The 71663-nt window shown below is 33.2% G+C and overlaps 7 protein-coding genes across 10 annotated transcripts in view; 4 read left to right on the forward strand and 3 right to left on the reverse strand.

The window, feature by feature from the left end:
- Nucleotides 1–572, reverse strand: part of LOC133697076 (protein argonaute 10-like) — a 9873-nt gene extending 9301 nt beyond the window's left edge. Inside the window, exon 1 of one of the 2 annotated variants that reach the window (XM_062119419.1) lies at nucleotides 42–572. The gene's annotated coding sequence lies outside the window, so the exon portion shown is untranslated. Of the gene's footprint in view, nucleotides 1–24 lie in introns of both variants that reach the window. The other variant, XM_062119420.1, reaches the window with a different exon arrangement.
- A 23491-nt stretch (nucleotides 573–24063) lies between these two features.
- Nucleotides 24064–27503, forward strand: LOC133697589 (ATP sulfurylase 1, chloroplastic-like). Its single transcript, XM_062120242.1, has 5 exons — nucleotides 24064–24836; nucleotides 25958–26363; nucleotides 26472–26732; nucleotides 26819–26905; nucleotides 27088–27503. Exons 1-5 carry the CDS (start codon nucleotides 24340–24342, stop codon nucleotides 27223–27225), a joined length of 1389 nt encoding a protein of 462 aa, XP_061976226.1. The 5' UTR covers nucleotides 24064–24339; the 3' UTR covers nucleotides 27226–27503.
- Nucleotides 27504–28364: 861 nt separating this feature from the next.
- LOC133696463 (putative calcium-transporting ATPase 13, plasma membrane-type) lies at nucleotides 28365–32023 on the reverse strand. The gene has a single exon (XM_062118653.1). It carries the CDS (start codon nucleotides 31645–31647, stop codon nucleotides 28591–28593), a length of 3057 nt encoding a protein of 1018 aa, XP_061974637.1. The 5' UTR covers nucleotides 31648–32023; the 3' UTR covers nucleotides 28365–28590.
- Nucleotides 32024–34853: 2830 nt separating this feature from the next.
- Nucleotides 34854–37174, forward strand: LOC133696789 (uncharacterized). 3 transcript variants are annotated; one of them, XM_062119068.1, is made up of 5 exons: nucleotides 34854–35070; nucleotides 35195–35257; nucleotides 35331–35528; nucleotides 35726–35929; nucleotides 36117–37174. In XM_062119068.1, exons 2-5 carry the CDS (start codon nucleotides 35215–35217, stop codon nucleotides 37172–37174), a joined length of 1503 nt encoding a protein of 500 aa, XP_061975052.1. In that variant the 5' UTR covers nucleotides 34854–35070; nucleotides 35195–35214. The 3 variants fall into 3 exon arrangements, with proteins under 3 accessions (XP_061975052.1, XP_061975051.1, XP_061975050.1); XM_062119067.1 differs by having other exon boundaries at nucleotides 35198–35257; XM_062119066.1 differs by having other exon boundaries at nucleotides 34854–35257.
- A 3432-nt stretch (nucleotides 37175–40606) lies between these two features.
- Nucleotides 40607–43009, reverse strand: LOC133696420 (calmodulin-like protein 8). The gene is made up of 4 exons (XM_062118609.1): nucleotides 42729–43009; nucleotides 42443–42600; nucleotides 42197–42277; nucleotides 40607–40950 (listed from the first exon to the last, which is right to left on the reverse strand). Exons 1-4 carry the CDS (start codon nucleotides 42802–42804, stop codon nucleotides 40813–40815), a joined length of 453 nt encoding a protein of 150 aa, XP_061974593.1. The 5' UTR covers nucleotides 42805–43009; the 3' UTR covers nucleotides 40607–40812.
- Nucleotides 43010–46249: 3240 nt separating this feature from the next.
- Nucleotides 46250–51098, forward strand: LOC133695765 (peptidyl-prolyl cis-trans isomerase CYP63-like). Its single transcript, XM_062117708.1, has 12 exons — nucleotides 46250–46469; nucleotides 47672–47768; nucleotides 47845–47899; nucleotides 48201–48289; nucleotides 48698–48722; nucleotides 48825–48863; nucleotides 49037–49157; nucleotides 49313–49476; nucleotides 49711–49795; nucleotides 50104–50190; nucleotides 50370–50417; nucleotides 50657–51098. Exons 1-12 carry the CDS (start codon nucleotides 46348–46350, stop codon nucleotides 50823–50825), a joined length of 1101 nt encoding a protein of 366 aa, XP_061973692.1. The 5' UTR covers nucleotides 46250–46347; the 3' UTR covers nucleotides 50826–51098.
- Nucleotides 51099–57750: 6652 nt separating this feature from the next.
- Nucleotides 57751–62958, forward strand: LOC133697014 (pyruvate kinase isozyme A, chloroplastic). The gene is made up of 6 exons (XM_062119333.1): nucleotides 57751–58538; nucleotides 58809–58899; nucleotides 59008–59201; nucleotides 60393–60514; nucleotides 60914–61392; nucleotides 62162–62958. Exons 1-6 carry the CDS (start codon nucleotides 57954–57956, stop codon nucleotides 62461–62463), a joined length of 1773 nt encoding a protein of 590 aa, XP_061975317.1. The 5' UTR covers nucleotides 57751–57953; the 3' UTR covers nucleotides 62464–62958.
- Nucleotides 62959–71663: the final 8705 nt, after the last annotated feature.

Genomic DNA, 71663 nt, shown 5'->3' on the forward strand with positions numbered 1-71663 from the left:
AGAGAGGGAGAGGGAGAGAATTACTCGTTCACAACACTCACCTGCTCACTCACTCAGTCGGTAACAACCAAGATACAAGAGTTGAGGTTGCAAGAAGAGAAATGTTTGAGAGAAGAGGGAGACAAAGAACGTGAAATGATGGGTTTAAGGAGAAAGGAAAGTGAAGGCTTTTTATGGAGGATTTCAGTTCTTCTGGCCTTAGAAATAAAAGAGAGTAAGAGTGAGAGAATTCTAGAGAGACGATGATGATGATGAATCTTTATACACGCATGCAAGTGTGCTTTTGGTGTTTTCTTTATCACGTGTAAAAGGCTTTGTGAGTGAGGCCCTCTGCCATGCCTCTCTCTCTCTCTCTCTCTCTCTCTCTCTCTCTCTCTCTCTCTCTCTCTCTCTCTCTCTCTCTCTCTGCTGCTGCTTTATATATTACGACTACCCTGCTTTTAGCCCCTCTCTCTCCCTGTCTTCGGTTTCAGTTCTTGATGACTGAATTGCGCAGCCTCGGGGACGTACCTTTGCTTAAAAATATAGGAGCAATTTGAAAAGAAAATATAAAAATAAGGAAGCAAATATGCAAGTGACACGCTTAAGAAAAGGGCAATGCGGTAGACAAGACTAGAGGGAGGGGAGGGATGGGGTATAATATTAGAGAATACTAAAATTATTACTATTGTTGTTGTTTTCTGTATGGTCCAAAGAGAGTCACTGAGTAAATATAAAAGCAATCATCCACAGAAGAAGAATAATTCGAACTCACAGTCCTCACTCCTGCAGATTTCTACATATGTTATGTAATGTTCACTCTTTTTCTCTCCCTCCCTCTCTGTTTTTTTTTTTATATTCCTAATTCTTAATTTCTCTATACTGCTTCGAATATTCTCTAGTCCCTATGTGCCCACTAAACAAACAACACCCCCATCCATTATCACAGCCTCGCTGAAGCCTTCAACGGTCGATTCAAGGGGACTTTAGAACACCGGGTCCACCTTCCTTTCTTTCATTTTTTTTTTCCTTACTCCTTATCTATATATGTGGCTCCCACTGGCTTTTTGTATTGATGGTCTGATGATCCAGCGGGCATCATGCTCTACCTTCAATTCATGGCCTTGGCCCCCACCAATCTGAGGGCTTTGATGAGGAGGAAAGCAAAGTGCTTGGTCCTTGTTGCTTTCTTATTTTGTTGGGTTCTGTAGGGGAAATGATCAAAAGATCATAGATTCATAGGTTTGTTAATGGGCAGGGAAGTACTTGATGATAACCTTGGATTTTTGGATAATAGGACAGGAAAAAAGAGAGGAAGGAGTGCGTAACGAGGAGAATAGTGATTGTGATCATGATATCCTAGACTTAGGGAGCGAAAAGGATCCCACTAAACGCATGTTCTTGGTGGGAAATCAAGTTATCAAACTAAAGTTTGATGAAAACCACTTCATTATATTTTGGATGGTTCTGATTGGATCGTCTCGGATGGGATTAGTGCTTTGTTGACCAAGTTTGAAATGCTTGTGGCTTTACCTTCCCTGTACAAGCAATGGTGGGCAGTTTATTAGCGGGTAAAATAAATCCTTTCCAGCAAGAGAGGGTAAAAAAAGAGTGTTCGTGTTTGTATCCTCGACGGGGATACTTTGGATTTGTTTCTTCAAATAAACGTGGTGTATTTTGTCATAAAAATAAAAAATCATGCAATCTCTTGGATCTGGTTCTTCCCATGTCAATTCACTGTGAAGAAATACGATTGTCCCTCTCGGCTGTTTTACATGGTATCTGTTGACAAAATTGTTTATATGATATGATCACGTAGTGATAACAAGCATCCATCTCCCGTTTTTCTTTGTTTTGTCTTGATTTGTTTCCAGGAATGTTGCAAAATAATCATGCCATCAACGTACAATATTGTGTTCTGTTTATATATATATATATAGAACTAGTTTTAGGTTTTTTTTTGTCCTCGCAATTCTGAGTGCAATGTTTGCTGGTGAGTAGTGGATGTTTATCACTAGCTAGTAGCATTTTTTGTGGTAATGGATTTGGAGAGCTCCAAGATTTTAATTGAGCTAGCTAGTAGGTTTTATACTCTAGATGGAATTTATAATTTATTGTATTTGCAAGGAAAAATTAGTAATTTATGTATTCAATTTTATTATAATGTACCAAATCAAATAGGTATTGCATGGCATAAGAACTATTAGGTGATGCTCACTTTGCCAACCCTAAACTCTTAGAAAATCGTCAATTATGTAGCGCTCCGAACTCTAATGTTTCTTTGAATGTTCTTTAACTTTTTATAAGACTTGTAACGTTTTGTAAGTAGCTATGTCTTCCAGTAACGTGGCATGATAATAAAAAATTTAAGATTTATATAGTAAATCTTGAGTTCGAGTCAGAGTTATATTTTTTATAAAAACTTAGGACAGTCGGTGTTTTATTCATTTATCTAAGCCTATAAAATATATTTTTTGAGTTTCCTCGAATACAATAAAAAAAAATTTTGTATATAGCTAGGTTATTATTGTATGGACTAATAAGAATTTGTAATATTCTTCACGCATTTTTTTAACATGCATGTTTTTCTCTAAAGTCCTAGTGTAAGAATATCTCGACTGTACGTTAAAACACTTTGACAATCAAATGAACAGGTAAACCCCAAATATCAGGGATTCATTTTAATGTGATAAATATGTCACTTATGAAAGAAGGGTTGACATTTGCATATTGGATATAACCAGCATCGTCTTTCAATATAAACTCAAAATTAAAAGTAAAAATGTGGACAGGATAGGGAGTTGTTCACTATGATTCCACAAAAAAAATTAAAATGTAAAAAAGATGGCCCGCCTTATATGTTCGAAGCTATAATTTGAATTGTGAATTTTATCGAGTTTAATAATTTTATTTTTTAAAATTATTTTTTATTTAATTATATTATAAAAAATTAAATTAAATATTAATCTCATACCATAATATTTCTTTGAGATTGCAATAATCATGTAAAAAGCAAACAAAAACTAATTATAAAAGCTAAATCCTAATCGAAAAAAGTTAACCTGTCAAACATGTAATTTGACGGAATCAACCAAGTTAATAACTTTATTTTTGTTAAATCAACTATTATTTATTTAATTATACGATAATAAAATTAAACACTCATGAAATTAAGCATTAATCATATACTGAGACGTTTTATTAAAACTAAAATAACCTCATAAAAAATAAACAAAAATAAATTATAAGGATTAATTTAAAATCTATCAAATAATAAAGGATAAAACTAGAAAATAAAAAGTTAAAAAAAATTAAAAAAAAAATGAAAGTAAAAAACGAATCTAAGCCACAATCTACAACAATTACTTTTTCTTGTTGTGCTAGATTCTATTTATTTTATTTTTTTTGTGACCTTGCTATGCAGAAACAAAAAACCCTCATTTGGAAAACAAATCTTAAAGGCTGACTATAACAAAATAAATAAATAAAATTAAAGGAAAGAACATTGTGGCCATGGACTCAATTTACTATTCTATATGAAAGTATACTTATTTATTTGTTCTTAAGAATAAAATTTTGATAAACTTGTATTTGGAGTTAATTTGATCTTTATATATGGTCTATAAGTTACTATAAAATTACTATAAAATTGACCGGGAACAACTCAATTTTTTTAATAAAATAATGGTATTACCCTTAAAAAGAATGACAAATTATAACCCAGTTAATATTTTTTGCCTTTCCACTTTGTTTTTTTTTTGTTACATTTGTGTTGACTCGAAGGTTTATCTTTTAATATATATATAAAATATTTAAAAAAAAAAGATAAAGTGGTTGATGTGTGCATAACATGCATTCACATGTCATGAACTCCACCACCTTTGGACGAGGGATGCAAAGGCTTTCGACGGTTTACGAGAGGATTTCTTGGAGTGGTTCAATTCATCTCGACGGCTCCTCCTTTTCACAAAGGTGTGTGTGGAATTTTGACCTTCAGTTTGGCCTAACGGACTTTTTTCTTCTTCTTCTTTTCTCTCATAACCTTGATTTTAATGCATAGCACTTCAGAATTTAAAATCAACCCTTCAATTTGTTTTCCATTCAGATTTGATTCTTATTCTTTTGATTATTATTTTTTTATTGAAAATGGTTTATAGAATTGTTTTTTCAATTTCATTCTCCTTTAATTTCTTATATGTTAATTTAAGTCCTGAATCTTTTTATTGTTGTTTATTTTATTTTGAATAATTTTTAGAATTGAAGTTTTCTTTGCGATTTTATCCCTTTTTATTTTATTTTTCTTGTGTGGTCTGATCCTTGATTATTATTGTTTTTCTCAATTCTTTTCACTTTGGCAAAAAAAATTTACAATTTCACCACAACATTAAATTGATCGAGAATTAAGCCTAGTGATTGAACCCGAATCTAGGATTTCACGAGTTGGGACTTTTGAGGATTGACTCGGGTTTATGAGATTCACGCAATTTGCTTTTTTTTTTCTTTTTAAACTATTTTTTTTCAATTTCATTATTCAATATTTTTTTATTTTTCAATTTGATCCTCTTTTAGTTTTTGATTTATTATATTTGATCCTTGTTTTTTTAAATGTTATTTGTTTTGTTTCAAATGATTTTTTGAATTAAAGTTTTATTTATACAATTTCATCCTCCTTCAATTTTTTTTTTCCGATGTTATTCAATTCTCATTTTTTTGTTGCAATTCCTTTTACCTTGGCATTTTTTTTAATTTATATTTTTTTCACAATTCCATCATCTAATATCATATAAGCTGGGAATCGATCTTATTGATTTAACTCATGTATAGAATTTCACGGGTTATGAGTTTGGATGATTAACTCAGCTTCAAGAGATTTGTTTAGGATTGCTTGTGTGTTTTTTAAAGCTAGTGTTTTTATAGTTTTATCATTTAATATTTATTTATTTTTTTAAATTTCATCTTCATTCTTTATTCGAACTCAAGACTAATTCTGACCTGGTCAAGGCTCAGCCACAGGAAGAATGAGGGAAAAAAAATACTCAGCACAGGAAGAATGAGGGAAGAAAAATAAAAAAGGTAGATTGTCAATCCAAATTAACTCATTATGATCATGTTCATTACTTGAATTATCAAATTTACAAGTTATTACAAGTTAATTCAATGTGATTATCTTTTCACTAAGCCCCTGTTTTTTTTTTTTTTAATTATTTCATAGTTTGTTATTTTACATTTGAGCTAGGGTTATATGAAAAATTAAAATGATGGTGTCATTATTTTTTTTTTTAATCAGATCATCATGTAAACAAGTGATCCGTTCACTCTTGGCTTGGTGGAACAATCCACGTCAACTCTTTTTTCTCCAATTATTAATGTATATAATGATTTATTAATTTTATATAATACAATGATTAAGTTTTTAATCTTTATTTCAAATATTTTATTGTATGCATGGAAAGAAAAAACAGTGACACTAACTTATATTTAATGCAGCTGTCGGTTTGGATCCGATTAGCAGCCAAAGCACGGACCCGGACCTAGTTTCTGTTTTTTCTTTTTTCTTTTTTTGTCGCTTAATCTTAATTATGAAATTTCACGGCATTGATGAAATTTTTATCTCGAGATTTGGCAATTCCCAGTTTCCCATCAGCATCCATGGATCCCTGTTGCATTTTCTTCCTGTATTATTGTCTCTGTGACTCTTGGCGATTAATTATCCTCCCATCTCTGCTACATTAATTTCCCTGTCATCGGCACTGTAACTCTCTCTCTCTCTCTCTCTCTCTCTCTCTCTCATTTCTTCAAAGAGCTGATTAGCTGTCTCCAATGACAGTTACAATGCATAAAACTCCTTTCCAATCCAGGACCAGGACTAAATTACTACATGACGATGATCAATGAACGTGATCCGATTTTCGATCCCTACCAAGAAATCGCATTTTCCTCTAATATCCCTCAGTTTCATCCCGTCCTTTTCAGAGCTCGATTTTAAAAATTTTAAAAATAGTCTTTTATCATGGAAGTCTCTGTCGACATTTAAATATGGAGTCCAAATCTCAAATCTTAACAGGCTGTCTTCTCAATGATCAATTCCATTGTCATTTGAGCTCAGACATGAAAAAACCTCCTACACAATTATTTCCGTCGCTGGATAATCACTGCAACGACTATTTCTAGAACATCTAATATCAAAATATATTTATCTTCGGCTGCAATGAAAATATCAATTCAGCCTCGAACCCCGTACCCGGGAAGGGTATAAAGTATATACTAGTTTTACTTTATAGTGATGCATTACGTTGCTGATCATTTTTATATTAAAAAAAATTGAATGTAATGTATATATAGAGAATTATTTAATATTATTATCAAATTTAAACTAGCATGCTGATTTAAAATTTTTTTGATCCAATTCTTTTAATAGATTAGGTTTAAAATAAGATCGTGCAGGAATTGTCTTGATATTATAAACTTAACCATTTAAAAAACAGTATGAATTAAAATAATAGTTTTAGTTATAGTTTTTTTTAAAATATATTTAATTAAAATTGTTGTGTAACGATTTTTTACTTATAAAATAAATAAAAAGCATGTATTTACAAAATGAAATATATATATATATATATATTATTTTAGCTTCTACTAAACTAATATTTGAACTATAATTATACATGAATTTCAATGTAAATGGAAAAGGTAAAAATAATTTGATTAACCGAACACTAATTTCTCAGCAATCAAGAAAAAAAATAACAAATATTTATCAGTGATTGAGAAAAATAGAAGCTCACAGTACCTGACGACATCTTACAATAAAAAAGGAAAAGAATGTAATGTGTTATCGTATCTAATTAATCATGAACAAGAACAGCAAAGAGAAGGGGGAAAAGCGTATCCAGCTCTTTATTTTTCACCGTTTTAAAATGAAAAACTGAAGAATGCGATGCATGAACGCAGGCGAGAGTTAGCAAGCCATCCACATCGCACAGGATATGAACACCATGTTTCTGACGACACGGTAACAAGAAAAAATCCTTCGGCATGATGGCGATAAGCTTGAAAAAAACAAGACCACTTGGTCTAGGATTCTAGCGAGGAAGTCTATGTATCGAGGGGGGCAAGGGCAGGATATGTACTGCAGTATACATCATCACAAGATCTTGTGATGTGAATGTGGAATGGTCCACACAAATGAGAATGTACCCTTTGCTGGATGGTTTTGGTGGCATGCACACGCATAATTCAAAATACCATAAATTCACCAAATCATTACCTCCACAAGGGTTAGAGGGGGGGGCGAGAGAGAGAGAGAGAGAGGGCATTTTATATATATAGCCAAAGGAGTTTGTGACTCTGGGAAGGGAAGGGCATGTATGGGCCTGTCTTGTTTTGTTTTTGTCATCAAATAAAATAGTGAAAGGCATGTATGCTCAGTCGCTCACTATGTTGGTATTTGTGGACAAATTAGAGGTATATTTGAGAATGGTGATGACAGTGTGGTGGGGTTTCCAAGTAAATGTCTTCCCCGAAAAATGAGAAGAAAGAGAGAGTGCGTGTGGCGGGGCCCATCCTCCACCTTGTTCATCACACGCACCTGCCCTCTATTTTACACTTTCGTGAACTCGCTCATTTGCCTCTCTTGATTATTCCAATTCTTTCATTGCTATTTCTGAGGATATTACATATATTTTAATTAATTTTTTAAAATTTTAAGATTAATGATTAGATAAGTTTTTAATAGCTCTAAAATTTATAGTATTTAATTGATAACCTCTAAAAAAATATTAAAAAAAACTATATTATTATTATTATTATTATTATTATTCAAGCAATGTTTGGGACAGTAACTCACACGTGTAGAGAAAATGGACGAGGTGAACAGATAAAATTAATCACCTTTAAAATGGTTACGAGTCCTAATTATTTGGATGTGGACATGATGGATGGATGCTCCAAGTGCTTTAAGTGGGCTTGGAACACGACCAATCATTAATAGGACAAGTTCCTATCATGTCATGGGAGCCCCATGTACAGTATTACGTGGCACCATAGTTGAGATGGATCATCATCTCCTCAGCTCTTTCATCTTTATTCGTTTTCATCTCTTAGTTGAGATGGATCATCATCTCCTCAGCACTCTCATCTCCATTCATTTTCATCTTTTAGAATATTGGATGATCATAGAAAATTGATTTCAACTAAGTTAATGTTTGTTTGTTCGTTTGTTTTTATAGAAAATGATTTTTGAAAATTGTTTTTGAAATATTTTAGTGTTTGTTTAATATTTGAAAAATTAGTTAATAAATAATATTTTTCAATCAAAAAAATAATATGGGAGTGTTTTTTTTATTCTAAATGAAAAATACTTTATAAAAGTTGTGAAAAAAATAAAAAAAATATCTTGTTATTTATTAATTATATTACATTTGGTCTTCAGTTTTTTGATTACTATATATTTTGTTTTAAATATTTTTTTTAGTTTCACATCTTAGAATTTGATTTTATTTGATTTTATGTCAATTTTGATTTATTTTTTTCGTTGTTTGTTTTTTCTTATCACTTTTAATTGAATATTTTTATGTATCGAATTTGATCTTTTTTTTAATTGCTATTTATTTTATTTTAAATAATTTATAATTTTTTAATTTTATTATCTTTTAATTTTTTTTATCTATCAGATTCAATTTCTATTCTTTTAATAAACTTGAAAAAAAACTAAAATATTAATAAATTGCTTTCCAACTTATTTTTTATAAAATAATTAATATTTTTTAATTTATTTTTTTATGATGTTATAAATCATAAGAAAATTAACTTTTTTAAAAAATAACTTTAAAGTACAAAAAGAGGCCTAGAAACAAGTGAAATGGTCCAAAAATAATTTTTGATGATCATATAAAATTGATTTAAGCTAAAAGAAAGTGCAATGGTCTAGAAATATTTTTTGTTTTTAAAAACAAAACCTTGATAAGTCCGCCGTGGGAGCCGGTGGACAGTAGGGTATGATATTGGCTAGTTGTTGTGATCATTACTAGATGGTCCCAACGCATGTTTAACAACGAAAAACAAAATTCTTCTGTGATATTATGCTTAGGACCCGATTAAAAAAGATAGTAATTTTGATAGGCAAAATTCTACCGCTGTAATTAATTTTTCAAGTGGTTTCCTTTTAAAATACAATTGAAGGCCATGATGATTCGTTGTTGAAAAAGTATCCGCGCATGTGTTTATTCTGGTACCACGTGGGATAATGTTCGGTTATTATTTTGAAAAAAAAAAAAAACACTAAAAAGAAAAGAGATAAGATAAAAAGAAAGACTAGGATAAAATTATAATGATAATGATATACATTATATAATAACTTTCTCTGTATTATATTTAATTATGATGGATAAAACATGATACAATATGAAAAGTTTGTTTTATCTTTAATATGTATTGTCGTTAAACTTATATGTTAAAAAAACAATTCAATATTATTATTTTTTATTTTAGTTTAAATTGAGTTTTGAGATTAATAATATTATATTAACTCTAGTTATAAAATTAAGACTGACTTTACGATTTGATCCGGGGCCTGAACTGATCCAGGTTTAAAAAAATATAGAGAAAGAATTTGACTCAACCTGACTCAGTAAAAAAATCCAGATCAACCTGGAATAAAACACTGATCAAAAACCCATAGGCTTTTTTGAATTTTTTTTTTGAAACAGCCGAGCTTACTTTCCTAACCCGTGACTTGAACTTTATTCCAGGTCAACTTTTAAATCGAGTTTTAAAACTATAATAATAATCAACTTTATTTATATATTGACTCAGGTCAACTTGTGTTGACCTGCCCGACATGTGACCTGGTCCTTACTCGAGTTGACTCTCAAATTAAATTTTGAAAATCCAAGACATTAAGATGAGAAATATTAGAATTGATACCCTGTATGGTCACTAAAATTAAAATGCTGATACCATTTTAAGAAAAAATATTTTAAGCTTAAGATCTTTTTAAGGAAATATTTTAATCCTAATATATATTACATGGCCATCTATATTCTATTTATTTTTTAATTGAGGTGTGTGTAAGTTGATCTGAATATCTACGTTAAACTAAAAAAAAAAATGGTGCTTGAATGAATCGATTATGCATCGGCAAAGAAAAAAAAATTGTATCTATATCATGTCTGTTCATACTTTAAAAAAATCGTTATACATATACTTAAAATCAAGACTTAAGATGCTTATTCAAAGGGAATATATATAACTAAACCAACAAATTAAAAAACAAAAAAAACACCAACAACAATAACGGTAGAATAGTTGCCCTACGAACACCTGGCATCCCATATACAAGTTATCTTGCATCGCTGAGACATTAACTATCTTCAAGCAAGTAGATTCCAAGGCTGCGTTTTGCTTTGCTCGAGCAAAGAACACTTGTACTCACCGCTTACCTCTCTTTCATGAAAACAGGGGTGAAAAACTATAGGAGAAGTAGCATTTTGCATAAATCTAGGTAGTCTATCACAAACAAAGCTTCTCACTTGCAAGACTCCAAATATGCATAACTGATAACACAAGATTCAGGCTCGTTTTGGGTTCAATATTATGCAGTTTCTTTCTGCCAACACTCGTGCGAGTCACGATTATCTTCAACCTCTCGTTTTTCCTGGAAATGAAGGCTTTAATTAAAGAAGTCCATTTCTTTAGAATAGATATTGGCGTGGCGGCAGAAGAAGTGGAAGTCATACTTGTACGGTATGGTTCAAGGAATTAAATAAAATTTATAGAATTCTCCCCATCATGAAACAAGCAAATTTAGCTATCAGAACAAGGACACATGCCGAGCATTAATCTTAGTTTTCGATCCTGTTTAGATTTCTTTGCAATTTTTTTACATGTTATCTTAATATAAGTTAAGTGCCGGTCTGCCAGCCATATTGCATGCATCACCTCCCAGGTCTTTGATTTTGTTTTTAATCTCTAATTAATTTAACCCGTTCATCTCTTTTTCTGCTAGTGCTAAATGTTGTGGACGTAGTCAAAGAGTGTGCTAAAAATAACCTTTTATTCTTGATCTGTTTGCTTTTCATCTGGTGACGAGGAGTTCTAAGTGCTTGCACTCGATATTGTGGGCACTAGTGAGAACGGAAATAATTAACAAAATGTGAAGAGTCGGATTCCTAAGTGACTTGACCATAGCATTATTGTGCCATCCTACCATCTCTTGCATGAGGACAGATTCAGATGCAAGCAAATCGATCTTCGAGCCGTTTGCTGAGTTCTTCAGATTCATCCTCTTCTTGTTTGACTATTCAACTTTATTCCAAAGTATATGAGATCAATCTTGCAAAACATTTCCTCCGGATTAGGGCAGAGTTATATATGAACTTAGAAAAGGAGCCCCGTGAATAGGGTTCATAAGAAGAACAATCCATCAAAGTCGCAATTCTCAAAGTCGATTTGCTGGTAATTTCTCATGATTTGACCCGTGAGTATAAGATTTTTTTTAAAAAAAAATCTTATACTCTTTTTTTATATCGACCGAGTTTCTCTATACTTCATTTGCTTTACAAAGATTATTCTATCATTACATGAGTTCATTCGCTTATATAAAACATTTTTTTATAATAACTTTTGTATTTATGAAATTATATAATTAAAGAAGTAAAAAAGCTGAACATGTGAAATTCAATTAGCCTTCCTTTGAGTGTCAAAACTGTTCAAAGTAGAAAAGACAAAAACAAAGATGGTGCAATACTTGAGTAGTTGTTTGTCTCAACTCTCAACCAAAGCTTTTTGATAACACAAATTGTCTAAGAAAATGATAGCGAGAACTGTTCTCTTGATTGCACGCCAAATCAGAAAGTAGAAATTAAGGAATAAAGCGTCAAGAACAATTGAAAATTAAACAACTAATCCATTCATTACGGAACAAACAAATTAATTAAAAAAAACTGTAATAGAATCGAATGTATCCAGTCAAGTCAAAAACCCTAATTGCAATTAAAAATCAATGTTAAGAGAGATTACAATACGATCTTGCAAGGTTTTGGCTTCTTCAGCCACGACTCGATCGGCTTGGTGAACAACAGAGTTGTTCCCTACTTCCACTGCCTTGCTCACATAGAGAGAATTGAACACAAAGTGATACAACATACTTGTTTTACAACGAATGAAAACTTAAGCACAGAAAGAAAATTAAATTGTCCCTGGTGTTATAGTCCATGAAAACTAAATTCTTATCCAAGACTGAGTCTATATTATTGGGCTTTTCTTCAAGGTAGAGCTCATGAACAGTTGGAACCATTAATATTGCGCGTGAGACTTGAGTTTTTAGGTTTTCGAGGTTTTTTTTTATATAGTTAAATCTGAATTTATCATGTAGCAACTTGAACCATTATGTTTGCAATGGCTTTCGAGTATCATTAGAAAATGCCATGGGTATAACTGAGAACTTGTACGAAACCATTCTCGCAAGCAGCGTAGTGAAAGCTGCTGCCTCAGACAGGTGTTTTCCATATATAGAAAGTAGAATGCTTATCTCCTGCAGAAAAGTATCCCCAGGGCGTAAAAGAGATGGGGCAAGAGCAGAAGGTAAAGACAAACACTAGCTTCGTTATTAGCAGAGATCTGAAGTTTTTATTTCACTTACAAGTTTATTTCAGACCCTTTGTCATGGATTACTACGAGAGTCGGAGACACGAAACTGGTGAAACTGCCAAAGACGAAAATGGTTTGGCTTTTGGGGACGTCGAGTTTCTAGCAACATCAAATTATTAATTAGAAATGTGCAGAGAGCTGCCACAAAACGTTTGCCCTTCCTTCTGAAGTTCGGATATGTGAGAGTGTTTGGTAGTTCCGGCGAGATTTTCTTTGAAGTACTTTTCATTTAAAAATTAATTTAAAATAAAAATAAATAAATTTTGATAATAAAAAAAAAACATGTTAATCCTCGGATACAAACATGCATCCAAATAAAATTGCAAATACGATTGTAACAAAAAAAAATACGATCAACCTGGATCAGAGTCTAAATGCTGCCACTTGTATCCAGATTGGGGTCCAACCAAAATTGCCATATGCTGAGAAGTGGATGGTTTACAATTCTCACGTCACAAGAGAGGCAGACGGCGGAGAGTAGCAGATCGAGCCCAATCTAGATGAACTTATCATCTCTTACTTTTGACCACACCGAAGGAAGAGGTCCCAGCAGAAATCCAAGGGAAGATTGCTTCAAAAGAGTCTAATTATTAGCTTAAGCGAGTCCAAAATGTAGGCTAGGTTACGGTCCATTTTGGTCAACATCACCGGGTCACAATAGCCGGACCCTCTTGGCTTCACTATTTATTATATTTGTCCTGATCATACTTTCTGAGCTCGACTTGCGTTTAGCGTCCCGATCATCTTCTTGCTATTAGTTTTTAACTAGACTGCGAGCCCCATGTTTTGTATCGAAGTAATTTTTCCAGGGACTTAATTTGTCTGTTTCTTTGACATATAGCCTCAGAATTCGAAGCAAATTACCATGATCCCGTGGATGAAAAGGGGCAGCCATTAGCTATGAAAATCAACAGTATAGTTTTCTTTAGCATGAAAGAAGTAAAGACCATTGCTCCCTTAATGATCCTTGTTGTTACCATTGTCCACAATAATTCAAACAAAAGATCCATCACTATTTTATGTTTGATGGCATTTTGGTCCTTTCAAGACATGCTTTCTAACATTGAGCAAACACACATGATGGCATCGAAAGGCACCAAAACCTTTTATCACTCGCCCAAAAGCAGAAACGGTCAGAACTCAAAGAAAACACCGAGTGCTTTAATCATCAGCACCACGCCCCCCTTTATTTTACGTGAAAGGAGCAAAGGGCATTCTTGTTCAATAACAATTACAGATATATATAACACCCCCCCCCCCGGGGAATCTTTTTATCTTGGCGGGCCCCACAAAACCTTCCCAAAGTCCATGGGCTAATGAATGTTGTTGTGGGGGCCCATGTAATCCCCCACCTCCAGATATCGTTCCGTACAGTGATATGGGCTAAGTACTTGCTTTTGAGTTTTGACCGACCGATTTTTTAAGATCCAAAAACAGCTTTGATGGCATTTTGATTCTCTGGAAAGCGATGTCCAACAGAGGATACCGGTGAAAAATGCTTTTTTCACACTGGTTTATTCAATCAAGAAGGTTAAAAGGAAAAGAAAAGAAAAGGAAAGGAATGATTACATCATTTTCGTAAAAAGTGGGCTTTGCTTTGGTTGCTGCATGAAAGAAGCTCGAAAGGAAAGGGTATCACTTTCACTTTATGATTTTATTGGAGATCACAAAAGGTGTGCTTGTTTGTTGGGACACAGAGAGCAAAGTGATGTGTTTAAGACCAAGACATCATCCCTTTTGCTTTTCTTGACTGCTAATATGTCCGTATGCGTGCCATACGTTAAACTTTATCTTTTGATGGAGCCATTTATTTATTTTTATGCATCTTTTGAGTGTAAATGCACGTACGTGTGCACATTATCATAAGCATTTTTTCATTGAAACTTCTTGTCCATGTCTTACACTGTTTTCCTTTTCTCTCCTTTGTTACGATCCAGGCGTCATATTTGAACATATCTGGACTAAGAGCTGTATAACCGACCATATTTGTCACTAATCATGTAGATATTCAAGACTGTTCCAGAATGATAAGAAACAGTACTACTGATGACATTAGCTTATCCGATTCACCTTTCTGTCATAGTTGAGATTCAAGAATGCTGGTCCTAATCTTGAATCTTTCACACCAGGGTTAGGTCGTGGGGTGTCTCGTGCAAAAGGAAAAGCTAAATATGATGCGTTATTAGGGGTTTGATACCTTTTGGCATTGATATCAGCGTGGAGCTTCTTTTTTCTTGGTTACAAGCACCAAGTTATAATACTGAAACAATCAGCAATCAGGATTTAGGAGCAAGATTGTACCGAGAAAAACAGACAATCATATGAAATCTTGGGCGAAATGCTGGCAAAAGATCGAATTGGCTTTTAATGAGCTGGATTCTCTTATCACACCCCCTCCTCGTTCATCAACCTAGGGTAGACTGTGTTTTGTATGGGCCTGTGAGAGAGGGAAAAACAGAGAGAAGACTCTTTATGAATGTCTGAATGTGTTGAGATTGGGGCCTGTGAGTTTCTTTTTTTCTAGTACAAGTTTCTAGATGAATTAAGGACCCAGCTCCGGAGCCAGATTACAGATGGGCTCTTACGAGCCCGCCTAAGACTGGCTTAGGAAGGACTCTGTTCTGGTTTCTAGTAACTACAGGCCTGCCCAAAAGAGGCCCAACAATATTCCTCTTCAACTGACCAATCACAAAAACCACACCTCCATTGCCTACTCTCTGACCGTGTCCTGGTTACCACACCATCAAAATCTCCTTTCAAAGCTAGTGGATCCCCCCGGAGTCTAACATATTTTAGAGTCGACTTGTCTACCCAACGAAAACTGTGATTCAAGTTAAAAAAAGAAAAGGAAGATGTTTTATAACTTGAAACACAGCAAATCACTTAGACAAATGGATGCTTAGCTCTCATCAATCATGTCTTGAAATTCCCTGAGAACCGTCGTGTGATCGCTGTGTTCAAGCCTCGTTGCTTAAATATACCATGGCAACTGTGGCAAGCTGGATGCGGATAGATCCTTGCCGCTAGTCCTAATTGGGACGTAGATGTTGTTTTTGGAGATCCTACAGTGCATCACAGTCGCGAGCTTCTAAATAGAGCATGGTCTATTTGTTTTCGTTACATTTCCTGCAAGCATAAGATTGTGCTAATTGGTTGGCGAACATTGATAGTGATCTTGAGTGAGGTCCTCGCATCTTTAGTCATTCTCTTGAGGGTCCTTTTGCTTCACTGTTTGTTAACCAGGGTTGTTCCTTTTGTGCTAGTCGTGTGTGTGTGTGTGTGTGTGTGTGTGTGTAAAACTTTGACTTGTTTTGTTATAATAATAATAATTAAAAAAAAAACAGCACACTGATTTTGATACGTGGAATCCTATTTAGCTGCTTATGCAAGTAATGTAGATATTTTTATTTTTTGGTATATTTATTTTTATATTTTAAAAGTGTTTTTAAAATAAAATAAATTTTTTTACTTTAAATTAATTATTTCTTTAGTATTTATAGATTATTTTGATGTATTATAAATAATATATCAATATTAAAAATATATAAAAATATTTTTTTAAATAAAAACAATTTAAAATTTAATTTTACTTCTTCCAATATCTCGTTAACCAATGACAGTACTCCAGGGCACTAATTGGATGCTTCCAGTTTACGCGCGCATAGGGACATGCATATTATATTATAATTATTATAAAGAAACTGCTTGTGCGTGTTGGTCCTTTGCATCAACAAAAAGACGTGTTGTCTGATTATGTTTTATATATATATATATATATATATATATATATATATATATATATATATAAGGAAATAAGGACGGATGACCAGATTATTTACTCCTTGAAAAGAAAAAAAATACATAAAACAAGGCCCAAACGTACGGGTTTGGACTCAAAGGCCCACTGGACTCTTTTTTAAAAAAAATCCAGCGCTAAGACACCAGAGGCCTGCAAAAATGGGCTCTTTTTTGGGATTATTTTTACATTGTAATTTTTTTTTATTTTGTATTTAGATTAAAAATAAATTTATTATTATAACTCGAATAGAAAGTTTTATGGGTTAAACTACCACGTTTAAGTTTATTTAATATATTATTGTTTCAATATTATTTTTTTAAAAATAGCATATTGAAGGGTTTTTTTTCCAAGCATTTAGTTTATTTTGAATTTGTACTTCTTATATGCTTTTTCTTTTTTTCTATGGGATTAATTTTTTATAAGATTTTTATAGTTTCATGATCCAGATCATGAGTGTAGAAGATTAATATGAGTTGACTCGGGTCACTTAATTGTTCCCCGTGTCTATGTTTTCCAAAAACAAATTCATCTTATATTTTATTTATTTGGTTTTCTTTCGGTTCCATCCTTTATTTTTCTTTCTTTTCTTATCTTATATTTAGGTTTAAAAAATTACTAAATATTTTTAATAATATTAATGAAGATTAAATATCTTCAAAACCTTTTTTTTTTCTTGAATATAAAACTATGCATCATCTCGACTCCTTTTCTTTTTTGCATGATCCATCCAATAGTTTTTGAGCTGCCAAATGAGCCCATGACCAGAGGTGTCTTTTCCGAGTTACAAAGGGCAGGTTAGCTCTCAGTTGAGATCCATTAAGACAAGGGACACGTTGAAATCAATTCAGCAACAGCTCATCATCATTTTTTAATCTATAATTTTCTTATTAACAGTATATTCTTAAATCACATAAGTATATCATTTATGATTTATTTCACAATTAATTTTAAACAAATCCTTAACCGTGCTATTATTTTATACAATAATATTATTGAAATGTTGTGTTGTTTGATATATTAAAGAAATTGTTATATTCAACTTTTCACTAACCATGTTATTGTTTTATACAGTGATATTATTGAAATGTTGTGTTAATTGATATATTAAAGAAATTATTATATTTGACTTTTCACACAAATTAACAACCCTATATTCTGTAATAATGATAAAAAAAAGTCTTTAATACTACTGTTAGAAAATAACTTATATATTAGATAAATAAATAAAAAGAATTTTATTCTACATTTAAAAAATAAAAAGTTTTATTTTGCCTTATAATATAAAGAATATCAAAATAATAGATTTGGATGGTGGAGGGAAGACTTGAAAAACAAGTCACTTTTTCTTTCTCTTTATATATATATATATATATATATATATACACACACACACACACACTGCATACGCATACATTAAGAAAAAATCATAGAAAAAAAATAAAGACTAATTAATGCAAACAGTGGCAGATCCTCGAAGGGACATGAGAGGGCAACAAGCTTCCTAGGTTTTGAATAACATTACAGTTGGTCCATACACTTTTAAAAGTTACAATTTTATTCCTGACGTTGTATTTAATTAGATGACTTCGTGTGAATGGCAGAGTTATATATTGGTCCTCGGTTCTTAAGAGAATAAGTTTATGTATATTTATAAAGTAAAACCCTTAAATTGTCCGATAAGTCAATACATAGGATGGAGAAAAATAATTGTTTTTATTAAAAACTTTTATAAAATGCTAGATTTTTTATTGCTTAGGTTAAACATGTGTTCAACTTGAATAAAAATAACTATTTTGTTCAGATTATATATGCACATGATTTAAATAAGAATGGTAAATTTATAAATAAAATATTATATATATGAACAGTATTATTGGTATTTTGATCAGGATCCGCCATTGAATTCGAAAATTTGAAATATATTATATAGCACAGTGTCATGATTCTATGTGGACTCAAAATTTCAAAGATAACGATTGCGTTTGTTTTTTTAATAGTTTTTGTGGTTGTAATTTTAAAAAAATAAATTTTAAAAAAATATGATTAGATGTTGTTAATTGGATTTAGATACGTATTTGGTAAAAATTATGATTAAGGTTTATGTGCAACAAAAAACATGTATAAAATGTTTGGTAGTTGTGTGGTTGTGGTTGCGGGTTGTGGTTGCAGTTGCTTTTCAAAATCTTTTTACTTGGAAGTGCATCAAAATAATTTTTTTATTTTTTTAAAATTATTTTTGATATCAGCGCATCAAAATGATCTGAAAACACAAAAAAAAATATTAATTTGAAGTAAAAAAAATATTTTTTTTCAAAAGTGCTTTTAAAACGCAAAAACAAACAGAGTTTTAAGAAACTCAGTTACAAAAGCATGTAAAAGCTTATTCTTAAAAAATACATTTGAAACTCAATTTTTTAGTGGGTCCCACAGTAAAAAACACAGTTTGATGTGTTACCAAATACCTTACTGTGTTTTTTGCACCGCAAACGTAAAAGCTGTAAGTAAAAAAATGCGGCCTCATAGTGTATTGGCAAATATGGGTGCGGTCTTCGTAAAATGCTTATTTATAAAATCAAAAGCTTGAATATCACTTAACATAATAGTGATATATCCATATTTTTATTTATGATTGTCTTCCTCGGCTTTGGCTCAGCATAGATATGACAGAATTTATCAAAAAATCATCTCAACTTAAAAATTTAAATTGTTAAGTGAGGTTCTAAGATATGTTTTATATTATTCCCTAACACACCCCCTAAAGTGAAAGCCCCTTAGGCTTGAAAATTTCATAGACCTACATTGCCTTATATTTAATTTTTATCAAATAAATATAGATTGTGAGATTCAAACTTGTGACCGCAAGGTCATCAAGGCTCTTATACTTTATCAAAAAATAATCTCAACTCAAAAGCTTAAGCTGTTAGATAAGGTTTCAATATATAATTTATATTATTTTCTAACAAGATTATTCTAGATGAATGAGAATGTTCTCTTATATATAAATTTCAATCACCATATAATTTTTTTTATTTCAATACTTTTTTTAAAATAATAATAATAATAATAAAATATAGCAATTTTATTAGTGATTTAAATCAACTAATATATCACTATCTCAATGTGATAAACCTAGATTTAACATACCAAAAACTCAAAGTCTCAAGCAACTTGCATGAGCTCAACCGCCTATAGACTTAACTTGGAGGCTTTCATAGGCTCAATATTGAAGAATAACTCAGCATTATGGGCTCAACCTTGGGGAAAAGCTAATCCCTCATGAGCCCAACTATATTTTAGATTATACTCTCCTTGCATCTTTAATTATATAAAAAATCTCTCATTGTATTAATGTTTGTGTAATGATATCTTTCATCAATACATATGCAAATGATATTTATCTCTTATTAATGCTATCATGACAAAATAACAAATTTACCCATTCTTTTCACACACAAAAATAACTCATAAGTTGTAACTACCTTACAAATCCTTCAAGTTTCATATTCACAATCTTTATTCTTTACTGTACGTATATTTTTAGAACATCTCACTCTCAGAATATCATTACACTCTCTCTCACTTTAAAAAATACTTAACTATTTTAGAATCCTCAAATCTAACAAACAAAACATTTTGCAAATATTCTTGACTTATCATGCACTATGCATGAGCCACCAACTATTTTGACTAGAAGGAATGAAGCAGGTTGTCAATTACCTACCACATAAGCTTTATTGTTGAGCTATTTGGATTTTTTGATACATCATCACAAATAGTAAAATAACATGAATTGTAAATTGTTATAAAACCTTTTTTTATAATAGTGAAGTATAAAAATATATTTGAAAACAAGTGGTTTTTTTCATGAAAGTTTTTAAAAATTTAGAGAATCATCTAAAATGGGATCCTTTTTTTATGGATCATGTACACGGTTAAACTTATAGCATCATAGAGTAATAGGAGAATCTAACCCCTCAACTACAAAAAAATATCAAGAAAAAAGAAGAAGAAGGTATAGATCTCTTGCAACCCGCGAGAGACAATCATCATCATAACTCAATAAAGGAGTGGTAGAGAATAATATAAATCATATCCTGAGACCTCACCTAATAGTTTAAGCTTTTGGGTTGAATTAGTTTTTTTACATGGTATCAAAACCTTGATGACTAAGTAGTCACGAGTTCGAATCTCACCATCTCCATTCATTTGATAAAAATTAAGCACATGTAATATGAGTCTGTTCAAGTTTCAAGTCCAAAGAGCTTTCACTTTAAGGGATGTGTTAGATAATAATATAAATTATATTTTGGAACCTCACCTAACAGTTTAAATTTTTAGATTGAGTTTAAGTTTTTAGATTGAATTGATTCTTTGACAAAGAGTATGAAAACCGTATTCAAAAGACTAAACATCTTAACAAAATAAGAATTTGGATGCAAATCAAATTTATATCGAAAACCTATATTAGATTTTAGACTAAAACATGAGAGAGAGATTTCCTGGTAATGTCGGTATTGTGACCTTGCGTGCGGCGTGGTTTAGTTTTATCCAAATGCCCCAAAAGAAACATCACCTTACGTGCGGGTAAGCACCTTTCTTTCTTTTCTTTTTTTTATCCTGTTGTAAACGTGGAATTAGATAGTGTTTATTCTATTATATTTATAGCTTTATTTTTTTTTAATTCAAATCTTCTCATATTTGTAAAGAAACATGAGAGACACTGTCTTAAATCTAATCATTCATTCTAATTTCAGTAATCTGAATTATATGAAATAGTTAAATATTACTATATTTATTATGTACTAAATCATACGTATTTAATTTAATAAATCATATTTTAAAAAAATACGATAATCGTGTTTTTTTTTAATTGTCTTTTTTAAAATAATAAATGGGACTCGCAAGAAAACTTTGCCTCCACTTCTTAATGGTGGCTTTGAATCTGGCCATGAAACAGGCAGAATTCAGCTGAAGAAGACGTTAAAAGTAACGTCAATTCGACGTAAACTTGAAAGAGACTTTTTCCTTGTACAATTCTCTGCTTTGTTGCATCTTTTGAATTCTCACAAGGAAGATTCTTCGAACCTTAAATAGCTTCTACTGGATATGTTGCCGCCATTTGCCGCAGGCAGAACAATTCTTCGAACCTTAAAAATTATGTTTCAAGTCATATATTAAAATGAGAATTTAAATAATATGAAAAAGTAACAATGAAAAAAAAAACTATATTTGATCCTATTTGAATTATTAAACAACTTAATACTGACATAACTTAAAAAAACAAGAAAAAAAAGCCAAACTTAAAAAAAAAAAACAATCTACTTACAAAAATAAGGAGAAAACCAAGAAAACATAAACGAATCTTTTAAATATAATCTAATCTAATCCAAAAAACTTGCAATATGTTAAGTTATGGATTCGAGTTCATTTAAAAAGATCATCAAATTTAATTTTGAATAATAAAATCATTGAAAAAACTATTAATAAAAAAACTTGCAGAAGAAAAAGAACAAAAAAAAATAGAGCTAAAATCTGACAAAAAAAACCCAGTAAGGATGAAATTTGAAAAGAAAAACTATCCCAAACAAGAAAATTGCAATTCAAAAAATTAGTATCAAACTTGAAAGATTAAAAAATCACAGGGGATGAAATTAAAAATAATTTGTAATATGATAGATTATTTCTAGATTAAAAAATAGTAGGGGTGAAGTAGAAAAAAAATTATCGAGGGTTAACCCAATAGAATCAAATAGAAAAAAAATAAAAATAGAAGTTTAACAAAGAGAGAATTAAACCCAAAAAATAACAAAAAAGAGTTAAAAAAGGATAAAAAATAGGAAAACATCAATTTAGAAAAAGAAAAAAACTCACAGGAGGTAAAATTGAAAACATTTATAAAAACCAAATAAACCTGGACAAACATCCTAAACAAGGTCAAATCTTAAAAAGCTTGCAACATATGAAACCTTATATCCGGTTATATCAAGAAGTTTATTACAAGCCAATTTTAAAAAATAAATTTTAAAATCTTGTCAAAGCAAAACAAAAGGTAACAAAAAAAAGCCTCAAGCAAACCCCACAACCAACCCAAATCAACAAATCAAACACATGACCTTGGATATAAAATTGAGATGATCCTATAAATATGAAAGCGAAAAAAAATACCGGCAAAAATAAAATTAAAAAAATACTTTTAAAAAAGACAGAAGTCGACTCAGGCTAATTTTTTAGATTTATGACCCGGTTCATAAGACCGGGGTGACCCCATTAAAAGCACACTCAAAAAAATAAGTAGAAATTTGTTTAACCAGATAAATATTGAGGGATGAAATTGAAAAAGAAAATCAATATAAAAACAATGCAAAAAAAATATCAATTAAAAGAATTAGAAATAAATTCGACATAAAAATTAAATGAAATTAAATGTTTAGAGAAAAATCAAATGAAATTAAATGTTCAGGGATGTAATTGTAAGAAACAAATCCATTAAAAACATAATTAAAAAAATAGTAATTAAAAGAATCATGACCAAACTTGATATAAAAATTAAATGAAAATAAATGCTTAGGGATGGAATGGAAAAAAAAAACAAATCAATCAATCAACAAAACAAAACAAATAACAATTAAAAGAACAAAGATTAAATTTGAAAACAAATTAAAAAAATCAAATGATGAGGAATGAAATCAAAAATAAAATCCAATTAGAAATAATCAATGTAATTAAAATAATTGTAAATAAGAGGATAAAGACTAAATCAAAGAAAAAATAAATTGAAAAACTGATATGATTTTTTACATGTCAACATGTAATATGAGGAAGAAATAGAAGGGAGGGAAAAGAAAGAAAGAAAGCAATTTGGGGGTCAAATCATGTCGAACCAATATACACGCCCCCCAATAATTTAGGGTTAAATCATCCCTAACTACTACACGCGCCACCCAAAACAAGAAAGAACATTGAATCGAATCAAATAATACGATATAATCATGATCACAACCACTAGAGTTAATCGCATACGTTGTAAGAAGACGACAAAGTGATATTTTGTTATTTGTAAAAAACTGAAAACACTCTAGATAGACTCATTATCAATTTTTTTTTACCTTTTCTGTTATTATTTTACTTGTCACTGTATTTATTGTTGTTATATGTTTTTTTATTTATATTATTTAAATTACTAGAATTTTTAGTATCTTTTCATGTATAATTTTTTTTTAACCAGCCCGAGTCACCGCAAATCCAAGTCTAACCCTACTTCCTTTCTAACCACATTAAGAGTACTAACTTTGCATTATGTATTGGATAGAGTTGGATGGGCATAGATTTGATTGATTGTGAAATATCTTGCTTCTGGTTGGATTACTTATTTTCTTTTTATCTTGTCGACTCCAGAAGTATTGGCCCTCGTACTCACAAATCATTGAAGTCACACCAAAGGCCGCCGGCAATGGAGAATTGCTCTGTATTTTAAAAATATTTTTGAAAGAAATGAAATTTTTTTATTTTTAATTAATATTTTTTAGTAGTTTCCAATTTTTTATATATTAATATTAAAAATAATTTTAAAAAATAAAAAATATTTGTTTTAAAATAGATTCCAAGCCAGATATAAATAAATAAAAACCAAACATAAAAAGTGAAACCGAAAACAGTGTTCAGGTCCTTCCATTGTTTTGACAACCTAACTAGATCTCCTCTCTCTATTTCCTATATGAATCCGATCCCCTTCTCTGTCTCCAACTCCAAGCCAAATTCTGCATCATCAGACTTCCACTTACCTAACATCTCCTTGTCACTTCTTACTATTTCTAATTTTACAAAAGTCCCTCGTCCTCATTACTAAACAACTAGCCTCCAAGAAATAATAACTTAAGAGAGACACAGATAGAGACTCCTGGTCCTCTCCATCAATGGCTACCATGTCTACTCTCTTCACCAAAACCTCTTACAGTTCTCACTCTCTCCCAAAACCACTCAATACCCACTTTAGCCCCACCCTCAAGCTATCATTTGCCCCCAAAACCCAATGGAAACGGGTCAGGATTCAAGCCGGGTTGATCGACCCAGATGGTGGGAAACTTGTTCAACTATTCGCTGAAAAGTCGCAACAAGATCTTAAAAAGAAAGAGGCAATTTCATTGCCTAAGGTTAAGTTAACAAAGATTGATATTCAATGGGTGCATGTTTTAAGCGAGGGCTGGGCAAGCCCTCTCCGCGGATTCATGAGAGAATCCGAGTTCCTCCAAACACTTCATTTCAACTCGCTCCGTTTGGAAAACGGGTCGGTTGTTAACATGTCGGTGCCTATTGTGCTCGCTATTGATGATTTGCAGAAGCAGGGTATTGGCGAGTCCAAAAGGGTCGCTCTTGTTGACTCTGATGACAATACCATTGCCATTTTCAACGAGTAAGAGTAACTTTTCTCTTGTTGGATTTTATGCTATTTGCATGTTTCAGCTGCATTGATGGAAAACGAATATGAAGGGCAAAATTCTATATTCGTGTTTGAAAGTGATAATGAATATGAATACCTAAAGTTTTGATTTGAATGGTCTAACTTATAATGGTTTTATGAAAATTTTATTTTACAAAGTTCCGTTTTATTTTCAGTGATGGACTGTGCTTTCCTTTTATTTTTAAGTTATAGTATTGATTTCACTATATGTGTTTAAAATTTAATCAGAGTGTAGATGTGGGGATTGGAATTTTAATTTTTTCAGCTTATGGTTTTTAGATTAATTGAATTTGATTTCCTGGTATAAAATAACATGACCTCGGTTATTCTTGGAGGTTAAGATGTTATCCCTGATCTGGTGTTTCTTTGTTAATTTGACTCCAGTCCTTCTGTTATATGGTCTAATATAAATCATATTCTTGATTTGGTTATTGATTTCATATATCAGTAAATTAAATTGTTTCCTTTGCCATTTCAAGCTATCAATACTGTAAATTTTCATTTCGTCCAATTTAAGATTGAAGTTCAACAAATATTAATCGTTGTTTCTTGTTTGAATTGTTTTCTAAAAACTTACTGTTTCAAGTGTACCTCTATGATCCACCATTGCAAATCCCAAATGTACAAACTATTTCTGCTTGTTGTATTCTCTCTCATCTGGTGGTTACTTTACTTAGGATGCATGATTCCTTCACAACTGTTGCAAAGGTCTGTGTTTAACCCTAACTGAAAATTTTCCATGCCTTGTTACTTGACAATGATGTCTAAAAGAATAGATGAATGAACAAAATTGTCCTGGCTCGTGGTTTAGTCTAGTTTTAATGTGATTTATTGTGTACTTTATGCATAAATTATAGTCTTTCTTTTACCGAACATGCTAGGACAAGTCTACCAGAAACAGAAATGTAACATATGTCCACTAGTGTTCATAATTGCTAAAGGCATACAAGTTAGATGATTGTTCTGCAAGTCATAGATTGTGTATTTTATGCTATCCAATTTTTATCAATGATGAAGAAACTACTAATGGATTAACTTATATCCTCATTTATTTATCTGTTTGTTTGTTTCAGTATAGAGATTTATAAGCACCCCAAAGAAGAACGGATTGCGAGAACATGGGGAACTAGTGCTCCTGGTTTACCTTACGCTGAAGAAACTATAGCTAAGTCTGGGAACTGGCTGATTGGAGGGGACTTGGAAGTTTTAGAACCAATCAAGTATCATGATGGCCTTGATCATTTTCGGTTGTCACCTGCAGAACTCCGTGAAGAATTCACTAGGCGTAATGCAGATGCTGTCTTTGCATTCCAGCTCAGGAATCCCGTGCACAATGGACATGCTTTACTCATGACAGATACTCGCAGACGGCTTCTTGAGATGGGCTATAAGAATCCCATCCTTTTGCTTCATCCACTAGGAGGCTACACAAAAGCAGATGATGTTCCACTCAGCTGGAGAATGAAGCAACATGAGGAGGTATGTGCAATTAAACTCTCTTCCCTGCCATTTGCTTTTCTCTACATAGATTCATTTGTTGTTGATTTATTTTACTGATTTTGTTTGATGATGATGATACATTCTCAGGTGCTTAAGGATGGTGTCCTTGATCCAGAAACAACTGTGGTTTCAATATTCCCATCTCCCATGCAATATGCTGGTCCAACTGAGGTGCAGTGGCATGCAAAAGCTCGGATTAATGCAGGAGCTAACTTTTACATTGTTGGCAGGGATCCAGCTGGAATGAGCCATCCAGTTGAGAAGAGAGATTTATATGATGCTGATCATGGGAAGAAGGTGTTGAGTATGGCCCCAGGACTGGAGCGTTTAAACATTCTTCCTTTCAGGGTATGTATCTTCTTATCATCAAGTCTTTTGATATTGCTCTTGTAACCTTAATTTGAAAAACTCATGGTGATTGTAATTGGATGCAGGTTGCTGCATATGATAAGACTCAGGGTAAAATGGCATTCTTTGATCCCTCGAGGCACGGAGACTTCCTCTTTATATCTGGCACAAAGGTATGTAGCCAACTTATTTTTTCAATTCTGTGATTGTCTAAAAGATATTAGAAACAAGCGGAGGAACAAAATATGAGGAAGAAGTTTTGGACCGAGTGGGACAGAAACTTCATAATTTTCATTTATATATAATTATGTTGATCTTTTGGCTGCATATCACAACGCTTGGTTGTATCCTGCAGATGCGAACACTTGCAAAGAACAAAGAGAACCCTCCCGATGGATTCATGTGCCCTGGTGGCTGGAAAGTGTTGGTTGAATACTATGACAGTTTGACACTGGCAGGCAATGGCAAAGTCCCAGAACCTGTCCCAGCTTAAATGGAGTTAAGGATTTGTTGTACCATACTGTTATGCCATCTGGTTGGGAGATACTGTAAAACTTATTCATCTCCATCATGTGCTCCAGCGCTTGTATAGATTCTCTGTCCAGATATCTAATAAAATCATGAGGCACTGGAGCAGGGACAAAAAACTTGCCTCAATTTGCAATTAGATGCCTGCTGTGGCATCTCGCATTGGCACACTAGCATGTGTGTTGGGCGCATTGTATCATACTGTGGTTGTGATTCTATAAAAGACATGGTGTGTTTGTTTAATTTTTTGGGTACTTGTTGAAAACTCAGTAGCCACAGCACACATGAATTGAAAGAATCCCAAACGAGGGATGCTGATGTCTTGACTCTTGAGCTACAAGATTTCTGAGGAAAGTGTACGCTTCTGGAACCGGTTTTTTACCGTGTGTCCTGAAGTGGTAGACCTCAATTACATCAAGTACCTGACAAATATCCCAACATATTTTATAATTAAACTATAGGAATTTGTAATACCAACTAATATCTAACTTCTGTATAGGAAACATGCAGAGGGGAAAACATAAGAAAGATGACAAAAAACCGCTACTTGAAATTAGATTCTTAAAATATTACCATGTGAACATATAATATTTACGTCTATTTTGTGTACAGGACACACAAGAAAACTGAAGAAAAATGATGACGAATTGGTAAGCTAACCAAAATCAATCTAGCTCAATACTAGAAGAAACAGAATAGAGACTTCACATACAAAACAAATCTCTGGAAAAAGAATTTGCAAGCTGCTGTTTCTGTTCTTGAAGAACTTCAAGATCATACATTCACAGAAGATGATGATGATGAAATTGAGGTCATCTGAAAAGAAGAGCAAATTATTACGCCTACATGCATATTTTGTTTTAATTGATTACGCTACTTTTGATCAGAAATATATCCTTATTCTAAATAACAAATCCAATTATCAAAATGACTCTTACAGAATAACAACAGCATAACGGATGTTATACGGTCGAACAATCCCCTGCTTGGTATGCTGACTACTTGGGGACTATCTTTAACAAATACCGATTAACATCCCCTGCTCGGTAAGATCAACCATGTTGGGCAGTTTCACGCGCTAGCTTAGCATATAAGAAAGCAAGAAACACGTAACAAATGCGCTTTTATTAATGTTAAGAGCATCATTTCTGATTCAATATAGCAAATATATTAAGTATTCACCAAAATGCGAATCTAATTGGAAACCATATAGCTTCTAATGAGGTTCTAAAATATAGACAATAAGTAATTAATAATCTGTATCTTTCTAAACCCTAATCAGGGTGGAAAAGATATGAAAAAAATAAAAGAATCATATGACTTCGACGGTTTATTTCTTCCAAGTGAGATAGCTGAAAATTGGTTTCTCTGGAACAGGTATGCACTTGACAACCCAACCGATTGGCCATGATAGTGCTGCGATTCCGATACAGGCACCCCATTGGCCCCAGTTCAACCTCTCCGTGTCTGCAAATTTCTTCAAAAATTCCACCATCAGCACCTGTAGGAGAATGGTTATACCAATGATTCCTAGAAACAACTTGTTCTTGTGTATCCCTTTGAAAACATTCTTCTCCTCCAGCTTCCTTGCATTGAATTCGTTGAACACTTGGCACAGTACAAAAATGTTGAAGATCAAAGTATCATTTACCCTTTCAGTCAACCCGAAGATGGGTTCTCCCTTGAACTGGAGTGTCAAGAGGATAGCTATCTGATACAAAGCTTGAGATAGTAGGTTCCTCCACATGATGTTGGTGATAAGTGGCTCAGTCCTACCCACTGGGGTTTTTTTCATGAGCTCCTGGGTAGGCTGCTCAGTAGCTAGAGCCAGAGCACCCAATGTGTCCATAATCAGATTCACCCACAACAACTGGACTGCTGTTAGTGGTACTTCACCTGCTGAAACTGCTGCTACAAAGTTGATAACAAGAGCGGCAACATTTACTGTGAGCTGGAACTGAATGAATTTCTGTATGTTGCTGTAGACACATCTACCCCACCTCAAAACAGTGGCTACCGAAGCGAAATTATCATCCAAAATGACAATATCTGAGCTTTCTTTAGCCACTTCAGTGCCTTGAATTCCCATAGATAGTCCAATATCAGCTTCCTTCAATGCTGGTGCATCATTTGTGCCATCACCAGTTACTGCCACCACATGACCTTTTTGTTTCAGGCACTGTACCATGAGAAGTTTATCAAATGGAGAAGACCTTGCCATCACGCAGATTTTATCGACCTTCTCCATTCTTTGCTCGTGTGTATAATTTCGGAACTCTTCTCCTTCTACCACAGCTCCATTGATATTCTCTGCACCATATTCGAGTATTCCACACTCAATCGCTATCGCTCTCGCAGTGAAAACATTATCACCAGTGATCATTTTGATGTTAACTCCAGCATGTTGACAATCATCAACAGCTTTCTTCACCCCAGGTCTAATTGGATCCTTGATACCCACAAGTCCTAATAGTGTGAAGCTGTCTTCTTGGAGCCTTTTATCTTCCTTTCCATCTTCATATTGCTCCTCCGATAATTGTTTATGCGCAAATGCAATGCAACGAAGGCTATTAGCTGCCATAACTTGGATAATTTGCTTGAATGTATTCCTTTCTCCGACATCCATGTCTTTTATTAATCCAGAAGCATCATAGTAACTCGAGCACATTGCTAGGATCATCTCCGCTGCTCCTTTCCAGTGGACGTGGATTGTGTTGTCCACTTTTTTCCTGGACAAAACACCGCTCCTTTTCTTCTGTGAATTGAAGGCTTCGACATAGAGAATCGTAAAACTATGCTTCATTTGCTCCATATCCATGTTCAGTTCATGGATAGCCCAAGAAAGAATTGCTTTTTCAGTGGGACTACCTGAGAAAACAAACTTAGATTCTGGACTTTCTCTGTAAGCGCTACCAGTCGTATTCAGAGCAACCCCTTGTTGTATCAATTCAAGAACATATGGAGAAATAGAAGGACTGCTCTGTTCCATCGATTCTCGACCCAGCCAAAACTTCGTCACCTTCATCAGGTTCATTGTAAGAGTGCCTGTTTTGTCCGTGCAAATTGTGGTGGCAGAGCCCATAGTCTCACAAGCGGAAAGCTTCCTCACCATTGCTTGATCTTTCATCATTCTTTTCATTGAATAAGCAAGAGTGAGCGTGACTGCCAATGGTAATCCTTCAGGAATTGCAACCACAATTATGGTCACTGCTGCAGCTACAATCCCCACCACCGCATTCACTATATCATCAGCCTTGGTCTTGCTACCATTGAATTCCTTATTCCCACTCTCATCCTGTGTATTCCCAGTGAAGTAGCGAACCAACAAAACTACAAGAACAAGAAAAGCCACAGTCAATCCAACCATACCTATCGATGAGGTTAGCTTATTGAGCCTAGCTTGTAAAGGTGTTTGTTCATCTGTGTCGCGACTGATGTGGCTCATCATTTCTCCCCATGTCGTGTTCATGCCAACTGAAGTAACAAGCATTTGACCGTAGCCATCAGCCACCTTGGTGCCAGAGACCAAGAATGGATTTTTCTTGTGATTGATTTCCACATGATCGCTCTCTCCTGTCATGCTGGATTCGTCTATTTGTAAGGAATGCCCATTAATGAACAATCCATCAGCAGGAACCTGATCTCCAATCTTTAGACAGACGACATCCCCCACAACAATTTCAAATATTGAAACTTCTTGTCTTCGCCCGCTTCTCACAACATCAATTTTGATATTACTGCTGATTTTCGACAACTTATCAAACTGTCTATTTTGTCTATAATTACTTATAGCAGAGACAGCAATGACAAGAAAAACAGCAACGAAAATGCTGCCACCATCATACCAACCTTCCTTTAGACCATGCTCTTTGACACCGAATCCAAGAGAAAGCGCTGCGCAGCCTAAAAGAATGGCAATGGTAAGATCTTTAAACGCTTCCACTACAAAATGTAAAAGGCCCTTTGTTGGTGGTTTCTTATACGTGTTGGAACCGAATGCTTGCTGTCGGCGAGCAATGTCCTCAGCACCGCCATAGATGCCACCATCTTTGTCGGTTCCAATGGCAGAAGCAACACCAACAGTGCCACCAAAATTCTGAAGTTGGTGGAGGTCTTTCTTGTTAACAAGCTCTGCAAGACTTGATTGATGAATCTTGAAGTGCTCACTGTCTAAATTAATGTTTAGTGAAGTATAAGACGGAGAGGAAGAAATGTTGGTGGGCCTTTTGAGCTGAACAACTGGTATTTTCGCTAGAGAGTAAATGGTCCTAGAACAATAGATAGTTGCAAAAGCTAAAAGCCATCTTTTGTTGGGTTTGCTAAGGGTGGCAGGGACATCAAGTAAACGTTCAATGCAAACCATGTTTGCATGCAGATGGGGGGCCATGTATAATTTCAAAAGCTAGCAGAAAATGGAATAATGACAGATAGGAGAAACAGAAATGACACTTGACAAATTAAAGAAAGGATTAAGCTGTATTAACCTACCAAAAACCAAAGAAGAAACGTAGCTGGAGGCCTACGTTCCGTGGGGATGTAGGAGTCAATGCAGATTAACACTCAATTCTAATTAAAAGATCGATGTAATTAACAATAAACAATGCTGTGATGATTTTTATGGTTGCTGGTTGCCTGGTTCTATATATAGGGAGCCTCTTAGGCGGTGAACGCGTCAAGGAAGTGTAAAATGAGTTGGAAAGGAAGAATTAGATTCCTGGTGTGGTTCCTTGCTTGTAGTTTCTGCAACAAGCAGGTGGCTAACGAAGAGGGAATAAAGATAGAGTATGTGTATCCAATAGCATAGCTTAGCTTAGCATTTTTGCTGTTTATGGATTGTCTCGTGGATTAGGTTTTTGAGGCCCAACAAGCCCAGAGGAACAGTCCAATTCTTAGCTTCACGGTATTTGACCAGTCAAACGCGGTCGGAAAAACGAATTGAAAAAAGGGATGCTACGGCTGTCTTACCGTTAAAGATACCAAACTTGTTGTCACGTTTCATTATAATCTTCTTCTACTTCTTCTTGCATATATTTTAAGTAATTTCATGGATTGTGTTATTAAATTAATAACTATATAAATTTTTAGTAATTTTAATTTATAATTATTAAAAAGTAAATTCAAGATCTAACCAGTTAAACTATTTTTCAGAATTAATTTTCTATTTAATGTATATAAAAATATAATAAAAAATATTTTTAAAGTTTTTTTTAAAAAAAATATATTAAAAAAATATATTTTTTTATTTTAAAAACATTATTTTGATATCAATATATTAAAACAATCTTAAAATATAAAAACAATTTAAAAAATTATAAAATACAAGTTGTATTGCAATCCCAAGTAACCTCCTAAAAAGAAGCTTCATGCTTTTCAGTGCACAAAAGAAAAGAGTAATATAAAAATCACCAAAAGAAGAAGAAGAAGAAATGTTTGATAGAATTAAAATTTTCTATTATTTTATGAAAAGTTAATGACTCAAAATCTATTACTTTTCTTAACTTACTTTCTATAAAATAGCAAAATATTGAAAAATAATTTTGAATATACAATTAGAAAATAGATACAACTATATACTAAAAATGATTTCTAACTCATTGTTATGATATAACTATACAGTGGTTGGAAATTAATTTATTTTCTTCTATCTTGCAGGAATATTTGTGCTTTTCAGAGCAAAAAACATATAATATAAAAATTACCTAAGACAAAAACAATATTTGGTAAAATTAAGATTTTTGTATTAAAATTTAATAAATCAATTATATCTAAATTTATTTTTTACAATATAATCAAATACTGAAAAATAATTTCTAGCTAAGTTTTATTATTATGATGTTTCCTTAGTCGGAGAGTAATCTATTTTCTTCTTGGGAATCAAACGAACGAGGCTGACTTTTAAACTTGTCAGTCCACAATGTATATGTCGGCATGCTCTGGGCCTTTCTATTAAGGATAGCCCAAGTATGAGCAAGCCCATCAGCTAGCTCGAGAAGAAGCCCAATCCAAGCTTCTCCTTTTCTTTTCCCTCTCCTCTCTTTTAAGAATCGAATTAAAACTTTTCTTAATGGATACTAATTCCTAACCAAACATTTTCATTTTTCAGTGGGAAATTTAATTACTTGAACTCCCATGATCGATGTGGCGATATGAAAGGTGGTGGTTGGTTGGGTCACATGCTAAAATGATTTAAAGGCATACCAATCTCTTTTTTTTCAAGATTAATCCCTTATTTAAACATAAATAAAATTTCTTAAATGTATTTTGGAATTTTCGTTTTAAATAAATCATAAAAATATTATTTTAATAAAAAAATATTTTAAAAAGCAACTGATATAACTTTTAAAATACTTCGTCCATAAATGCCTTCATTAAATCATTATTTCAGCGCCTCACATTTTGTTAAAAAAATTAAGGGCATTGGATTTTCACTGGTTTTGTTTTTCTTTTCCAGCTAGATTTATTTAAAGTTATAATAGTGATATCAGTTTAAGTATTTTTTATTTAAAAATATATTAAAATATTTTTTTTTATTTTTAAAAAATCATTTTTTACATTAATTAAAACATCTGAAAATATTAAAAAAAATTTCATTTTAAATAAAAATATTTTAAATTTTAAAAAAAATGATTTACAGCTATTTCCAAATACAGTGTCCGTGTTCCTCTCAACCAGAAAAAAGGAAGAGGGAGGGTCCAATTCGACGACTTTTGAGCCTGCGCAAAGGTAGAGAGTTCTAAAGCAACGCAAAGCTATAATGTGGCTGGCCTTAAAAAATAGCAGTCTTCAGCCACCCAGCGGGTAGAATAAACTTTAAGACCAAGAAATCTTGAATAGCAGACCCACCCTGTTCAAAGCCTTACCACAACCATTATTCTACACCAGTCTGCTACTTTGCTGGCAGAACTTGGCCAATCTATAATCTACATGTGGCTGACGCCAAATCATTGGTTTCGAGCCCTCGACTTTGAACCACATGATCAGATAATGGCATGGATATCTTATGAGTTGAGAATGGATTAAATCATCAATCAATAACTCAAATGTGTGCTTAACTTTATGTAAATTGTATCTTGGATTCTATGCGTGTCCCAGTAACCTTATCGGCCATATGGGTTGGTTATTGCCATCCATGTAGGCCCTTGAAACCCTAGCTTTTTTTACAATCTGAACGTTGACGTCCATTATGGAAGTAATTGCGGATAGGTGGAACCTTTCCATGATTTTCCACACATGCCTAGCATTACTTGGAGTTGGAGGCTTTCATAAACAACCAGCTAAAATATGGTTGATGCTAAAATAAATGTCCTACCAAGCATTATTCTTGTAGTTACGAAGTAAATACTGCACAAGCATCTGCAACAATGCATGCACAAAATTGCTAACTAGAAAGGCTAGGTTGGATTAACCTGGAAGTTGGAATAACAGTGCTAAGGAATTCAGCACATTGTAATCATATGGGCAGGCCAATGACAGGTTACACAAAGCACATTTAGTCGCCGACAGTGAACTTTAATTAGTTAACAGTGCCCCATGGATCGTATAGAATTCCAGATCACAGAATGTCAATATCACACACACACACACACACACAAAAAAAAAGGAACAGGAAACGAGAATGAAAGGATAAATGTGCCAGTACTTTAAGGGATGCATCAGTTTAGGTGACAGGTGACCAGAAAATGAGGCTTATGCTTTAAGCAATACAAGTTGAGTAACCAGTTTAATCATGTATTAACACTGGCAGCCTCACAGAAATCAAGCCGTCCTAAATACTTATGGCTACAGGCAGGTGAAAACAATGATCATCATGGTATGTAGTTTTACACTCGGTGACTTTGAATTTGAACTCCCTTTACTTCATATACCGCCACAAAAAGAGTAGCCATCGCGGCAGACAACTGTTGAATGTTTGATCTAGTGCATCATTTATATAGCAGGATTTAGAATATTGAGCATGGGAAATGAGATGGGCAACAATAACACATCTGGATTGAGAGGTACGGCTTGAAATCTACTTTAGCTTTTCACTTGCTAATTCTGATGCTTATTAATCAACGCTAATGTATGCAGAAGAAGATACCATGGCCGATGAGGATCAGGGAAAATCTGTACAAGAACTTGTTAATGCCAACGTTGTAAAAGAAGAAAATCATGTGCTTCCTGCAGAAGAGAGTGAGAATTATCATGAAAAAGTTACAGGGTTAGATTCTGACGATCCAAAGGGTTCTGGAGATACTCATGATCATAACCAGGCATCGGATGAGTCAGGTTTGTAGCTTACCAATATCAATATGGAATGCACGCATCCATTATGAATTTTATCTTTGTTGACACTACGGGTTTGTTAAGTTGAACTGAGTAATTTTAATCTGTTAACGGATTTCACCAAGAAACAATATCCATTCTGTTCAAAACAAACAGTGCTGAAAAATCTGTATACTTAATTCCTGCCTTCTCCTGTGTAGATCATACCGAAGTCCATCCAGCTGCTGGATCTCCTAAAGCAGAACTGAAATCAAATGAAGTAGGTGGCGAAGATAATCAATCTCAACCAGCTTCTTGGCCGAATGAATTGGAAGGTCATGAGAAGCCAACAGAGTCCAATCTGGAGGGCAATGTTCTGGGAGCAAACAGCAATCAGTTTGAGAAGCGAGCTTCCTTCAAGAAAGGTTAGCATGCCCTCAGATACTCTGTGAAACACTATTCTGATTGCTACAATACATGCCATCATGTTGTATTTTTATTAGATAGAATTCTGTTCATTAATATTTGGAAAGTAGAAGTAAAACGTAGATTTACAAAAGTGTAGTAAAACCTAGTTTAAACCTTATATTGTTTTACTATAAATTGCAACAGAGGAAGAGAAGGTCATGTCAACATCACCTTTTTTTACCATATCACCATCACATGATCCAGAACCTCTAGACTCTGTGGGATTGAAGTTTGATCAACATGAATTAACAGAAACTTGTGCTGACCAATCTGCACAAGATAGCTTTAATTCATCGAAACCAAGTGAAAATATCCTAGGAACAAGTATTGCAGGCATCACTTCGGCGAATGATCACCTGTTGAATACCTGCCTATCTGACAATCTGGATGGAATTCTTGTTTCTGGGACCAATCTAGATGTGGAGGAGAAAATGGTTGACTTGTCAGAGAAAGAAATGACATCTCAAGAAGATGAGATGCTCTGTGAAGAGAAAGTTGAGGTTGGAAATTATTCAGCCAAAACAAATGTTATTGACGCAACAAGGATATCATCAGATTCTCGAAGTGATTACAGAGATAAATGTGAAGAGTTCACCAGTGAAATGGATTGTTATGGAAACAATTGCTCAGAGTCACATCCAGAGGCCAATCTGATGGCTAACTCACTAAACTCCCATATAGAACTATCTGTACCTGAAGACAAATGCTTTGTCTCCACTGAAGAAACTGAATTCATGAGAAAAGAATCAGAAATAGAAGCTAACGAGCATCATTACGACCTGAATCAGTTACGTGGGGATTCAATTAGAGAATCAGATAATGACTTGGCAAATGCATCTCAAACTGATTCTTTTCTCGGACCAAGTTGCAAGAATAATGAGGAGAGTTCAGTTAATGTTTCTCATGATCCTGTTAGCTACGGAAGCTGCCAAGTTGAGAAGGCAAAGGTTGATGAGAATGGCTACCACGTTGACTTGTTCAATGGCATCCAGAGTGAAGCTTTTGAAGACAGCTGCAAGGAATCTCAAGGAGACACTATGATGGTTCCTGAACTTGGAATGCTCCCAGAAGAGTTATCCATGTCCAACAGAAGAGGCAATGAAGAGGGAAACAGATTGTACAATGGGGGAAGAGAAACCAGAAGAGAGGCAAATTGTCGAAAAGATAAAGGAGAAGACCGAAGTTCCATGTGCCGTGGGTAAGGGTGCAGAAGAACAGCAAAGCGGAGAACAGTTTATGTCCAGAACAGTTTCGGTACAAGCAGAAGCATATACCCCAAAGGCTCCGGCTTCTCTGTTCCAGACTCAAGATCAGCAACAAGAAACGGTAATGGCATCTGCCGTTGCTCAATGTAGCAATGAGTTAGCCCTGGAATTGAGGCCTGAGAGTTGCAAGGAGTTCCTTGTTGCAAAGGCTTCTGCTGACCAAGCCGCGGGCATAAATATTGTAGGGAACTCAGCTTCTACGGTTGAGTTGGCAATGGACAAGCCTCAGCAAGAAGATTCATTCTATGTCATAGCAGCTCCAGAAAGTGTGAGAGAAACCAAGTCCTTCGCTTTTGAACAAAGTGAAATACTTGAAACAACTATCTTTCCAAAGGGTGGCCATGAGGCACAAGAAAGTGTGGGGAGGTTCAGCACTGAATCAAATCCTGACAATCTGAACATCCATGTACAGATGCGAAAGTCGCCAAGCTTTGATCTTGATCTCCGAATAGAAGCGAGGAGTGAAGAGTCAGATCAGACTCCTCTGCTTTATCAAGACAAGACTACAATTGAAAGCTCATCAAATCAGGCTAAAGTCAGCCTGCAAAGTCCACGTCAGCTTCCTCACTATAATCAAGAATCACTTGGAGCAAAGCCAGTGGAAGAGAAAGTGATTACTCTGGAAAGAAGTGATTCTGAGAAGTCAAGAACACCATCTCTTGGTTTCGTGAAAGAAGAAGAGGCTCATGTTCTTGTTACACCAACGACACAGGATAACCATGCTGCTGCAAAGAAGGCAGCTAAGGATTTATGGAACTCACGGACGAAGGAAGTGGCATCAGCTTCACCTAAAGCTAAAGAGAAGCATAAGCGCAGAACATCCCTCTTTGGTCAGTGCATGTGTTGTGCAACAGTGATTAATTAACAGAAATTGCCAGTTTTCGAGTTCTACTTTTCAATTTGTTTTGGATGGCTTTCTTACGTAATTCTAAGTTCTTCAAGAAATGGAGTTTTGATCTATGGAGAAACTGCCGGTTGGTTCAGTTGACCCAAGAAAGGGTGGTTACTAAATCTTCTGCGTCTGTATTTTTTTGTGCTCTTCCCTGTATATACTTCTTCTGAACTTGCATTACCTTGCATTCTGATGCAAGTTTTTAGCTGAATCTCTTGATTTAGTTCGTTTGTAAGTTTTCTTTGTTTATGAATTTGTTGGAGAGATAGTGGAAGGTTTGGAAAGGAAATTGTAAACCGGGCAGCTTTGCCGCTGCCTTTGATTTTGTTATTTGTTTATTCTATTTATAACACAATCTTAGTGAAGCCGTTTGTTTGAAATTCCACCACTTTTGTCTTGTTTTTCATGATAAAAGGAAGCAGGAAGTCAGATTGTATCAGAGGTGGTGCTCAAAAAAGGCCACCCGATAGATAGACATTCTGACATCGACGATATATATCGCAGTGTTTTCTGGATCTTTGGAGGCGTCACATACGAACTTTTTCCCTTTTCTGATAGAGGCTGTGGCTGGGACGTGGAAGCTAGAGAAACAGCCCATGGACAGTGATCTGCCCTTCTGCACGCAGGGGGGAGCCCAAAGAAACATTCTCCTGTCAATTCAAGACGAAAATTTCCCACTAAGGAACACCATAAGGTAAGCTCTTTCTGGCCCAGGAGATCACGTAAACCTCGACTGAGGAAAAGGTATGAATATATAACATACCGTCCTTGATCAAATCCATACCGTCCTTGTCAATTGAGGTAGTCTAAGGAGGGAAATGCATCACAATTCATACATTGAAATTGAAAGGAATATTAAACCTTGGTAATTATTCCTTCTGTTAGCTTTTCCTTGCCGACATAAATCTTATCCCCATACGCGCATAGCAAAACACCACACGCTCTTACAGACAACGTGGAGTCTGGAATGGTCTGTTGTCTTTACAATTGTATTGACGTTGGCATTACATGTTGTACAAGCGGAGGTCATTTTAGAAAGCAAAAGTCAAAAGAAACTTCATTTGCTTTTCTTCCCAAGTAAGATAACAGAAAGAAAGAGCAGGTCAAATAATGGGAAAGGGACGGTTTTCTTCTCCATCTTTTTAAAAAAGAAAAAAAAGATGATATTGTAATATTTTAAAAGAAAAGAAAGGTTTTAATAGAAAAGGGCAACAATACCCTTGATGGAATAGACAATAGATATAAAATTACATTATCATTATTTATCTTTTTTCACAAACTTATAGCTTTATTAGTATATTGTTTTTGTTTGATTTTCTATTTTTTTTATTATAATTAATGTTATTTTATATCAAAATAAATAATTTATATTATGAATTCATTTATAATATCAATTATAGCGTAGATATTTGACCGAGTTAGAAAAAATTTATATAAATATTTGGGTTTGCATAAATACAAAAACATGGAAAGAGATGTTATTTACATGTGAAACAAGTCGTGGCATATATATATATATATATATATATATATATAAAGATTTTTTTTATTAATATAAATGTTCAGATCATTTTATATTTTATATGTATCTCAATTAATTTTATAAATTCTAAAATTAATAATTATATAAGCCTTTAACAATTATTATATTAGCTACATTGCTAAAATAAATCTCTTGATCATTAAAAAAAAAAAAAAACTCTCGATAGGATTCGTGGAAAATATAGGTACTTTACAATTTACATACAGAGCCGACCATCGGTCCTTTGTCAACAGTCACGAGTGCAACCAAAAGTCATATCTTTGTACATCCTTTGAATTGGAGTCCTGGAAAATATAGGAATTTAAAAGTTCTGGGTAAACTATGAATCAGTCCCCCAACTATATGGGCAGTTTTGATGGGGGGTTTCCAATATTCAAAATTAAACCACGTTACTCTAAAAATCCATCTCATCTTACTCGTTATCATCACCCCTCATTTCTATGTATCATAGACAAAATTTGTGTATTATGCATTTTTTTTATAATATATTTTTTTTAATCCCAACCTCTAAATATTTCACTACTAAATGTGAATATCGTTCAATAATCAATGTTTCTTGCACGGATTTTGTATCATAAATTGCGACAAATTCGTGCCATTCTATGATCAAGTGGAACCGCAAATGAGCCCCACTTAGATAGTTTTTGAGTCTTTATAGAAATACCCCCAACTTATATTGCTTAGATTAGGACCAAATTGAAATAGTCTCTATCAATTGGGGATTAATTTCTAGTTTTATTTTACTGGTAGTTTTTTCCCGAAGGCGAGGGAAAATTTGAAGCAGTGAAAGTAAGGGCAAGACTGATATTACTGGTGATTTTTCAGCTCATTCTAATTTTTGGTCCTTCCTGGCTAGCTACTTAGAGACAGTTTTTTTATATATTTTTAGATTGTTTTTATATATTAATATTAAAAAATATATTATTTCAATACATTTCTAAAAAAAATAAACTTAAAAAAATAAACCCTACTACAATATCAAAACTCTTAAAGCAGCAGCTGCTGTCTACTGCTGCTGCTGCTGCAACAACAACAATGCATACAATAATGGAATGGGAGAAAGCCGATTTCTGATGGAATTTAGATGAAAATCAAAGATTTTTGAGCGTGGCAATCTTCAATCTGATTCGACTGAATTTGTTACCCCACGTTCATCATCATTTTAACAAATTCATCATAATTAACTTGACCATCACCATCCAAATCAGCTTCTTTAATCATCTGCTCCACCTCCTCGTCAGTAAGCTTTTCACCTAGATTGATCATGACATGCCTCAACTGAACATGAACAAAAAGAGATAATTTTTAATTAATCGCTTAGATTCTCTGGCCAATTAAATAAGTAAAATGCTATAATCCAAATGCAATGTCCCATGAAAAATGGTTAATGTTCACTGCACACTGAGTTGTACAGCTTATCTCATACGTATTGTTGTGTAAACTAAACCTTCAACTTACGAGAAACATGTGAAATACCAGGTACGAAGATTTATTAAATTTTTTACACGAATATCAATATACAAAATTTTACTTTTTTTTTTTTTAATTTGTTTTACTTGTGTTGTTCCCAACAAGCACCAGTTTTAAAAATTTGAACTCTAGACACTAGACAAAATGTCTCTCCTCTTTCACCAGTGAAAGAGATTCTCATAGGAATAACATACAGTTTAAAATTATATTCCAAACAGCTTTTTAAAAAAACTTTAAAAAATAATTTTTTTATATTTTTAAATCATTTTAATATGTTAATGTTAAAAATAATTTTTTTTTACGGCTACATAATTTTTATATTTAGTCTAGAGTTATTATATTTTTAAAAACTCTAGACTAAATATTCATTTGTTTTAACATTTATTACGGCTAATCTCATTTTCTTGTTATCATTGGAAAACTTTAAGGAAGGTTTTTTCAAAAAATTCTTGTCTTTAAGCAAAAAAGAGCCCCATTTGCTTATGTTTTTATGGTCTGGTTTCCTTCAAAAATCAGTGATTATTTGGGAAACTCTTTTGTCTATATAATTGTCTAATTACAATTATTTTTTAAAATATTTTTTATTTAAAAATATATTAAAATAATATATATTTTTATTTTTTTAAAATTTATTTTTAACATCAACAAATCAAAATAATCTAAAAATATTAAAATAAAAATTTTCAAAAACATCAAAGCAAACAATATCTTGAATTATTAAACTTGATTAATAATTCTAATCTTTTGTCAACGTCAACCCTCGATAAAAACAAAAGCAAGAGACATGTCGACTGAGGATAAGCATGAATTTGCATAGCACTGTCATTTTAAATTTTAGAATTTCTAAATTTTTTTAGAAGTCTGAATTTTCAATTATGAGAAAAAGTACACAAGATATATATTGAGTTAGTTTTCGTAGTACGAGTGAATCTTGTGCGGTAATTTAGTATAGACGTAAATTATTTTCAATAAATATTACGAATGAGAAGATGTCGATTAATAATATATATTAATAAAAAATGGAAAAGAAGGCCAAATTAATTACTCATATTACCTCATTAGCTGATATATAGCCATTCTGATCCTTGTCAAACACCTTGAACGCCTCCTTAAGCTCTTCCTCCGCATCAGTCTCCTGATAAATTCATTAATATATTTCAGAACTGTAGCCTTATTACCAAACGCTATATATATATATATTGACGAATTACTAACACAAATCAAAGGGTAATATTAATTAATTAATTATAATTATATCAAACAAAATGTACTGTCACGTGTGGGTGCGCGTGTGATATACCTTCATTTTTTTGGCCATCAAGCTTAAGAACTCAGCAAACTCTATTGTCCCATTTCTATCAGAATCAACTTCGCTAATCATATCCTGAAGTTCTTCTTCTGTTGGATTTTGATCCAATGACCGAATGACGGTGGCCAATTCTTCAACGGTAATGCAACCTGCATCCATATTTTATATATACATGTATGCTCAAGTTATAATTAATATATATATATATATGTTGAACACGGATTGAACACACAGCAAATTATGACATAATTAAGCTATTTAGAAAGAGGAAACTAACCATCTCCATCCTTATCAAAGAGACAAAAGGCTTCTCTAAATTCAACAATCTGTTCTTCAGTTAGTACCTCTGCCATTATACGTTTGCTTTTTAATTCAAGAACAGCCAGAAATCAAGACTTCTGGTTAACGGGAACGAGAGAGAGAGGGGGGGAGGGAGAGAGGCAGGGGGAGAAAAGAATGCTGAGCACTACAGCTTGTAGCTCAAGTGCGAGCGTGGGAGAGAGAGGGAGGGAGGGAGGTGTCTTTTTTGGTGACGAGAGAGAATAGGTTGAGTATGGCTCAATCTTAGCTGGGTTTATGTAGACATCCAATGAGGTGAGGTGTAGCAGGATTTTTCTTTGTTTTTTTTTTTTCCTTTCAAATTAATAGATCACGAGTCAAATCAAGCTTAAGACTAGATTGGTTGTCACGGTATTATTGGCCAGGAAAGAATCAAAAAGGCCATCTGCTCTCTCTCTCTCTCTCTCTCTCGGACCAATGACCTTGCATTGCTTTTAGATAGATGGTCTATAGTGTATGTATATTGTATCCATAGCATTAGGTTTAGCTAGCTAGATGATGTTTTGAATTGTATGTTTGACCTGAAAAATTTTACAGCTATAAGGGTTCGCTGCTTAGGAGACAAGGAGCATTCAAAGAGTAGATGGATGACTTATGGGGAGGTGTGCATTTTTGTTTTATGTGTAGGTTGGAGGGGTTTTTTTTAAAATATTTTTTATTTTTAAAAAAATATTTTTAATACAAACAAATTAAAATGGTTTAAAAACATAAAAAAATATTAATTTAAAATAATTTTTTTAAAAATATGTTTGAAACATAAAAACAAATCAGGTTTAATTTTCTACCCAAAACCCACGCCCTATGATACTTTACTTGCTCGAGAAGAGAGATATATCTCTTACAAAACCATTTTAATATGTATTTTTGTATGACTTAAATAAATGTAATTTAAAAACATCAATTTAATAATATTCCATGTAAAACATACTCAAATGTAATTTCAAATATAAAAATAAATCACCTCTTAATACACTATGAAATGTTTTTACATAATTTGTAGCACCGAAAAGACATCAATGATATTATTTGCATATATAAAATTTGGATTATTATATCTCCCATTTTTGGATATGTTCATTATATTTCAAATTTATCATTGTTTTTGTAATATAATGATTCTGAAAGAAACATCGAGTAATTATATTTTTATCATTTTTAAATATGTTAAAATCATGTTCCTTCATTTGAATTTCATGATTTAAAAATAATAAATATTACGAAATATGAAAGGATTTCAATCTGCCCATGCTATGGTATCTCCTTTTAACAATTACAGTTTATTTTTTTTTTTTTTTTTTTTTTTTTTTTTGATTATCGTGGGTGTCCGGGCCAGCTTGCGCGCACCTCGACTAATCCCACGGGTCCTGAAGTTAACGACCATGTAAGCCTCCAGTGGCCATCATATGAGCAGCCATAGGGTTTGAACCTGAGACCTAAGAGGGAGCAAACCCCTTAGTCCCAAGCTCTTACCAAAAAAAAAAAAAAAAAAAAAACAATTACAGTTTATTAACTTTATTGTTAATTAAAAGGACAAAGTGAATGGGACCATTCCTACTCGACCGGGGGCGTGTGTTTAACTCCTTAGCCGGCTTATGATGTAGTTAATCTTTTTATAATATATGATTAATGCCAGCCTTGAGTCATAAATGGAGCTAGATGCCTATTAATGAGACTGCCTGTTGACGCGGTTTCTCTTTACTGGGGGTGTTCTGATGTTTTTAAAAATATATTAAAATAATATTGTTTTTATTTAAAATAATTATTTTTAATATTAATAAAATGAACTAAAAATATAAAAAATATTTTTTTAAAAAATATTTTTAAAATATAAAATTGATCTGTCAAGATAATTACGATATTGCTGGTTGGGATAGTACATTGCAGGCTGTCTTATACAGTACGGGAAGTACGTTTCATAGAATTCAGTACACGGCTTCTCTTACAAGGTCCAGCAAGCACGTGAATTGTGGTCCAATACTTATGCTGAAAATTATTAGAAGACTGTTGACCTATAAACTAAACTTGAAGGAAATTGATCGAGTCCTCATCACGACTAGGCCTCACCAATTGCTGAAAATTGTGTTCAACTTCTCGAACTCGATTTGATCGAGTCCTACAGCAACAACTTTACAGGTCCATTTCCTAGACAATGAGAAAGAAATCTACAAGGAAATTTTCTTTACAGAAGGTGGAATTGAAAAAAAATAAATTGCAACTCTAAAATTATCTAATTCAATGAATTATCTTTTTTAAAAAATTATAACCCAAAGAATAGAAATTAAATAAAAAATAAATAGAAGTTTAGGGGCTGACCTGAAAAATCAAGTGCGAGGGCACAAATATTAAGGCAAAGAAAGAGAAAAAAATCAGTTGCTATTGACAAACCGAACCTTTTATTGACGCACACATCATATATTTAGAGAAGAGATGTTGAGATGAAGATGAAGCCACCTTAAAATGATTTTTTTTTTGCCTCTAGAATCAATTGCATGCACCGTCCAAAGACAACAAAGTTGTTGATGTGTGCGCGACACAAGTCTGTCTTTATTGTTTTTAATTATTTTTTAATTATTAAAATACTCAAATGACCCACCCCAGACAATTAATTAAAAAACAATAACAAAATGACAAAAACAGCCTCTTAACCTGAGAGTTAAATTACTTGACATGAAGGGTGTCAATGTCTTTTTATTATACAACAATATTAAAAATAACAAAAAAACCTCTCATTTGCCTCTCTTTTTTAATGCCAGGGTAAAAATGTTATTTGAATGTGTACTTGTAACTGAAAATAAAAAAACTAATCTTGAGTAGAAGTTCAAAAAATTAATTTCTTTTAAAGGTAGTGTTGTAGATTCACTATACAATCCAAATATGGAATACTCATTTTTCTTCCAATCAATTTTAGAATACCAAAATTATCCTAAAACAAAGACTATTTTACCCTCAAACACATCGCAAAAAACTTCTTTTTTTTTAAGACCAAGAAAAGAAAAACATGGTGATTATCCCCGGTGAGTCCATATATATATATATATATATAGAAACAAGAGAAGAAAAAAATTTAGTTGAAAAAAGGTTTGTCAGCAACAAGTCCTCCACATGCTAAACTATTGATTAGTAGAACTAGGAACAATTACTAGCCCAATTCACATTAATCCGCTCACAACAATTATAAATATAGGATGTATCAAAATCCAAATGCTGGGATTCAACAAATTGAAATGGACAATAATTTACTGCTTTCCTTAAGTGTATTTTTTAAAAAAAACTATGTGAGCTTTTATACTTTTCATGCACATTAGACACACACGATACATCCTCTAGCAAACTAACATTTACCTCCTTCCTTTTTTTTTTTTTCAGATTCTTCTTATATTTCACTATAGATTGCCCATGTTGTTACGACCGCGTTTCTATGCGTGTTTGGTAGTGATATATTTTTTATTGTCATGGTTTGAAAAAATAAATTTAATAAAAATTATAAATTATAGTTCTTTCTTAAATAAAATTTTAAGAAAGAGTGTTCATAACGGCTCAACTCCCTGCACGCATGCATGATCATCCCCTTCGCGGCTATTTTCCTTCATGTTTTGTATATAAACCCATTGCATACAAATAAAATCCAAGAGAGCCTGTTTTCCTTTCTCAGAAACACCCCCTCTCCGTCATCAACAAGGTGCGTGCATAACTTAGACTTGGTTTCTTGAATTTGTTGTTGCTTTCTTTTTGTATGGCCAATTAATTATGAACTTGAACCTCCTGTTTTTGTTAGTTATTGCTAGTCGCTTGTTATCCTTTATTTTTCGCTATATATCTTCCCTTGAGTGAATTGGGGAGCGTTCTTTTATTGGAATGTATTATGGGTTTCTCATTATCTTCTGTTTGGTTACTGAGAAAATGGAGGAGAAGAAGTCAAACGTAAAAGAAAAGAACCTCCGTCTTGTGTTCTTACTGGTGCTTGTTTATCTTGATGTTTTTTATTTCAAGAAAATGTAAAATCCAAGCCCAATTTAATACAAACAATTGCAATTATTATACTATTTTGGCAGAAGGTTGTTTTCTTGATATATAAATTTCTATTTCTTGAAAGTCTTTTGATCCTTTTCTCCCTTTTAAATGTATCGGCAATAAAATAGACCACACGTAGGGTTCAGGATTTCAAGGGTGTATTTAAGATGCATTTCTTTTGTATCTTGCAACTTTAGCTTAGAAAATTCGAGACTGGGATTTCTTTGGTATGGACCAGCTGCACGCGTGCATTTGATATAGTAATTTGAAAGATACGTTTCTGTGCTGTAACTACAATACTTAATCAATGCCTAGGGTTCGTGTCATTTGGGCATAGTCAATGAAGTTACATGAGTGGCCAGGTAGTTAATAGTGTGGTTTTAATGTATTATGATATACAACAATTGGCATGGTTATTGTTATTAATTAGCCTTAAGTGAATTTTGCGATGGTATTTAGGTTCTTTGCAGGTAATTAGTTAATATGCCGAAAAGAAATTCTGCTTCTACATCCAAGCAGTTTGGGGCATATCAGCTACTAACTGTAGAAGTCTAATAATGCACATACTGTCAATAATATTTTGTGTTATCAGAGTGATTTGATAACCTGCAGTTGTTCATATCTTTCTACTTTGTTGGAAAGTAGATCATCTGCTAGGATTATTATGATGGCTTGCTGGAAGCTTTATAATTTTCTTATATTGTTATTACCTACTTAAGTTTGGGTGCATTACAAATTTGGTGATGTTAGACATTTTGACTACATTTACTATATTTTAAGAGTGCTGGTATAAATTTACTGGATTTGTCTGTCACAGCTTTAAGAAAATTGTTCTAAGTTTTAAAGTTTGAGTTATTAATGTCACATTAGCTCCTTTGAGAGAAGAAGAATGAGAAATACACAAAATCCTGAAGTATTTTTGGACATATCCATTGGCGGGAATCTTGCAGAAAGAATTGAAATAGAGGTAAGTTACAGGTCAGATATTTTCTCTGTTTACACCCCATTGTGGCCCTGTATTTACGCAGTCATGCCCTTTTCAGCTTCTTGCAGATCAGGCCCCTAAGACTGCACAGAACTTTCTAGCGCTTTGCGCAGGTGACATGTAAATCTTCTCTATATTGTTAGAAATTCTGAAAGGCATGATGCTTGAATTTGACAATGTGGACTTGTTTAGAAAGCTGGATAAACATGCAATTGGTTCTATGTGTGGCAGTTGACATATAGATTATCAGATGGGTGGCTTCTGTAAACTAATTAGGTTAAAATTATAATTTTTGCCAACACATGAATCTCAATAGGAACTATATATCAATTCAAGTGCCGTCTGAAAATGCATCAGAGAGACCTTTCAGTAAAATTCTCTATTATGTATTTGATATAAAGTTTAAAATTGTAGGTGACATGGGACTGGGAAAGCATACGGGAAAGCCTATGTACCTCAAAGGGTCAACTTTTTATAATATAGTGAGGGGAAAATGGGCTGAGGTATTCGTCTTCCTTCCTTTCTTCGTTATCGGCTTTATAGTTTGTCTATAGTTTGCTGTATCCAGAAGCCCTCTAAATAGCGACCATTGCAGCATGCCATTAAATAAGTAAAAGTTATGCTCACTGTTTTCGTGGTTCATTGTTTCATTCTATTATGATAGATAGATTTTGGTATGAGCCTGTTCATAGAATTAGTGAAATCATTTATTATGGACTAGACCTTCGATTGAAAGTTCATGCTGATAGTCTGGCTTGAGCAATCTATACTGCAGACCCATTGAAAGCCTGCTGCAAAGATATGTCTCCTTTTTCATGGAACCAAAAAAATCTCATCATTTGTATCCCTTGGTTTTGCTAAATGTTTCATGCAACCTTATTCTCCTCTTAATGTTTTTTCCTTCTTCACAGGGTGGAGATTTCTCTGAGGAAAATGGTAAGTCAACAGCAAGGTCTTCTGATCCTTTTAGTTATGCAGCCGTTTTTTTTCATCGTTATTCACAGATTAGTAAAGCATCAGCTACAATGATGATTTCAGGAACTGGTGGAGAGAACATATATGGAATACCATTTTTTGGTAATTAATATGAGCCCGTGTGCCTTGATATGCAGATCTCAATCACCCTCTAGTATCTTTGTTTCCGATGCATGTTTTCTTATGTGTGTATCTGAAAGGAGAAGTTTGCTTGTGACTGTAGTTTGGATTATCGTTTTCTGTAATTATGTTAACTTCAATCTTTACATATGCAGATGAGGGCGAGAGACTTAAACATGATGCACCTTATCTTCTCACAACGGCAAGTGATTATCATAAATATACAATCGGATCCTGTTTCTTTATCACCTTCAATGAGCTACATGAACTCGATGGGTATGGTGTTATTTTGTTATTTGGCACACAGCTCTAATTTCTAATTCCTATTTTCTAGATTACTTTGTATTTCACTATGCTAACAACTTATTCAGCTTCACTTATACGTGATTATTACACAACATTCAATGATGGCATATTCTACCTGTTTCCAGGAAACATGTTGTGTTTGGAAGAGTTGTGAGAGGCTATGAAACTGTGCAGAAAATTGAACAGGTCCAAACATTTCCTGATGGAAGGCCCGAACATCTTGTCATCATTACAGCATGTGGAGTATCTCCTAAAACTAGAAGTCTTAATTCAATCTTGATAAGGAAAGGTATAGCATTTGCTGAATTTTCTTAACAGTTTGAAATCTTAATGCTTTTCTTTCCTGAAAAAAACCAATATGATTTGCCTTGTAAGGTAAAAAAAAGATTTCTCCAGCAATTTCATATTGAAAAGGCAGATGAAGACTATGCGAAATCTTTTCTGATTAAAAACGAGATTGAGTAATTTCAAGTTTCTGGCTGTAGTTTTCAATAGTGTTCCAATTATTTGGGTTCTTTGACAGATTCCAGTTTGCCTTCTGAAGGAAGACATTCGAGAAAAAGAAAGTCAAAAAGACAGAGAGTTGTTGAGCACCACTCTGAATCCAGGTTTTTGATGTTGGCTTGCTTTGATCCATTCTGTTGTTAGCTTGCTATTTTCCTATATGCATGTATGAAAAGACGTTTCATAAACTCTTTATCTGCTTTCAAATGTGGGAAAACTTCTTTTTTAATTCAAAAGGCAGAAAAGCTAATCTGTCTTAGTATAGCAGTGTTTTGTTTTGTTTTGGTTGTAATCCACTTCGTTACTTTTCCCAGACCGCTCTTTCTCTCAGACGTTCTTCATATACCTGTTTTCCCTTCATAAAATAGAGAACCAAAGCATGAAAAACGCATAAATATTGTGTTTTTTTCAGGCCTAGTCCAATCCAGAGAAGTGATTCCAAGCAGTCACCTCGGAGGCGTAACCGGAGCAATTCAAGAGACAGAACAGGCCATCAATGGTATTCTATCTTCATAATTTATTGTGATTATGTTGGAAGTCATTTTCTTTTGGTTGTAAAGTAATATCTTCCTAAACCAGCCGGGCTCTCAGAAATTCTTGATTTACTGTTTTCCCCTTATAAAATACTTGAGTAAGAGAGCAAGGCAGGAAATCATACACATATTCTGATTTTTGCAGGCGTATTCGAAGTGAGATAAGTGATGCAAGGAACCGATACACGAGCAAGTTAAGTGACAAAACTCCCGTTCAATTATATTTCATCTTCATTGCACTTACGAAGATAAGTGGGATAAGTGATATCGTGGCATCCTTATATATTATATTGAAATTCATTTTCTCTGGTTAATTTAACCAACTTCATGGCTTCTCCGATTCTAAATTAAAGAAGCAAAGGAACTTATTTTCTTCTCTAAGGCCACTCCATTTTTCATTGACAATTTCCCCTTTTTTTAATGCTTGAGCAGGAGTGGCCGAAGCAGGAAAAACTTGCAAAAAGCACCTGGTTCACATGCACATAACCGTGGTCACAGCAAGCAACAAAATCACCGTCCAGATCCTGAAACAGAGTTTCCTAGCTTGAGTAAGAGTATGCAAATGCGACTCCGTCTCCCTGGAGATGATGCACAGCCTTAAGATCGGAGTTCTAACTAATTGAATGAGCTATTACCACATTTGAGCCTATGTTAGAACCAAACCCACCCCCTATTTGGGCTACTTTTTGGAACTAAAATGGAACTTTTTGGCAAAGGAATTACAAGACTTTGGGTCTGAACAATCCATTACAAAACGCAGCAAATGAATTCCTGCTCTCGAGGATAAATCAAGAAATGATATCTTCTTGATACGTACTTTCTTGTTTCTTGACAGCACATTCTTTCTTGATACGTACTTTCCTGTTTCTTGACAGCACAATTTTAATATTTTTAAAATATATTCAGAAAATATTTTTATTTTGAGTTTTTTTATGGAAACAAATTAAAATCAACAACCATCATCATAAATTCCAAAGACCACTTTGTTTATTTTTTTAAAAAAAAAATGACTATCAACTGTAGCTTTTTATATTTTCAAAAAAAAAAAAACAGGGAATGAAAATATACCAAAATCAATTAATTTTTTTTTCTTAGAATGAATTATTAGATTGAGAATTTCAAATTTATACCAAAAACAGGGAACTGTCAATTTTGAATCATTTTAATATTAGTTTTCTAATTTTTAAAATTTATTGATTTTGCTATTGTTTTTTATTAACGGGGTTTTGAATATAATATAGGATTTTGTTAAATCCTTAAAGCTAAATACTTTTTATAATTTCATGATATTTTAAATGAATTATTATAATTTATCATATTCTTTAAATACTATGTTTACTATTCATTTGCTTTAGGTTCATGGAATTTGACCTTCCCCTTGAAATATAACGAGACTTCCACAGAATCACTACATACGACTCTCTACTCCAGATGCAAAATGAGCCAAAAGGAGGCTTGGTGATCATCATTCACAAATAGCCCATCAAAGAAAAAGTATACTGTTCTCGTGATTGCAGACAACATTAATTCAGGTTAGATTCTCACCATCTCCAAACCATTAAAAGGCAGAAAACAAAAGGAAATAAAAACAACTTGCTAGATTCATATTCAGAAAGGATGCATCTTTGACAATGGACCTTTGCAGTGAGGTTTATGACAATATTCCCTCTTCCAGTAATAGAAATTTATGTAACGGCTATCAGGAATACCCATTAAGTAAATCCCATCATTTCTTGCATACCAAGTGCAGTTTTTTGTTTTATAACCGCACCTATAAAGAAGATCATCCTCGTACCAAAAGATGTCGTAGCTTCCACCATAATTCTTACCCCAGTTGAAATTGCACCAAAATAGTGTGGTTCCCCAGAAATTCACCTTAAAAGTGAAGTGGAAATTGGCTTCGACTGGTAATGCATACCCGCCAAGATCATCATCCTTTGATTTACAACATAAACTGAGGGTATCTTTGTTTAAATCGTTGAAAATGTAGACATGAAAACTTTCTCCGATTTTAATACTAAAACAGGAATGATTCATTGCAGAATGCAGATTGGTCGTGAGATGCAAGATTTGATTTACCATTGCCATATCTGTTGATGGAAAGTAGAAGAGTCCGTGGCTTGAATTTTCGGGATCCAGAGAGGTGGATAAAATGAGATGGGTTTACGGAAAAGAAATGGGATGATTGGGTTCATGAGGTTTGTTGAGATCGCGCAGAGAGCGGGCAGCATTCTTGCTTAGAAGGGGATGTTTTTGTAATTTTCATAGTTTAAAGTGTTTTTTTATTTATAAATATATTAAAAAAATATTTTTAAAAAAATATTAAAATAATAATGTGTTAAAATCAATTTAGATTAACTTGTCAAATTCATTATCCATGTCATAAGACTCTAATAATCCTATAAAAAGCAAGTAAAAAAAAATATTAAACTTAATTCTCTATCAATTAAATTTTTCAAATGAAAGTAAAAATAAAATTCAATTAAAAAATTAGTCGAATTAATTCGGGTTAACCTATTAAACCCGATTTATATGATCAAGATAACTTCATAGAAAATATATTGAAATAAATTATGAATTAATCCAATATAGAAAGGTAAATTTAAAATTTAAAAAAGACACAAAAAATCATCCGAGTCAACTGATCAAGACTGTGACTCAAGTCATTAGATCAGGATATCCTTATATAATACAAACCAAACAAAATTATAAAGTCTAAGTATCAATCAATACAATATTGAATGATAAAATTTAAAATAATTTAACTAAAAATGATAAAAAAAAACACTGGTCAATTAGCATAATCAGCAACTCAGTTTATAAAACTATGATAACGTTATAAAAAGCAAAAATAAAATAAAATTATGAAGCTTATTTCCTAATTAACTTAGTATTAAATGATTAAATTAAAAAATAAATACTAAATTAAAAAAAGCAAAAAATATATTAGTAAACATAACTGGCCCATAAAACTCGCGACCTAAATTTTAATATTATGATAACTCTTTAAAAAGTAAATAAAAAAACAATTATGAAATTCAGCTCTAAATTAACTAAAGATAGAGTTGAGAAAAAAAATATTAATTAAAAAAAAAATTCATGTTAATACTATTATCTTGTAAAACTTGTAATTTAAATTAGATTTAGATAAATCATTACAAATTATGAACCCAATATTTTAATATGAAAAAAAAACTAATAATAAAATTATATATAAAAAATCATTTTAAAAAAAATCTTGGCATTTAACGTTTCATTGAGTGAAATATCAATTGCTTCTCGTACAGGTTAATAATAATAATATACGGAGGAAAAAAAAAAAAACTCAGTTCTACGTCTATCAACAGAAAATCCTTTTCTGTCTTTCTTCAAGCCCTTTAAATTTTAATCCTTTAACCTAGGGTTTAATCCCTTCATCTAGAGAGCGGTCACCCCCCTTCCCTCCAGCTCCTTCCTTCGTGAAGGCTTTTTCATTCTATTTTTCTTGGATTGCCGCTTTAGATTGATGTTGGTTTTTGTTTTATTTGCTTTTAATAATTCCTCTCCAGCTTGTTTATCAATGGATCTAATTTTTAAAGGAACGGGTTGGATGCTAGTTCAGCAACGAAGAAGTTTATTTAGTGTGGTTGTATCTGGATTTTAAAACTCTGCGATTGTTATCATGGAGAGTGGTGGCTAAAGCCCCTTTATTGCTTTCAATGGCAGATCCAAAGGGATGCCAGGCTACTTGAAGGAGTGGGATGCTGGAATCATTAATGTTCGTATTTGGGTGCGAGATCTGATAGATTTTCAGCTGTTTGGTGGTGTTTTTGAAGGATTATATCCTCTTGGAGCTACATTTTTATGGCAGGCAACAAAACGAACCCAGAGCCTCAGGTTTCATGGTTTGCCGGGTTGTGACAGCGCTTGGTAACTGCAAGGACAGTTCCTCTCCTCTAAAAGATGATCGTCATCGTATTGAGAGTGTTCTAAACGGCCGTGGAATGTATTGACGGGGTTTATTTTTACTGTTTTTTCGAGTCAAGTGCATGCCTCTCGTCACCAATGAGGTAACTGGCTTTCCACATTCGTCTTATTGAATTCTGGCCAGATCGACGGCTTGTCACCTGATTATATTTTTCACCTCAAAAATCAGCTCCATGTGTCGGTTAAATGTTTTGCTCGTTCAAAAATATTTTTACAATTGCCTTGTAATAACCAATACAAATAAATAATATTAAAACACATTACAAATAAAATAACTTTTATTAATCTTCCAAAAAAAAAAAGGATTTATACAATACAAATGTGTGCGACAGGTTACAAGCAAGGCATATAACTATTGTCCATAATCTTTTCAGAGTAGTGGGGTAAAACTAAAAAAAAAAATTGAAAAGTGAAACTAAAAAATAAATAATTAAAAAAAGTAATGAAAAAAATTTCAAAATTTGAGAAAAACAAATAAATATCAACTCTTGATAAATCAAACGTTAAATGATGAAATTAAAAAAAATATAGTTTTAAAAAATAATCTAAAAAGATCAAAGTTAACTCATGTTAACTTTCGAAACTCATAACCCTAGTTAAGAGCTCGAAGCTAATTTTGTGGAAGGCAAATCTTGAAAAATAACAAAGTAAAATTCTAAATTAAGAAAATATTAAGGTTAAGGCATGTAATTGAAAATAAAAAGCAAAAAAAAAGGATCCATAACAAAAAAAAATAACAATTAAAAAAACAAATACTAAGAGCTCGTTTGGGAATGCGGCTGCGGCTGCGTTCCCAAAAAAATTGATTTTTTTTTTGCTAAAATTTAATATAATTTGTATGTTTTGGATCGCTTTGATGTGCTGATGTCAAAAATAATTTTTTAAAAATAAAAAAAATCATTGACATGTATTTTGGCACAAAAAGTTATTTGAAAAGCACTCACAACCACACTGCCAAACACGCTCTAAATCTGATATAAAAATATTTTGAAATCAAATGACGAGGGATGAAATTGAAAAACATAATAATTAAAAAAATGATAAAAATACAAATTGGAGGAAAAAATCAAAGAAAATCAATAAAAAAAACAGATAACAATAAAAAATACATACCAAATTAGATATAAAAAACAAATGAAAGGACACTTTTATACTTTGACATGGAGAAGAAAAGGATAAGAGAAGAAAGAAGTTTATTGAGCACAACTATTGCGCAGCCGTGAACACGCGCCTTGCCACCTAAAAGATCAAGGCGAAATGCTTCCATTACTATCATAAAAGGCGACATTTGGAGGCAGGGTGCCGCCTCATGCACGGTTTGAAGAGCATGAGTGTTGCCTACTTGTTGATGCGTGTGTTGCATGCGTCAATCACCTTTTATTTTTAAACAATATTTATATTTATCAAAAAACCAAATCGCTCCCAAGACAACTTAATAATGACTAGAAAACCAATTTGAAAATAAAAAAAAAAACTTTGAATGACAGTTTGGAAAATATTATTTTAATGATTATATAGTCTTTACATTGTACTTTTAAGATGTTAAAAAGGATAACTTTTCCCTAATCAACCCTTATAAAAATTACTTTCAAGAGTATTAGAGTCTCTATATTGTGCATTTAAATTGTAATGAGACCAAATTATCCCAGTTAATCTTAAAACAACAAATGGATCCTAATATAAAGACCTTTTTACCCCAGTAGCAGTTTCATTTATTTTTTGTTTAAAGTATAAAATGGCAATTACATTGTTACCGTGAGTAGTTTTGTGTGTTTAGGTGCATAGTGAATTCACCATGCATCCCAATTTTTTTAATTTAGTGTGTATTCGGTGCTATGGTGTATAATACTTTTTAAAAATATTTTTTGTTTAAAAATATTTTTTAAAAAATTTTATTTTATTTTTAACATTAACATATTAAAAATAATAAAAAATAATAAAAAAATAATATTAATTTGATATTTTTTTAAACCACACATATTTTTAAAACATAACAAAATATTTTCAAGAGAAAAAACAACAGTGCTAACAATATTGATAGTTTTTAATTAAAATATTGTAGATTTAACTATTGCTATTAGCACCGTTGTTTTTCGAATAAAACACAATATCTAAGGGTGTACTTTATCATGTAATTTTACACCCCACAAATATTAAAGTCTACGTCTAGATATTAGAAAAAAAATTGAAATTTTTTTTTTGATATTTTGATCAAACCCTAATGGATGATCATAAACTAGTTATGATATCTATTTTTTTATTATGCAAAATTAATGAAAAAATATGTTAGAAAATCGTAATTTTTTTAAGAAAAGATTTTTCAGATTTTTTTTATTTTATTAGGTTGGCTTCGGTCTAATGCATTCAGATTTGAGGAACAATAAAGACCGTTTCCACTGTTTACATGCAATGTGAACAGTAAAGATAGGAAAACACAACAGAAAAGGAGAAGGGGAGGGGAAAGAGCAAACTTCCCTTCATGATAGTGATATCAGGCTAGCGGTCGAAATGACAGAGATCAATCATCTTTAACACAACATAATGGAGTAATTTAGTTTGAAAAACTACATGAACTAAGTTATAACTATCATTTTATTTTTGATGTCTCCATTTACAAGTTTGAAACGTTATTCTTTATTTCCGTTGTTTTCAAAAATAAAAAAAAAGGTAAAAAAATATAAGCAGTGACGATACCAGGCGGACCTTGGTTTTTATCATCTTAGCTTCCACTGATGACTGAACAGTCACTTAAAAAAAAAAAACAGAAAACTAAGAAAATAAATCACATATTATATACCCTGTGCTGGATACTATAGGCTTCAAAGAATATGCTGGGAGTTCTTCCAGCGCTTGCAGCAGCCACCAGTCGAACACCTTAACATGAAGAAAAAAACATCATTAAATGAAAACATTTTTTTTTTCCTGCAACTAAATTATCAAGTGGGACCAAAATACAATCCCATCCACCCACCTAATCGATCAAACTTGGTGTACATTTACTATGATAGAATAAAAAAATTTATAAATTATTTCTTTTAATTAAGATTTGAATTTTTTTAATGAAAATTATATAAAACTGCAATTCTAATTAATTATCAAAATATTTTTTAATTTATAATTAAAATAAAATATAAACTGCACCATTTCACTTGAAGTTTTTGTTTGCCATTACTTTTAAATAGGGTTGGATATATTTTTAATTTTATTTTTTTATTTAAAATTATTATTTTTTATTTTTTAAAATTTTTTATGTATTAATATAAAAATGTTTTAAAAAATAAAAAAATATTATTTTAATATATTTTTATATAAAAAAATATTTTAAAAAATAATCATTATCATTTTTATAATAACTATTAGGTGATTAAACTCTTCCACAGCAAAGTCTAGTATAATTATTTTTATTTTTATGTTTGATTTTTAAAATGTTTTTTTATATTAAAATATATTAAAATAATATTTTTTTATTTTTAAAAAAATATTTTTAAAATAAATTTTTAAAAAATGTGTGCTGACTTGCGTTTCCAAACGCTCAGCGGAAATAAAAGCAAAGAGTACAAATCATGTTTGGCAACAGTCACTCGTTCTGTCCCCTTCTTGCCCTGCTCACTTGGCGACTTCTACAAAGCTCTTTCTCACTCTACTCTCCTCGTTACATCCGCCCCTTTCCCTATCTTTAATAAAACCCCCTCCTTCCTCATTAACCAATCCCCAAACCCTCCTTCCCTCCCTGTCATCACCTGATCGCATCTTCCCGGTAACCATGTCTCGGTCATTACACATCTTCACTCCCTCTAACCTCACTTTCCCCAAACAACCTTACCCCAAACCCTCCAGCAATCGCCGGTTCCCGGCCACCACCTTCTCTCCGAAATTCATCTCAATCAAAGCCTCCACGTCATCAGATCCCAAATCCAGCACGTCTCCGCAAGTCCTAATCTCCAACAATGGAACCGGAGCAAGCGGGATATTATCCTCTACACCGCAGGACTATGATACACCGCCGTCGCAATCAATTATCTCCGACTCGAGCTCCATCGAGGTAGATGCGGTGACGGAGGCGGAATTGAAGGAGAACGGGTTCAGGAGCACGAGGAGGACAAAACTTGTGTGCACGATCGGGCCAGCGACGTGTGGATTTGAAGAACTGGAGGCGCTGGCTGTTGGAGGAATGAATGTTGCACGAATTAACATGTGTCATGGGACGCGTGAGTGGCATAGGAGAGTGATTGAGAGAGTGAGGAGATTGAATGAAGAGAAAGGTTTTGCTGTTGCTATTATGATGGATACTGAAGGTAGTGAGATTCATATGGGTGATCTCGGTGGTGCATCCTCTGCTAAAGCTGAGGTAACATTGCGATTTTGGATAATTCAGTAAAACTATGTGATTTCCCCCCTTTTTCTTGGATGTTGTTATGAATGTTATTCTAATTCAATTGAAGAACAAGGCTAACTTTTTTAAGCTGAACATGATTAATTAAATTATTAGATAATGCGCAAAGTGATTTGGTTGTTGGAGTTGTTCAAAGTGTACATTAAGAGTTGGAGTCATTTTTGCAAAATTTCGTAAGATTTGGAGGTAATAGTATCGAGTTGTTGGACGTGCGTGTGTGTGCAGGATGGTGAAATTTGGACTTTTAGTGTGCGAGCATTTGATTCGCATCGACCAGAACGCACTGTCAATGTGAATTATGATGGTTTTGCTGAGGGTAATTTTCTTAATGCTATCGTTGTTTGAAGAAAAAATATTACTATTTGTTTTTGCAAAAACTACCAATCTTTAGCTGTAACTCAATCCCATATCTGATGATCAACAGATGTGAAAGTTGGGGATGAACTCCTTGTTGATGGTGGAATGGTGAGGTTTGAGGTGATGGAGAAAATTGGTCCAGATGTCAAGTGTAGGTGTACTGATCCTGGACTGATGCTACCACGAGCTAATGTGACTTTCTGGAGGGACGGAAGTCTAGTACGAGAACGCAATGCTATGCTCCCCACAATTTCCTCGAAGGTTGGTGCCTCTGTTTTTTATATGTTATTGAAATCAATATCTTCTGCTAAGTGTGAAAGGTGTCATTGATAGTAAGTAGAAAAGCCATTTTTTCCCCGCATGTCTTTAAATGCTTCCAGAAATTTTGAGAGTTTGCCTGTCATTAGTTGAGGAGAATATCAAGTTATCGATCTTTTTCTTTTATTTTCTCTTCTTTCTTTCTTTTAAGAGGAGGTTGGGGGGCTGAGGATTCAAGTTTTCAGGATTCTGAAAGTGTTCTTAAACTTGAAATTTTCTCGATCTCATGCAAATATTAACAAGATAAAAAAACTGACATTTAGAGAAGGCGTGGGGAATTTTCATCTAGACAATATATACCACCATTTTTTAGAAAATAATTTTTTTTTATTTTCATTTCATTTTTGCCCCCCCCCCCCCCCCTCTCTTTCTCTCTATATCTGTTTATTGGTTCTCACCATTAACTGGATGGTTTATTTCCCCGAGCTGAAATTAAATTTCTTGATAACTAAAGTTTGTCCATTGACCACCCTCATAAAGAAAAAAAAGTTGGTCCATTGTCATGGATTCCGAAAATTTTACACTTTCCTGGCCTGTCCATTATATGATGCATCAAGTGCAAACTTCATGTGAATGAACTTTCATACTGAAATATTCTTTTCTGCCATACCCTTCCATCCACTTTATATTAGTACTTTCTCTGTTGGTGGGAATACCATCATATTTTTTAAAATAAATGTTACACACACACACATATATATTTGAAATAGAAACTAAGATGTAGGGTAATATATAAAATATACTCCAAGTTAAGCCTTGGGTTGGGAATTGCCTTCAGTTTCTAGGTCAACTCATTCCAGAAATCTATTGTGACCTTAACCCTGGAAGAACTGCAGTCTGTTCAGTTTTTCACAACTGGAGTTGAAAGTTCCCTCATAAATAGGGGTTGTAGAGAGTTCATTCTGACAAACCACTTGTAGGTCTTGTAAATATAAAAAATCAATTGTAGATGTTGCCTGCTGATGCAAACAGCATGTTTAGCAAAAAATATGTTTGTGTAAATCTTTAGCGAGGTGTGCACCACATCAATTAACCAGTTAGTGCTGCATCACCCATTTCTACTGCACCTTTTTCTGCAAAGTTGAAAATGTTCATCTGATTTCATCACCATTTTTTTCTATATATATTTTTCAGGATTGGTTGGATATTGATTTTGGGATTGCAGAGGGCGTTGACTTCATTGCAATATCCTTTGTCAAGTCTGCTGAAGTGATTACTCATCTTAAAAGCTACATAGCTGCACGGTCTCGTGATAGGTAAGCATATCAAATTAAAATATGTAATGCTTTCCACTCTTATGATTGAATCTCATCTTAGCCAGTCCCCCAATCTGAACAAGGCTGGACTCTTTGTTACCTGCTGCAATACTTGGAAGTTCTTTTTTGTCATTATCTGGACATCCAGTATTTCATTTATCTGGGTTTTTGGTGGACTGAGTTTGTCTTGATTTCTTTATTGTGTCTGGTAACTTTAGATTTCAAATACTAAATCAGTTTATGTTACCATTGAAAGTTGCAACATGAAGCTGAGTTACTGTCATGTTGAAAATAACATATGTTGCATGTGCTTTTTTTATAGTGTTTGCCTTTATTAATAAAATGTTTGGCATAGTTGTCAATTTTCTGGACCGGCACTGATTTTTAATTCTGATGCAGTGATATAGCTGTCATTGCAAAGATAGAGAGTATTGACTCATTAAAGAACTTGGAGGAGATCATTCAAGCATCAGATGGAGCAATGGTAGCCAGAGGAGATCTAGGTGCTCAGATACCATTAGAACAGGTCCCATCGGCCCAGCAAAATATTGTTCAAATTTGTAGGCAGCTAAATAAGCCAGTCATTGTCGCTTCTCAGCTGCTTGAATCTATGATTGAATACCCCACACCTACCAGGGCTGAGGTAGCTGATGTTTCTGAAGCAGTTAGGCAAAGGGCGGATGCTTTGATGCTATCTGGTGAGTCAGCCATGGGCCAATACCCAGAAAAGGCATTAGCTGTTCTGAGGAGTGTCAGTGTGAGAATTGAGAAGTGGTGGAGAGAAGAGAAGTGCCATGAAGCTATGGAACTCCCTGTTGTAGGATCATCATTTTCTGACAGTATTTCTGAAGAGATTTGCATTTCTGCTGCCAAGATGGGTATGCACACTTTGGTTCTAGTCTTCTAGACATCTGCTAATGAATTTATTTTAGCATAAGAGGCATTTTCTGATTCAACTAGTTGTGAAATGAGGCCTTCACAGAAACCAATTTTAAAATACTTTCAGGGGTTTCATTCATCGAGTAAACCCTTTTTTTGGTGTGTGGAATATGAACACCAGAGGTAAAGAAAAGTGAAAAATGAAGAAAATGCACCCATCATATTTTGATTGCAAAATTACACCAGCTATTTAGAATATACTGTTGTATTTTATCGACGAGCAACATTTCTAGAAGTTGTTAAGGTCACAAATGCTTTTATATATATACATGTCACTGGTGTTCAAAGAGGGATTTTGATAATTATGTCTTGCATATTGTTTGAAATCTTTCTTCTTCGTCCTACTGCATGATCAGTAATTGCTATTGTTTCCTGTTTTTCTTTTCTTTTATTTTTTCTTATTGCCTTCAAATTGAGTTACCTTTTTCTGACCATTGTCGTCATACAGTTCTAAATTGTAGCGAGTCATCTAATTACATTGGTTCAGCCAAGCATCTCCTTTTCATTTCCTCTTGCTTGGTTTGGTTCTCATGACTTGCTTACTTTACTGGTGGTGGTTGTCAGAGTGACCAGCCTCTCCAGTAATTAGATTCTAAACCCCCCTCCCCTTTTCACCTTTCTTTGAAGTGCCACTTTATTTTTGTTTGTGTACATGTATGTGTTCATTAAATTTTACATGGATTATGTGGTATGATTGGCATTTTGCAGCTAACAATTTGGGAGTAGATGCACTTTTTGTCTACACAAAGACAGGCCACATGGCTTCTCTCCTGTCACGCTGCAGACCTGATTGCCCAATCTTTGCTTTCACAAGCACAACATCTGTAAGGAGACGCCTGAATCTACAGTGGGGCCTGATACCTTTCCGCCTGAGTTTCTCTGATGATATGGAAGGCAACCTTAATAAAACCTTCTCATTGCTCAAGGCTAGGGGAATGATCAAATCAGGTGACCTTGTCATTGCTGTCTCGGACATATTACAGTCCATCCAAGTTCTGATTGTCCCTTAGATTTTAGGTTAGATTGCAATCACCACCTCAGCCCTTCTTCTAGGTTGGGTTATCTAGTAATTTCTATGTCCATTTTTAGTGGTTCAGCAATTTGGTTGCTGCTAGAAAATTCTAATTGCTATAAAGGAATCTGAGGGTAGTCATCAAAACATCCCTGCTTTCACTGGCTTCATGCCTGATTCAAGGACACATCCACCCATTCAGCAATAAGGTTTGGCGGATCACTCCATGCTAGCAGCTTTCATTTTCTTGGCAGGTGATCACAATTTTACCCAGTGACTTTGTTTTGACATGTTTCTAAGTGTACCAATGGAAGCAGAGCTATATTTTCTCATATATTGTTGTGTGGTTTTATATAACCAGTGTAGTCCAGATTGCTTATGTTGTTTTTTCAGCTCGACTCTTAGTTCCGATAAATGCTTAGAGAAAACAAGGTCAACAGAAGTTGTTACCAGATTTGTTTATGCTATCTAGTTATTGCTTTGTATCTGTTCACACCTGTTTATCTTTCCATTTTATATCTCCAAGCATACTGAATTTCTTATTATATTTTTATTGATGACTCCAGGCTGAAGATGTGTGTGTGTGTGTGTTTTCTACGTATGATCACCATTTGTTTTATGTTTAGGCAGGCCTTTCAGAAATCGTCTCGGGTTGGCTCAATGAGATTGATAAAAACCGAAAAGGTATGTTATTAGTACTGCACTTATTTCTTGAGAAGATGCCCATATTGCTGTGGTAGTGTTAGATGGTGCCAACTTTGTGAGTCACGGTTATGAATGGCCATAGGAGTTGTTTTATGTAACTGGCGGACTTGTTTGGAGGTGATGGGCCCTGAAAGGGAAGGAGCTGGGGTCGAAAAAGTTATGGGTATTTGAGCTATCATGGAACAAGCATTGTGCATTTCTTTTGCCTCAGTTCATAGAGCAATATGATTCCTGTTTTCTCCTCTAGCCTCTTTTTTTGGTTCGTGTGTTGAAATAAAATATAGCGATAAAAAGGACTCGAAAGGAGGAGGAATTCATATCTATAGCTTTTGCTGAACTATCCCAGTGTATAGAGTTGTTTTAGCACAGAGCATTGCAAGGATTTCCTAGGACCTCGCTAGGTTTATAAGGTTACCATAGAATCATTATGGTGCCGTTTCTCCTTGACAGTCTCCAGTTCTCGTCTCTGTTCGAGTATTTTCTTGTCACCCACTCCAAGTAACCAGGAAAAACTATTTTTGTCCAAAGAAACCTTCAAGCTGCCTCTTTGTAACTCAGCTTTAGAAAAATAGTAAAAAGGGTTGGATTTTTGACGTTCGGAATTGAAGTAGCTTAGGGTCACTCTCGATATCATCTGTCTCAACAGTCAGAACTTCTGGGGCCTGGTTTGCTAGAAGCCCATTTGAGATTCTCGTGTTTATCATCTTGAACTCGAGTAAATTATAAATTAGTCCCTTTAATTTTGAAAAATGATAGGAATGGTCACTCTAGTTTCAAAAGTTAATGAATTAGTCTCTGGATCAGTTTTGATCGTGCTTAATTTACTGGTGTTGTATTATAAAAAATACCTTCTTTTTTATCAATCCTTTTATATTCATAAAATAAAAAAATATGAAATGAATATAAAAAGTGAAGCTATAAATGGATTTAAGGAGGTAAGGATTAAATATATAGTTTCTAAACCCATGAGAATTAATTAATTATTTTTTATATAACAGAGGGACTCTTATAATTTTTTTTACAGGTCCATAAAAAAGCAACATGCAAAGAAACTGCAAATCCGTGTGAAAGAAACCTTTTTCAGCTCAAACTGGAAAATTTAAGTGACTGATAAAAATACGGAGTGCATTAACTTTAAGAGCATTTATAATCTATGTATGCAGTCGTACGGATAGCAATAATGAACTCAATAAAAGGGTAATTGTACACCGTAACTCTGTTACAAAACGATTTTCTTGTGAAATAAAAGGAGTAGGGTTTGAATTTTGAATTTTTTTAATCTACTGAAAATAAGTGTTTAAACCTTGTAAACGAAGCAGGAAACCAATGGCATCACAGAGTCATCCTCTCATAATTCTACGAAAAACCAAAAGAGTAACTAATCAGATGATCCTGTTAGTGCAGTGAAAGTAAAATCATTCAAGCTAAGCTAAGAAAAAACGTATAGATGGATCCCTGGAAGCTTTTTTACCTTTTCCTTTAAGAGGAGCAATTCTTTTACTTTCGAACGTTCTAATTTATTGTTTCTAAACCATGATTGAAGACTGATTTAGACATGGAATTAAAAAAAAATCAAATGAATAATTTGATAATTAAGAAAGTTTGTTCCCTTTTTAAATTTTTTGGGTTCAAAATTGGAGTCAATGTTCAAGAAACAATTATTAAATCTCACTTAATATAACAGGTCACGGTGGGGATGCGCTTTTAAAATCATTTATGAAGCGATTTATTATTGAATAGTGGGTACGATAATTCTAGGATACTTTTAACTGAATTGTTTTTGAAGTACATAACTCAAGCATTCATTTCCAGATAAATTAGGTAATTAGCATAGTAAATATAAAAAATTGATGGAATAATATTGTTTTAAAAAGATTTAATAAAATATTTGTGTTTTGTGTTTGTTAAATACAACTTCAAACACAAAACACAAATACTTAATAACGATAAGGGATGTAAATATGAAGCTTAAATTTAAAATTTTATTATTTCTAAAAGTAATACTAATAAAATATATTTTTTAAAGAGGTTTACAAAATTTTAAATAGACTAGAAAACCGACATCAATTATGAAATAAAAAACTAAAAATACTAAGGAAATAACTATAAAATCCGGAAGGAAATCAGACAAGGAAAATAACAAAACCATCCAAACTGAGTCCCAGTGCAAGAATTTCAATATCTTAATATATAATGGTCCTTGCAGCGCTGTAGGAGTTACATTATAAAAACAAACCTTTAAAAATTCATGTAAAAATTTAAATTTTTATATATTGCTGTTCATAATTACCTATTATCTCAATCCCCGCTGCATCAGGTGACTTGAGAGACTACTGGACATCACCTACTGGCTACTTCACTTAAAATCATAGAGTACTAGTGACTTTGAAAGACTTAAACTATTTCACAGTTGATTTATTAAAGAAACATCCACTCCAATATTTAATGGTTTCCATCAACGACGATGACAGATAAATAGGTACCCTCTTAATTAAGCAATGTTTAAAAAAAATATATAAACACACACACAGATATATATATATATATATATATATATATATATATATATATATATATATATATATATATCAATTGATAATTGGATCATTCACCCTTTGGGATATTTCATATCTTACAAATAGGCTTTTTATTATTATTATTAAATAAAAACAAACAAACAGCCATTTTCAGATTATAAATATTTTATTCATATTTCCCATCTTGGCGTTACCGTAGATGGGTCCGACACTCTTAGTTTAGACGCTAGAGTGGCCCAATATTCTATCAACTCAGACTAGTTCAATCCTCAGGAGTCAAGACATGAAAATAGCATCGCTATCACACTAAAATCGTGAAACAGTTGGAGGCAGGCGAATTATTTCCGAACAGTCACCTAAACCCTAATGCTATGGCTATGGAACAGATAAAGGGTAGGAATGATGCTGATTTGGCTTTGCTCGAGGAAAAGAAGAAACCTAAAACAAGAATCCAACCACTCAAGTCGCGGAGGAGAGAAGTGGGTTTTGATGCTGGACTGGAGACCAAAAAAATAAAAATACCAGTCATTTCATGTTTACCTTTCCTTTTAAAATACCTTTTATGCCTTCTTCATCAGTCGTCATCTCTGTTGTAAATCATATCTTTATAGTTTATTTCTGTGACACCAACTTAATTTGATGTGACTGATACAAACAAAGGGGTTATTATTATTGTTGTTATTTTTCTGGGGATAATAAAGATATTATAATGTCCTTATCAGGGAAAAATAAATGATGCAGTCCCCCTTTACCATGGACGATAAATCTATATAAAGGCCATGAATTTGTGTTAATTTTCTCATAAAGTCACTAGAATTCTCGTCACTTGACCTTCCAGCACAGACGACACTTGCAGTAGTCTCAGAGCCTGTTTAAGCTGAGAATTATTTGAGCAATGGTTAAAAGTCTTATTTAACAAAAACTTTAAAAATAAACAAGATATCAGTTATGCTTTATTAAATGAAGATTCCCTCCAGTACTTGTTAATTATACATACATAAATAATAATAATAAATATTTCATAAATATTTAAACTATTCCATTTATAACTTTACTCAAAACTCTCAACAAAAAAAAAAAAAAGGGGGATTAGGAAACAAAATCAAGTACTATGATCTGCGCAATAAGAAGTATTTATATCTAAAAGAGTGAAAAATCGATCAAGCGTAAGACATGGCCTTGATGGTTGAATGACATTGACAATTTGAGAAAGCCAAAATGAATTTTGGATGAACTTTAAAGGCAATTAATGTAGACAAAAATGCGAAGTGCGAGGCAGCAATTTCGCGAGTGTGTGTGTAAATGAGGCCGACAGCCTTACACCATAATAACCTACAAGTAAACTTTAATCACATTGATATAGACACTACTGATGTTTGATTAGAGATTAATTAAATTGATATATTTATCATTTCAAAAATTGATAGCTGAGTGTGTGGTGGATTGATCATCTTCATCAACAACATATACATATACATATACATATACATATATATATGTATGTATATAGGAATTAATATTAAATATATATTCACTATAAGCTATATATACCACCTTACGTTGCTATCAATCCAATAAGTTTACAAAGCAACAGCCCGAATTATATAAAAAGTTTGCCTACATTATCTATGCGGAAAATAAACTAAGCATGTGTTTGCTGATGCAAGTTGACATGTGCAAATATCATATTGTAAGAGGCATTAATTATATATAGAGTTAGTTTATTATATCATGGAGGTAAGGTAGCTAGCGGGATTACATTGATTGACTAAGCACCTGCTTGCTTTTGAATTTTTTTATTTTTTAAATTAATATTATTTTAATGTTTTCAAATTATTCTTTTGACGTGTTAGTATTAAAATTATTATTAAAAAATAAAAAATATTATTTTAATACATTTTCGAGTAGAAAACACTTTAAAAAACCTTATTAAAAGCTAAACAGCAAATGGGGTCGTACGAAGCTTGTGTAGGCTGCTCACCAAAGTCATGGCCCTCTGTTCTCTTGGCAAGAAGACATCCAGCCTCAAGCCAAACTTTGTAATTGTAATTGAGTGGTTGATTTGGGGATTGGTTAGGCTGATTATTTTGATAATTTGTTTGATTAGTCGGTGAATTAGCGATGAAGAGTGGCCGTGTTCTTTCAATTAACCTCTGAATAATTAAAGGTAAAAACGCTGGGTAAAAAACATGTTTTCCAGTTGATTTATGTAAACAATGTAAAAGCTAATTACTGGAGAAGCATCTTTTTCCATGCTTCTTTTGTATTTCTCCAGAAACAATGTTTACTTCGGTACACAGCAAGATAACTGCTACATCAGATTGAATTTTAATGGCAATTGCTTGAAAACTCTACCGGGATCTTGAAGGAAGCTGACGTGTTTAGTATTATAATACATGATAATTTTTTAAAAATATTTTTTATTTAAAAATATATCAAAGTAATTTTTTCAAGAACAAATTTACTTTTAAAACATAGTTAAAAACTCAATACCAAACAGTTACACACTACCAGCTTTAGCAGCCATTATGACACAGTACAATTGTTACTAATTGATGTAAATGCTGCTGAATGTATATAACAGTGGCGATTGTGAGATACCATTATAATGGCATTTCTTGTTGGTAGAATTTGTGCTTTTTAATGTGATCAGGAATTTTATTATTGTAAATAAAAGAGAAATTACAAGCAATTATGGAAACCATGAGTTTTATAATTAATAGCCAAGACTTTTTTAATAGCAATAAAAGTCTTGGCTATGCAAGATTAGGTTTAAGAAAAAGTACAAGCTCATAATTAGTTTTAAAAATTTAAAATTTAATAAGCATGTAAATCAATAAAAAATAAAACTCAGGTAACCCGAGTTCTTTTCCCTTTTAAGTTTCAAGCAATTCTTTTAAGATTTTAACTCATGGGTTTTTCTATTTTTTATTATTAAAAAATACAAACCAAAAAGATTAAATCTATAAACCACAAGAGAGCAAGATTTCAAGAAGTATAGTTGAATTGGTTAGATTTTAAATTTGTTTTCTAGAAATCATTAATTCGAGTTTTATAAACTTCATAGTGACTATTAGAAATTTACATAATCGTAACTTTAGGGCTCATAAGATTATTCAAGATACATACAAGCTAACTCGAACATCCACATTAATAATAATAATAAAAAAAACTCTAGGGATTCCATACAAGCTACATAATCAGCAAATTGATCTCCTTCATGTCCTGCGAGGTATGGAGAGGACTCTCAGAAGCAGATCCCATACAAGCTAGATAATCAGCACATAGATTTTTTTCAAGTCTTCAAGAATGTCCCTTGCGTGTATGTTCTTAATTACTTCTTCTAGGCCGATTTCCCACATGTTAGTGCTTCTTCTTTTCCTTTTTTCTGTCAGTTTTCTCACACCAGAACATAGCCTATGATCTCTTCAATTAATCAGGTTGAAATTACAAGCTATTTATGCCAGAACTAATCCCGCATATTCATAGAGGTTGTGCATGATCATACGCCATCTATTTATGTTGAAGCCTCGATAATTCTTGGAGGACCATTATACCATACATCACAGTCGAGTAAGTGATTGCACAACCTCTTGTATCGTGGTTAGGTCTAAACAGTTAAAGATTTATGGAACTACCAATCATATTTGAGTAATCCACTGTAGAGACGTTACAGACATCCAAATCTGGGGCAAGGAATGGTCACAGGCGGCACCGCCTCTAGGCTTTCCAGATCAAGGATTTGCAAAGATCAGCAGCTCCGGTAGTGGGTGGGGCTAGTGTATATGAAAGCAGTGTCGTTTTCATGGGGTTTCCCCGCATGGATTAGACTCCTTATCTGCCAATGGATATAAAGAGAGAAGGCCCTACCTCATCGACACTTGTTAATAGAAATCTCTTTCATCTGGAAGATTTTAAAAACTTGTGGATAATAACCCCTCGTTGGCTTTAGTTTCATGCCCCCACTCGCTTCCTCTTTATATGATAAACTCCTTTATGCCTAAATAAAGCTAATGTTTTATTTAAATTATAATTTTCTTTCCTTTGTTTTTCATGTAGAACAGTCATAATAAAGCTCCTGATGTTCAAGAGAGAAAAAAAAAAATCATCTCTTCATGTTCGTTCTTTAACCTCATAAAATCCAATTCACACTTGTAAACAAAACAGAGACAACTTCAAAATGTATTCTTTTATGGATCTGGTTGTGTTTCGATTCTTTTTAGCGCAAGTTAAACTTTTGTGAAATCAGTTCGGATGTATATAATTGCACTAAATCCAAGGGAAACTTTCAAGTACCCGTAAAATAGCTCATGATGAGCTTGTATGGTTAATTGAAGGCAAACATTCGAGCCATCGGTAAGTTCCTGGGAAATTCAAGGTAATTACCATGAAAAAGGGGGCTGAGATTAAGGTTCCGAGGCACCAGGATTTGCCCATTCGAAATTATGAAAGGGGGCCTCCACCTAAAAAAAAATTCTCTCCAGTCCTTCACCGAGCACAAAAGTCCCTAAAGGTTGCAACTTTTTCTCAAGTCACCAAAAGTAATCCATGGCAAGTAAAAAGCATCCGAGTCTCCAAAAGCTGATAACAAGCCCCTGTTCCCATGAGAAAAAGGAAAAAAGGGTTTTAAAGAGAGAATCATTAAGTTCTTAAAGGAGATTCGATAGACGACATCAAAAGAAGCTCGATAAAGAGGCATCAATAGCCTTGCCACATTAAAGTTGGAACAAATTCAGGCTGTAAACCCAAGTACCCAACCGATTAGTGACAGATCTCCAATCCATGGACCATGTTCAATGCTACACTACTAACTGTTAAGCTTTGTCTTTTCGTTAAAATCAAGAGAGAGAGAGAGAGAGAGATGCAATCAGTTCATGACAGTGGATGTTGCTACGCCCCAATTGGTGTTCGGAGAAAGTTATTACATAATATTGGTTTTTCAAAACTTCCTTCGGCGTCGCTTTACTCTCACAAGAATACAGGGTGTTGGTACATAGAACTTTTTAAAATGATTTTTTTTTAAATTTAAAATAGAGATATTTCTTAATCAATTTCCTTAAACGGAAAATTTGTTTCTCCTAGATGAGTCTATACGTGGGTCATCCACTTCCCCGTTACTACATTCATTAAAAAAAAATAAAAATACCGTGTCATCTTAAAGTTCATATCCTAAATAAAGTTGTAGAGAATATTAACCAAAAAAAAAACTAAAGAAAAATAAGGTTTTACTGTAATCATCCAAGTGTTTGTGCTCTTTAAACCCGTAAACGTGATAGAGTTATGGTTTGATTTTTTTACTAAAACAAATTAACGACACTAATATATTTTTTTATATTAAGAAAATTGACCCACCCTCCAACATAACACTGATACATCACCCTCCGTTGATGAAATTAAGCCTGTAATGGCAAAAGGTCAAAAGTGATAAAAAGCAATAACAAGATTTATTTTGAATTTACCATATATTTTCCTTGCGACGAACCGAATAGTACTATGTCCTTAACTCAAAAATTGCAAATGTAATCATCGTGATGGTACACAAACTTTAATTTGTGGCAAGTCGCTGTATCCCAAGTTTGCCAATGCCCAGACTACTGGCTTAATTCCTTTCCTTCAGTGAACCATTTTACTACCAAGAAAAGAAAAATGGACACTTCCCCCCTGAATGCTGCAGGCAGGAAATGGGCTCCAATCATTCATTTGATCTCCCTGTTTTATTTTTTTCACGTACAGAATTGCTGCTTTCATTATCGTAGCGTCCTTGGAGCTTCGACTGTGTGGACAATGACCAGACACGAGGTTTCATGCTCACTGCGGGAGTTTGTGCCGCTGCCTGATCAATCCTAGTCTAACAGCGCGGTATCTATACATGCAGGTACGAGGGCTTGCGATTAGAAATTCACCTTCTTTCAGGAATTATCTTTTCTTTCATTTGAAAAATAGCGAAAAAATTAGA

This window comes from Populus nigra, chromosome 6, assembly GCF_951802175.1.
Source record: "Populus nigra chromosome 6, ddPopNigr1.1, whole genome shotgun sequence".
Lineage (NCBI taxonomy): Eukaryota > Viridiplantae > Streptophyta > Magnoliopsida > Malpighiales > Salicaceae > Populus > Populus nigra.

Coding starts and splice junctions, on each gene's coding strand:
- LOC133697589 (XM_062120242.1), top strand. CDS start 24,340: ATGGCTACCATGTCTACTCTCTTCACCAAAACCTCTTACAGTTCTCAC. Junction 24,837..25,957: donor ACCATTGCCATTTTCAACGA/GTAAGAGTAACT, acceptor TGTTTGTTTCAG/TATAGAGATTTATAAGCACC. Junction 26,733..26,818: donor TAAACATTCTTCCTTTCAGG/GTATGTATCTTC, acceptor AATTGGATGCAG/GTTGCTGCATATGATAAGAC.
- LOC133696463 (XM_062118653.1), bottom strand. CDS start 31,647: ATGGCCCCCCATCTGCATGCAAACATGGTTTGCATTGAACGTTTACTT.
- LOC133696789 (XM_062119066.1), top strand. CDS start 35,215: ATGGGAAATGAGATGGGCAACAATAACACATCTGGATTGAGAG. Junction 35,529..35,725: donor CCAGGCATCGGATGAGTCAG/GTTTGTAGCTTA, acceptor TCTCCTGTGTAG/ATCATACCGAAGTCCATCCA. Junction 35,930..36,116: donor GCGAGCTTCCTTCAAGAAAG/GTTAGCATGCCC, acceptor AAATTGCAACAG/AGGAAGAGAAGGTCATGTCA.
- LOC133696420 (XM_062118609.1), bottom strand. CDS start 42,804: ATGGCAGAGGTACTAACTGAAGAACAGATTGTTGAATTTAGAGAAGCC. Junction 42,278..42,442: donor TGATGGCCAAAAAAATGAAG/GTATATCACACG, acceptor TGAATTTATCAG/GAGACTGATGCGGAGGAAGA. Junction 40,951..42,196: donor GCTATATATCAGCTAATGAG/GTAATATGAGTA, acceptor GTTCATGTTCAG/TTGAGGCATGTCATGATCAA.
- LOC133695765 (XM_062117708.1), top strand. CDS start 46,348: ATGATCATCCCCTTCGCGGCTATTTTCCTTCATGTTTTGTATATAAAC. Junction 46,470..47,671: donor CCCTCTCCGTCATCAACAAG/GTGCGTGCATAA, acceptor ATGTCACATTAG/CTCCTTTGAGAGAAGAAGAA. Junction 48,290..48,697: donor TGAGGGGAAAATGGGCTGAG/GTATTCGTCTTC, acceptor CCTTCTTCACAG/GGTGGAGATTTCTCTGAGGA.
- LOC133697014 (XM_062119333.1), top strand. CDS start 57,954: ATGTCTCGGTCATTACACATCTTCACTCCCTCTAACCTCACTTTCCCC. Junction 58,539..58,808: donor CATCCTCTGCTAAAGCTGAG/GTAACATTGCGA, acceptor GTGTGTGTGCAG/GATGGTGAAATTTGGACTTT. Junction 58,900..59,007: donor TTATGATGGTTTTGCTGAGG/GTAATTTTCTTA, acceptor GATGATCAACAG/ATGTGAAAGTTGGGGATGAA.